The sequence below is a fragment of the Simochromis diagramma genome, unplaced genomic scaffold (assembly GCF_900408965.1).
Source record: "Simochromis diagramma unplaced genomic scaffold, fSimDia1.1 OVJJ01000205.1, whole genome shotgun sequence".
NCBI lineage: Eukaryota > Metazoa > Chordata > Actinopteri > Cichliformes > Cichlidae > Simochromis > Simochromis diagramma.
Window position 1 is genome coordinate 4453149 of NW_024386782.1, and position 66313 is coordinate 4519461.

Consider the following 66313-nt stretch of genomic DNA (forward strand, 5'->3'; position numbering starts at 1 on the left):
TCCGAGGAGGGCAGCGAGGCACAGCCCCCCGTCCCCTGGCGCCCCCTGCGATGCCCCCCTTCTTAGGGAAACCCTCTGCAGAGGAGCCGTGAGAGCCAGGAACTTATGACTTGTGTATGTGCACTCAGGCATCACTCATACCTGCTCTGTAGACAGTTCCTGTCAGAAGGAGGGGGCACAGCAGTGATGCCGGGGGGCAGAAGGCGGTGCCTCAATGCCTCTCTCATTCTGAGAGTGTAAAACAAAAAAAACAATTGTCAGCGAACATTTGATCCCCACTTGGTCACAACAGATGGCAACCCCTTCCTAAGCCTGGTTCTGTCGGAGGTTTCGCCCCATTGAAAAGGAGTTTTTCCTCCCCACTGTCGCCAAGTGCTTACTCATAGGGGATTTGGGGGCTTTTTAAAAACTAACCACTGAAAAGTTCACCGGCATCAAATTTAGGACTCACCAAATATGTAACTGGATGATTCGTGATTAAATGAGAAATCATCCATTTAAAACATATTTGCAAGTCCTATTTAGTTGTATATAAATTTGATTCCAGGGACATTAAGGCCGATCACAGACTAATTTGGACAACTGGTAAAAATAAATAAATAAATAAAAGAAATTGGAAAAAATCAATGTGTCATTTTTTAATATAGATTTCAAATAACATACCATTTGATGTCAACATATTTTTGTTACATTTGTGGTGCTCGTCATGTTATATTCTTATGATTCTGTTCATTTTATGAGTTCATGCTTCTGCCTTGCTTAACATATTTACTGGTACTTAGCTAGCTTTAGTCATGCTAGCGTCAGCACAGGTAGAAACACATACACATCAGAGAATCGCACTATCTACAAATGGAAAACTACAAAAATAAAATTTAGAAAGCTTTCAGATTAGTAAACCTATCAAAAATCAAAGTTCCTATAGTGAAAACACATCATTTCATATTGTGTTCAAGTCAGTTGTTATCCAATTTTAAAACTATAAAATATGATAAAGTGTATTTTTAGTTTACTTTGTTAATAAAGAATTTTTTTAGAAACACTAACGTTATATATAGCAAAATATGAAGCAGTCTTCTACCTCCCGTTGACATGCAGACCTGTGGCCAACTGTACAAACCATTTAGAATTTTTTCCAGCTGAGGTGTTCAAAATAGATAACCAAACTGGTGATAGTTACAGTGTAATGTGGGCAACTGACTGCCTAATATAATGTAACATCATCACAATATTTTACGAAAAAGGAACAAATGTACCTTTGTTTCCTCAGCTAAGACAGCTGGACTGCAGTAGCTTGTGTTTATGTCGAGAGTGCCATTTGATTTAAAAGCAAGGAGCAAAAGACTCTGAGCAGCATATCAGTCAGAAACAATGCATATACTTAAGGAACAAAGGTCAAATTCTTCATGTGTGTACATGAGCATACTGTTGTGCACATAAACTCACAGATGTCTATGACAACTCAAGTTTTGTGACCAAAAATTTGTATTCTAATTTTAAAAAATGGAATACCATCCATCCATCCATCCATCCATCCATGTTCCCTCTAATTTTTCATGTGTCATGTTTTTTTTTTGTGCGCAACGCAGATTTTCTGTGCACAGAGGACTGTGCAAGGAGTGCGCAATTGCGCACGCACGCGGCTTAGCGGAAATGCATCCATCTTCTTCTGGCTTTATCCGGTGCCGGGTCGCGGGGGCAACAGCCTACAGAGAGAAGCCCAGACCTCGCTCTCCCTCCCTATTCATTGTAATACATACAACAAATATGCATTAACCAACTCTTAAGAAAAACAAACAAACACTGAAGTCTTAAATTGAATACCTTTTTCATGCTTTTCACATCGTGAGAAGATGGAGATGATTTTCTTTCTACTTTCAGTTTAAAACAGACAGCTGCATGTTTAGCTGAGAAACATGCAGCTGTCTGCATGTTTCTCAACATGAATAAAATGTTATTCCATGTTGGAAATACATTTTATTCCATGTTATTTCCAACATGGAATAAAATGCTGCAAATATTTTTATAATAGCAAAACTTTGGAGGCAGAGACATAAAGACTCGCACGTCACATGTTTTGAAGGTAACGTTGTTCAAAATGAAGAATAAAAAGAAAAATAATAGAACTGATGAGTGTTGACAAAAAGGGTGCATTGTGTCTATCTTATTTTCTTATGTGGCACAAGCAACTATCCAATGTAGTTATTATGATCTATTCAATTTTTAATGCCGCATAAATTTTAAGACCACTTATTTGTCTTGCTGTTAGATAAACCACTGACTAAACTGACCCCTAAGCCTCGAGCTCATTTTGCCCCACAGCAATATTAAATAAATAAATAAAATATTTAGTCTAGAAACTAATGATAAACTTTTTAATAATGCAGATACATGTTATGAAAATATAGAACTTTATAACCTGAGATTTAAAAAAAGCATTTGACAAACCTGATATAACTCGTAACTCTACAAAAACCTTGGACACAATAACCTGTGAAAAACAAATGCTTCATTCATAAGGTTCTTCCTTTCAAAGAAAGATGAAAAGGAAGGTGCTAATTAAAGTTAGGGTCAGTTAACAAAAGGTGTGTAGGGTTGCATAGGTACAGGGTTAGATCAGCTAACCTTGCCCCACTCTCCCACCCAGAAACTTTCACTTAACTTCTTATGACACCAGTAGCGGATTTAGAAAGTTTCTATAAGACTCATCTAAAACTTCGTCCTCCACTCTCAAGCCATTTTCAAATCTGTCGGTCCAGATTTAATGCCTTGACAGATATGTATGGTCCAATCTAATAACGTTGGTAAGCCTGCTGACTTTTAATCTAGGATCCCCATGAGGTTGATATTCTGTAGTTTTACCTTTGGTAGAGACAGTCACTGAATTAGAGAACTTTAAAGCACATATTTTTGTATCTATATGCTTCATGAATTTATTACACACTTATCTCAGTACATTTCAGGAATCGCTCATGGACAGACTGATCAGTCTCAAGACCTTGTGCACTCTTATTCCAATGTTTAGCTGAGTGGTGCATGTCCAAGTAACAACCATATGATGCCATGACTCAAGGTTTCCCTAAAGAAGGTGTCATTGTGCTATACGAGTTTATGAATCCCTTCACCTGTCAGTGGTTTTAGTTATGTGGCTAATTAGTGTATTTACAACTGAAAAGATTTTTCCAGTAATTAACAGTGTATAACTGGTATAATCTTTTCATTCTTCCAGTTTCTTAAACATGAGAATTGAGAGGTCTTTCCATATAATTATTTAATTGCTTCAATTAATTATCAATGTGTAGTCAGGATTTTGTTAACTGAGAAGGATATTTTCCAATAATTTCTGAAGATTGAAACAAAACAAAAAAAATCAGCATCTGTTGTGAGAACAATATTTAGCTCTAGCCATGTGATTAAAAATATATCCTAATGTCCTGCTAAACTCACTTTGTGCATGGAAATAAAATGATAGTGTTCAGCTCAAAGCATCAGGGAGGCACTCTTATTAACCTTTTCCAAGCTTGTGCCAAAGCCTGAAGCTTTACTTCTCTGTAACCTTTCACGCCAGCCTCAAACAATTTTCAAAACAAATGGGAGTAATAAGATGAAAACAAAGGTGCAGAATGATGCTAAAATTCTCCAGTTGGCTTTAATTACAGCACCCTTGTGCATTAGTACTGATTCCTAATTGGCTTTGAGATTATTCCTCCCCTCTGTCTTTTGAAATTTTTTATTACAGTGACCTTGAAAACTGCAGCCAATGAGAGATAAGGTGCCGAAGCATCAACAGATGGGATTTCTAATTCACTCACTTCATTTGCACCAGATCATCATTTTCACAGGTTAAGGAGGGCCATTGGCTGGGTTGCAGGTATAATTGGTTCTATCGTTGCTGGCGAGCAGCCAGTGAGTACAGTGATCAGTCATGCAGCGTCTCTAATATGGACAATGCTCACTGTGAGATGAACTGAATCAATCACCGGCCTGCAGAGCTGCTGGATAAATTATGACTATAATAGGGGTCAGGATCTTTATAATACATCTGTGATTAGCCATAGTTGAGCGAAGATACTCAACTTAGAGAAAGCATTGTTTCACAGGGCTATAAGTCAAGGACGGTGCTAATGTAGGAAGTTTTATTAATTATAACTTTGGGGATGCAAGCATGAAAGGAGAAATCTGTATTTAAATTATTGCTCCATGAATAATTCCAGAACTGCAAAAACTGTCAACTGTCATCAGCTTTATGTTCTTCTATTTGTTTTACATGGTCAGAGTTGGTGTATTTCACTCTGGCTGTCATTTATCACTTTCACATAATTAAGCGTATGAAATTTCTCACATGTGTATTAATTTTATTCATTTACACCTTTAACTGAGTGTATTACAAATATCACAGTGTACACTGTGATATTATGAACCATTCCTGATTAATTCCCTGACATGCCAAACACCAGTGCTTCAGATTTAGTTTAGTTTAGCTTTGCTTTCCTTCTTTGATAAAACTTCAGAAATATTTAAAGATGTGACTCTAATGCATACTGGGTGATGAAATCAGGAAGTGCAGTAAAGCATTCAAAGGCAAAGGTAGAATAAGTCAGCAAAGGAAAAGTGGGATTGTCAAGTAGGTGAAGAACGAGGAGGTGAAGGCAAATGAAAAGGCATATAGCGAGTTGTATTTGAGACAGGACACTAAGGAATGACAAAAGGACTTGTATTGATTGGGTAGGAAGAGGGATCAAGCTGAAAGGATGTGCAGCAGGTTAAGATGATTAAAAATAGAAATTGAAATGTACTAATGAGTGAAGACAACATGTTACGTTTCTAGAGGTGGGCGGAGCAAAGAAGCTGTCCCGGATGTGCCCGTTAGCGACGTCTAGTAAACAGGAAGTATGATGCGAGAAGCGGTTAGTTCAACTGAACTCCAACGAACAATAAATTTACAACACTTTGTTAGAAAATGAAGTACGAAAGGCTTTTGGGCTCTCCCAGAAGTTGCAGTTGTTCTCTGTTGATGGCCTATAATAAGTTTGGCTCCTTTGAGGCCGCTCGGTAGTCGCTAAACTTTGGCTAGCCTGCTGGGTAACTTAGCAGGATTGTTCAGAGGATGTGTTCGTCGACTTTTTTTTTTTTTAGCGAGTTTTCTACGTGTTTAGCCTGATGTCGGTAGCGGTTCCTTGGTTTATTTTGTTAGTTAGCAGACTTTACGCGTAGCGGTGGGACAGCTACATGTCGTCGTTATGGCAGGCAAGGAGCTGAGTCTTATTGACAAGAACATAACAAGGTAAAGTTACCTATTCACAACTAACGTATCAAAATTTACATTACATCAGCCAATAAGGGACTACTATGTACCACTGACGAACCGATTAAGTCTGGCATGAATATTTACTTACTTCATGACGAGCTTTACGTTACAATTTTAATCTGCTGATAAACGTGATATTTATAAGGAACAATAAGACCCCATACAATGTAAACTATAACTCATTGCTGTATGAGAATGACACGTGTGAATAACATATGAATAACATTTTGTTGACATCAGTACCATTCTTCAATTGTATAGATCTGATTCTAGATAAGATAAAATAAGATGATACATTCCTGCGAGTGCAGCCAAAGAATGCTGTAAATAATGTTGAATTGCGAAATGAAGTAACACAAATATTTTATTTATTTAAAGTAAAGCCTAGACAAGTTAAGCACTGTGGGGAAAAGGCCTATATAGGTTATTAGCGTCATCTACTTCATTATCTAGTGAATACAGATTTTAAAAAGACTGTATGTTAGGTGGACAAAAGCTTTACTACCAAGAATTCAATATCACTGTCTTGCAATATGCAGACAAACAAGTGCAAATAAAAAAGGGCTATGTGGTTGTCAGTTTTAAATTAGTTCTAAATTCCCATCTTCTGTATATAATATGAACTTTCTAGTCACTGTAATAGGCACACCTTTTCATTGCAGGGTAAGATGCATTTTCTCTTAATTCATTGTGGCAATTCATTGTTAATATTTTGGTCCATATTGAAATGTTGCAGATGTACAGATCCACATCATATCTCCAATGTTCTGTTGTTCAGGTCTGGTGACCCTGTATGAACTCTATCCTCAATTTCCTCGAGCCCTACTGGAATGTGATTGGCTGAGTAAATATTTGTGTTTAATAGCAGTAGGACAGGTGTAACTAATACAGTGACTGATGGGTGTATGACAGACTGAAAATCCAAACCCAAAAATATTTTAATAACAGAAACCTATCCTCTTAGCTGAAAAGCTGTAACCAGAGGGCTTGACTTTTCTTAATTTATTCGCCGTCAGCACTTGCCAGTTATTCTGTTTGATTTCATGTTTGATTGCTTTTTCAGTTCTCACAGTTTGTGTAAAGACTATAACTCGTGAATATGGAGTGAATAGTAGAAGTACAAGTAGAATCATCAGTCAACTGAGAGACACTTAGGCAACAGAAACTGTATTTGCATAAATGCCATGTTTTTAGTAGTCCACAAGAGGTTGCTTATCTGGAATATTTTCTTTGTAGTAAAATATGAGAATTGTCTTTAATGTCATTGAAAACTGAATACCCTCTAAGTTTTAAACACTTGGATTGAGTTTTTAGAATTTTCAGAGGAGATTTTACATCATTTAAAGTAAACTGTTAAGCAATTGATTAAATAAATTAACAAATTTATTGTTATTGTTATAATAGTCATTAGTTGGTACACATTTACCTTCAGAACATGTACTTATTTGCACAAAGTTTTACCTTCCGCTGTGAATCTGACCTTGTTGCCCTCTTTCTAGCTTGCTAGATATTCCCCTGATACCCACTGTAGCGTCACTTAATCTGCACTGCAATCACATCCCGAGGATCGAGGGCCTGACCTCAGCTTGGCACCTGCGACACTTAGACCTTTCCTCCAATTGCATTTCTAAGATTGAGGGTCTGAGTTCCCTCACTTCCCTGAGGACTTTAAATTTATCCTGCAACTTAATCACCAAGGTTGAAGGTGAGTCTTTAGTCACCATTTAACAGAGATAATAAATGCCTCTGCTCTCTGTGAGTTCTCCAAGTAATAATTCTTTATTAGTGGATCTTGTGTTTACCCTGACATTGCTGTCACTGCTCTATGAGCTGTAAAATCACTCAGTTGTTAATGTCCTCTCCCTTCACTCCAGCATTGAATGGACTTGTGAATTTAACGAGATTAAACTTGTCCTACAATCAGATAAATGATCTCAGCGGTGAGTTGAATTTTGCCTGAACAGTGTTTTCTTTTTCTGCACCCAAATGAGAATGCTAACAAGTGAATGATGCTTCAATGCTGTCAATTCTTCATGCCTTCATTAGGCTTGTTGTATCTCCATGGCACGGAGTACAAGCTGAAACACCTCAGTCTCCATAGCAACTACCTGGACAGCATTGATCACCTCCTGCAGTGCCTTCTGGGAATACAAGGGTTAAGAGAGGTGACTTTAAGTCAGGATGGCAGAGACAACCCTGTCTGTAGGTCACCAGGTAGGAAACCTTAACACTCATAGACAGGAGCCCTGTTCACATCTATAACAAAAAACTGGTACTTAACGATATTCAGAGGGTGAACAGTGATTGTAGAAATACAGATTTAAAATGAAGAGAGAACGGAAGCAACAAACAAGCCAGAAGCTTTGTGATATGTATTCAATATCTTATCTGAACCACAAGGCCAGCAGACACTTCAGCTGATAGAGCCTGTGACCACTTCTGTATTGGAGTGCAGTTGTATCAAGCAGCTGATTGATGTGATAGCTGTACATGTTGACCTATCAGATGTGTAAATGCACTGGCCTGATGTAGGAGAACCAAACAAGAAGGCTTATGTTTGTTGGGATGGAATTTTCATTAAAACACAACGCATTGAAAACATGGTTTATCCAAAAGGGCATTAACTCAGCATTGAAAGTCATTGTACTTGTATATTTGAGCTGTTTCCCTCTGAATTAATTTGTTTCTGTTCCTTTCATTTTTAGTACGAACCTGTAGCTACACTGAATGTGTAATAACATACGCCCAGCAAGTGCAGCAATACGTTTTCACTGGCTATATTAGAGCAGCGCCCTAATGGTGCGTGTGAGACTTGCTCCTCAAGCGGAAAAATATACCAGTCTTCCATATATTTATTTTTTACGCAATTTGTTCAGTCTTTTTTGCATTTAAAAAAAAGGTTTGCGTGTGTGTATGTGTTTTTTAATGGAACCAGCAATATACAGGAAATGACTTTGGGACTTATTTTGCCAATAGGAGCTCACTGTTGCAAAGTAAATTTGTCCCTTAAGTAGTGATAAAACTGTAGTCTGTAATTCAGACTAAATTAGCTTACTCATATTGCATACATTCAGTGTCAAATTTAAAGTTTTAAATATCTACAAATGCTGTGTTGTCATTGTTGTCCAAGTGTATGTTAGTTAGCTAGATGAAACATATCTTGTGGAAGCTTTTTTAGGTGCTTTTTCAGGTGTTACAACAGTGGGGTGAGCTAGTTGAAGTTGGTCTGATCCCAGCTTGTGTCCCACAAGGAATTGTCCACAAATCAACCCTCATAATTGAAAGCCACATAGTTGCTCTCTCTGTGGTTTTGGCAGCTGATTTAATGGTCCTCCTTTTGTCAGCGGGATCACCTGCCTTTCCTTCGGCACGCATTCACTTGACATGCTTTCAATTTCCTCATCCATATGATGTTCCCAGAGTACTATTATTTCCAGCATAATCACTTCCTTGGTGAATGTGGACACAGTGGTCATGTCTGGCTGCAGTTTTGATATTATAATCTGGACTGAGAACTTCGGCTGCTTAACCAAGGCGGTAGTTTCAGCTTAGGGGCAAGATTTCTCTCCAATTCTTATAAAGGTGATAGTCATTGGCAGATGGTTGCATCTGGTGTTTCTAAAAGCATTCACCTTGAAGACCTGGTCATGGCACCAGCAATAGTGCTTGCCTCTAAAGGCTTTTGGACAGCTATTGAAAAGATGCTCGTTGGAACACCTTCCAGAGCAAAGAGGGCAGGGAGGTGTCTCTCTGTGGCGAGGTTTTCTAGAGTGGATAGGACATCAAATACACCTTGGACAAAGAAGTCCAGTCTCTCCTAACGCCTTAGGTCATTGTTTTGAGTAAGAAAAGCATCTGGCAAGCTGCTTGGTAGCTGTTCATTCTTTGTTTAAGAACATCCCAAATTCACCTTTTGTCAGGCATTTTGCATGTATCACATAATGATGTAGATGAAAGTCTGGACTGTCAACAAGGTGTTTGCTAAGTAGCAAAGAATGGATATAAATTCAGAAGAATAGGGGAAGAAAAACTCCCTTTGACACTTTGCAGACATTTAACATGTACCAACAAAGTCCTATAACACACTGAAGGAATGGAAAAATCCCAGGAAACATAATGAGGGCACTTAAATGGAATGTCAACCATCTAATCTCAGAAGTCAGTGAGAAATCATCACATCAGCTACTATGAAAGATTATTATTGTTATTATTATTATTATTGTAAGATGTTCATTTTGTAATAATACTCTGTTAGTTGTGCTTTATGGTTGTGTCTCTGTTGTGTGCTCCTGGGCAGAGTTAGGCTAACTTCAGCTTTGTGCGTAGTTTTGTAAGAAGGAAGACTAGAGTGCAGATGGGACTCCAGGGGGTATGATATTTTGGCTTTATTGATGGAGATAAGCACTAATGAGGTTTCCTGTTGTGGTGAACCAAAGACTATGATGTGATGTTTACTGCAGACTGGCTGTGGTAACAAGGCCAGGGTCTCTGATGGCAGGGGTGAGAGGAGATGAAAAGATGAAAAGTTGGAATTGTAACTTTGTTCCAGGTCTTCCAGGATCGTTTCTTTGGATTACACTTTATTTTGAGCATTTCTGCATCAAATGCTAGTATGTCAGTTCGCTGAATTTGCAAAAAGCAAAAGTTTGTTGTACGTTATCCAATTACAGAAAAAAATAGATCGATACATAAATTATATATATATATAAAAAAGATAAACAATTTAATTCATATTTTCCAACTGCAGTTGGATCAAACTTTAATAATAGCACCCAGCATATCAGCTATGAACAGCAGTTTTAGAGGATATTTTTTCCAATTTTGCAGAATAACTGATTTAAAACTCCCCCTGTAATGAAAGTCCAGTGAATATCAGTCAAACTGACAGCCGCTATTAGTAATGACTGTGATTTTTTAATCTCTTTGTTTATCTTATATTTGGCTTCTTCATTAATTGGATTGGCTGCAGTTAAATTAATGTAAAAAGCTTTTCAGTGATCCTTTGCACCCATTATCCATATCTTCCAGTTAATGATTAATTCACAGCACTAGTTGTTGAAGGCGTCTCTTTTCATGTTGTTAAATACGAGAAGGCACTCTTGCAACTCTTGCTGTCTGTATGTGTAGATATACTTGCATAAGTTGTGCTCACTACCTATTAAATAGGGTACATCAATAGTGCATATGAAGGTGACACACAAAGGTTATTCATTCAGAATTAATTATTTGATCTTTCATGAAGGTCATATGCACCACTGATGTGACATTACTGAATAAGAGGCTCATGGCAATCAGGCAGCTCTAGCCTCGACAGGTTTCTCTGATACACCTGCGTTCCTATCTTACTGCAGGTTACAGGGAGATTGTTTTGCAGTCACTGCCGCAGGTCTCTGTTCTGGATGGCCTAAACCGACTGGGAAACCGATCACCTCAAAGTCTCAGTAGTCTCTGTGATATCCCCGGTCTAGAAGATTACGTGGACCTTCTACTCTCATCTGACACAAGTCACAATGAACCGGTAATTTTTTATGCTAAGCTACTATCAATTCCAGTGTAGTTCTTTTATTTGTTTAGATATACTCACCATGCTTTAGGGACTTTTGTTATTAAATCCTGTTTTATTTGACCGGAAAGTCTCGCGCAATATGTTTGCTTTTTTGCAACTGACACAAACAAGTCAAATGGAGCATAAAGTTATTTCCCAACAATTAATTTACAGCTTTCATAACGCAACAGAATGTGAGACGCATGAGAACAAGAAAGTTGTAGAACAGTTTCCACTTATTGTATGAGTGATGCTCAACTGCCTGATAGGCAGCGTATCAAAATCCTGGGCTCCTGATACAAAAGAAAGAAGAACCGAGAATTTTATTGTCATATACACCACAAATAACTGTGGGTATGTTGAGCAATGAGGTTCTTACTTTTCGGGTTCACTACACACAAATAAATAAATAAAATATAATAATAGATTAATAAGCACAGAAAAAATTAAATAAATAAAGCACGTACTATTTACAGAAGAGTAGAGGGTGGTTAGTTATGCAAAAACACAAATTCCATCTATCCCATCAGCTGTCGTAGGGCAGGATGCAGTGTACAGGTCTCCAGTCCATCAGAGAACAGACAGACAACCATTCACATCTTTACCTTTGTCCAATTTAAAGTCAACAATTAATGCACCTCTTTGTACCGTCGGAGGAAACCGGTTCACCCGGAGAAACCTCACACAAACACTTTGTATTAACCTAAGACAAAATATCATAATTACACAGCTTTGCTTATAGAAGACCTAATTATGTAGGTCTGCTTCGCTGCAACGAGGAATATCATCGAGCCAAATAGATTTCCCGGTTGTCACTGAATTATTGGAACATAATGAATTTATGTATACTGGGATGATGAAAGTTTGGTTGCTTTACAATATACTACTTTGCATATTCATTGCACCAGATGGCAGTTTCTGTCTGTTTTTCTACAGGAAAACAAACTGCAGTAGAAGCCATTTTGCTTGCTGTTATTAACTCTTTTCCGTCTCTGCAATGAAGTCCTGTAAATACATTATAATTCGAAACCACACTTTTGCATTTGGAAACTCTGAAATAAAAGTGAAAGTTTCCATTGCAGGTCAGAGGCGATGCTCCTCTCACCACACCCCGCATTGACCAGCTGCTGACCCAGTTTCGTCAGAGGAGTGCTACCTCAGAAGTAATCACAGACCCAGTCACACAACCAGAACCTCCGCGCACACAGCCGGTTCGCTCCACTGTGACTGATAAAGGAGTTAATGAAGAGCGCATCAGGAAACTGGAGCACCAGATGTCCCAGCTCATCCAGCAGGTGTACACCTTTTTGAAGATCAATTTTTTGCGCATATGTGCCTTGTTGTTGTTTTTTTCTTTTGTTTTTTGGCTTTTTTTTAAATAATGAAAGTAGGAAAAGGTGGGAAAGAAAAAGTTGTACTAAATGTTAATGTAATTGATGTTCTCTTAATCTACTGCACTTTGAAGTTATTTGTTCAATATAAATTATTCATGCCGATATTTTGAAGTCATCTTTACATAAATTAATTTTTACACATTTGGCTCTTAAATGGTGATTTATCCCCAAACAAAGTAGTGTGCCAAAGTCCTAAATCACCCCTCTGCTCTTTATATTTTGCTTATAATGAGCCAGGCTTTCTTGTCATTTTTACCCCTCCCAGCTGTAAGTAGCCTATCTGTTAAACACAGTGGAGGCTCTATCATGGTTTCGGGCAGGATTTCAGCCACTGATGTTGGGGATCTTGTCCCCAAAAAAGTATATTCATATTTGATCCACCATCTGAAAAGAGTCTGATCACAGCTTCAAACTGTAAAAACTCTGTTTTTGCCTTATGTGCCATTTGTGTTAACTGATGTTGGTGTACCTATTTCCCACTTTTTTATATTTCCTAGAAAAATATAAGGAACCGGGGGGTGACAAAAAAAACCATTTAAGTATTTCTTTGTTATTTACCCAGAACCCTGCAGATAATAAATCCAGAAGATCTGCCCATTCTGTGGTGATGGTACGGAAAGCCAAGCGGGACACAGACCGCACTTCAGAAAGTGAATGTGACAGCGGGAAGGAAAACAGGAGGCAGACGAGAATTCCCAGATACCATGACAGCGTAACATCGTCGACAACCACCAAAGAGACCAAGAGATCAGAGAGGTGATTCTGCACCAAAAGAGATTTCTGGTGTCATGTTAGCTGCTTTGAAATCCCATCATGTTTACATTTGGACTCCCAGATTTTGTTATAGCAGCTGAGATCCAACTTCGCAAAGGCTAAAACTTGATGAACCTAAACTATGTGAAGACATTTTCAGCACTGGTGGGCACTACATCACAATCAGAGAGTGTACCTCTAAGCAATGATAATCACATTCATACATTCACCAAACAATATGCAGCAATGGGTTTTTCCGTGTTGTTCATCATGCATCAACTTAATATTATCAGGTATCTTGATTAGGGAAAATCCTTTTACCTCCCACTCGAGAGAGGGTGATAAATTTTCCTCAGAGAGATGATATGTTATAGACTTTTCTCCTCTGTGTTAGAAATTACCGCCGGCAGCTCACTCGCATGATTAATGGCCACGCTTCTCTGGTCAACCCCCTCATCTTACTTCATCATCCACTAATGATATGTGCTTAAGATTCAGAAATTTAACTTAAGTAATCTCACAATAGCCCTCATCAAAAAAAGGTTACTTTGAAATATTACTTCAAAATTCAAAGTTGTTCAGACTTTGCTTCCCTATAAAACTCAGTAAATCTTCTGCTTTGACCTTTGTTTAGCCAGACATTAGCTGGAGGCTTGTTTAGAATCTATTTTACAGCCAGTTTAATACTTGTGATTTGTTTTATGTGCAGCGATCAGGAGAATCATAAACGGAGGGCTTCAAAGTCTGCCGTTGGATCCAGGACGAAGGCTGGTAGCACAGGGAGTGCAGAGGCAGTGAGGCCAACAAGGAAAGGGCCTTTAAGGGCAGCTAAGGCCTCAGGCGATATGAAAACCAGATCCACTGAAGAGGAGGAAACCTACAGGGTACACGATGGACGGGTCACCTAGCTGCTTCTGTTTTTATTGAGTGACTGTAAAATAGAAACGGTTCTATCCCCATTCAAAAAGAGAGTAAATTGGTGTGTTTGCAGAAACATTTGTGTAAACAAAAAAAAAAATGCAGGAATAGAACAAATGGATAATGCTTCTAGAAGGTGACAGCAGAAATAGGACCACAGTAAACAGAAGGTTTTTCATGTTTTGCTCTTTGTTTCTGAGAGCTTTGTTTCAGTAACATTGACTTTATCTTTGTGATGTCAATAACTTCTTTGTGGTAACTTTGTTAAATTACGCGCAAAATAGAGTTCAAGCCAGTAGTCCATCATCTGTTTGGTTATTTAATTTCAGTACATTTAATGAAACTCTTGGCTTTTTGTTGTGATTAGAAAACATTCGATTCCTTTCCACAAAGAAAGTTTCTATTTTTTCAATCATTTATTCAACAAAAATATCAATAGATCGAACATTCTTCTGTCAAAGTAACAGAACAAACTTCTTGTAGGCGTTTCATTTAGTTCTCTACAAGTCTCTTACATTAGTTTGCTGATATTATTTGACAACCTCCATGTAAAATTCATTCTGTTGCAAGAGATTAATGATTTTTCATACTTATACTGTGTGCTTCAAATGCCCCCAACATCTGAAATGATTTAAATCTGTGCTTCTTGTTCTTTGTCTGCCATTCTTTATCCTGCTGACGGGTCCACTTTTACTTCAACGTTTGGACAAATGCTCGTCTGTTATCTTCAAGCAGAATTCACAGTTCAATCAATTCCTGCAAACTCCCCAATCCTGAGGCAACAAAGCAACACCAGTCATAATATTTCTACAGTCATAATTCACAGACTCTTTCAGGGTCTCTTCCTGAAAAACTGTGATTCATATGCATCGAGCGTATCTGCTGCCACTGTGGCCAAACAACTCTTTTATTTGATCTGCCCGTTCAGAGCATATTATTTAAAAAAAAGCAAAAAAAGAGCAGTGTCATGTCCTCCATGTTTATCGACAGATGGTAGTTGTTCTTTAATGTTTTTTTGGACAGCACAGGCTTTTGTTTCTGGCACGTATCCCATGCGGTAATTTCTAATATTGGATTTATCCTCAAAGCAGATGTAACACGAGAGAAAAATGGTGGAAATATCTTTTATTCCTAATAATATTTTTTGAGGGGTACTCACTTGTTTATACAGGGGGGTAAAAATCCTCAATGTTGCTTTCATTGTTCCTACAAAAACAACGAGATGCTTTAAATAAAACTGTAAAAAGCACTTGAGCTGTAAGAATAAATTGATATTTCAACTTAAAGAAAAAATAATGACTTTTTTTTTTTTTTTAAGCGTTCAGTGTGTGTTTACTCTGGGAATTCATGCTTTGTGTATGTGTTCCGCTCAGACAATTGTGGAGGAGCGTGACCAGGAACGGGAAAGACGCTGGAAGGCAGAACAAGCTGTGAGAAAGCTAACAGAGGAGCTCAAGTGCCTGCAGACCAAGGTCAGCGAGGAAAAGGACCTTCAGAACATGGCCCTGCACACTACAGACAGGTAAGAGGGAGACACATTTACCGTGGATGCCTCTCATCACAAATCTCCACTTGAATCTGTTAGTCAGCTCTAAAGCAGATATCACGCTGGAAAAAAAAGCGATAATTGAACTCTTCTCTGTGGATTTTAGTTGTCAGCTTCATAATGGATCCTCATCTGTTTCTACTCTCTTCATCTTTTGTATTGGCTCTCTTGAGACCAAGGCCTGCTGCGTGTCTCATTGTTGAACAATGAGTATCTATCCCACCATTAAAATGTCTCACTATCACGGTGCCATAGTCTCTTTAGAAATCATACTCACATTTTGGCTCCATTACACCAAAAACCTTTCAAGTATGCCTGCAGTTGTCTGCGATAATAAAGCTATTTAGTATAAAGATCATTAAGCGACGCAGCCATCCTGATTATATACCTAACATTTAAATTTCCAGAGGCTTTGATTAAATATTCCTATCTCTGCTGCCACAAGGCCATTTTACTTCTGCTCTGTACGGTCTTCGCTGGTACCACATCCTGCTTAGATAAATCTGCATTATGGTTGTAATTAGAGGCCCGATGACGCGCATATGTCAGCAGTATTACACAAATCAATCTTAACTGTCACTTTCTAATGACACTGAACACGGCTGTTACTGTTGCCGTCCATGCTCAGCGAGAGACAGATTACAGTGACTCATCAAAGCACATTTTAATAGTGGACTACTGTGCGTGAGCTGCTTCTACTGTTTTATAGTTTCTTAGTTGTCCCCTGTGTGCCTCATTTCCATTTCTACTTCCATTGTCTCTCCCATGAGATAAGATTTTGACTATACTATAGCGTTAGAGTTCTTCAATTTCAAAAGCTATCACATATTTGACACTATGGAAGGACAGCCAAGGGCATCACAGAATTGGGGAGTGCTTTCTGGTACCAATTTCTATATAAAGTGAAAAGAGAAATTCAGGGTATTACCGCGGCTTCCCTTGGACACCCTTATCGTATTTTTCTCCCCGTCCAGACTGAAAGAATTGCTGCTGAAAGAGCGATCGGGGCACTCTGAGCTGCAGGCTCGTGTTGAGGAGCTGGAGGGGAGGTGTCGATCCCTAACCCAGCAGCTGGAGCAGGCCCGCAGCTGTGAGGAGCAGCACAAAACTGCACTGCATAGACTGGAGGAAAGCGTTTCCCACGGAGAGGCGCTTAGGGCTCACCAGCAGGCTGAAGAGGTACAGATGTTCGCTTATTTCCCCTAGAACAAATCATGTTGATAAAGATAAGGTATATTCAGTCAGGCGGTGCTAATCGATGCTCGACATACAGTTTTTCTCCCATCAAAGCAAGTTTATCACACTGCTTCTGCTACATTCGATTACCTGCCGCTGAGCTCCCCTTATCGCTCTAATTTTTGATTGTAACGACGCATTAGTTCACTGATCCAGCCTGGAGTGAATACATTCAGATAGATAAAAGGATTCAGTACAGAGAGGTCATTCAGCTCTGACAGGCTGGTATAAAACATGTGCTGACCTTCCTCAGATAAAAAGGCAACAGGAGCTGCAGAACAAGGCAGCAGCTCTGAAGAGAGAGTTGGACATCCAGAGAGCGTCAGTACGACAGCACAAAGACAAACTGCAGCAGCTGCATGAACTGCTGGCAGCCAGGGAACAAGAGCACAGGTACATCTAAGAAGAAGAACCCCTGCTAAATATGAAGTTCATCTTTAGATGCCATGGAAACCATTTCTGTAAAAGAGTTGCTTCTCATGAGCAGTGTGATCCTAGATAAATGCAACATTTTCTCATAAATTTTGAAATATTATAAAATGCTTAGAAATCTGGAAAAGTTTTATTATTGCTTATTTGTCACGAATCCCCCAAGGTACCCGATTTAATGCCAAGTTTCAAGGGGTTCTAATATCTAATGTTGTTTAATTTAGAAATTTGCATCTAAATTAAATATTGGATGCAAATGCAAAAAAAGATGCAAATGCAAAAACAGATTACAATAAGCAGTTACATGCCTTTAGAGTTTCTGTTGAGGACACAGTCTCCATTTAAAGAGGCGTTTATCCTCGTTTGCTTCATTCTTCCTACAGAAAACAACTAGAGTTGCGGTTACAACCCGGTGGGGCAGATTTTCATGATGCTGTGGCGAAGGAAGTGGCATCAGTGGAAGAAAGGCACAGCCACAGGGAGGCGGAGCTGCAGGAGAAGCTGGCAGAGGGCAGGAAACAGTACACTGCTCTGGAGGACGAGTTCCGCATGGCGCTAACCATTGAGGCTGCTCGCTTCTCTGAGGTCTGCTAAAAGATGGACCCCTGCCATCCAGATGGCCTATAATCACTGTAATGTTGCCCTGAATTTTACACTACAATCTCTGAGCAGTCCAGCTGATAAATGATTACTTTGAACACTAAAAAGTGAAATGATTGAACTTGATTTCACCCAGTTGGGAGAGACTTGGCTGATGGGGTTTTTTCAGCACGATGGGGAAAACTGGTTTTGAATTAGGATCTTTTGCCTCTGGACAAGTAGTCTTTGATTGCCACATGGACAGAAGCTTACAAAAGGATTGGGCTCGAATCAATTCAGAATGTTCAAAAATGTAATCTCATTTTTGATTGCTACTGCTTGCACAAATTTCTGCTCTTAGTCACCCAAACTTTTGACCTTTGAGAAAAGTGTGAAAAAGCTATTGCGGGGCATGTGTTTCTGTAAAGCCATGGCTCTGAAACTGTTCTGACCGATTAAAGTGTCAGGTAATGCTCGGACCTACGCTTTGGTTAACTCCCAAGATTTCTTATTAACATTCAGTTCCACACTCTCACTTTTTTCTGTAGGTAAAGGAGGCGTGTGATCAGATGACTGCAGAGCTGATGGAGCTCAAGGCAACCCTGGCCCAGTTCCAAGAGAGGGAGAGGAAATCAGGCTCTCTAGTGCAGGAGCTCACTGCTATGGTCAAAGAACAGAAGAGCCGCATCTCTGAGCTCATCAAAGCCAAGAGAGACGCTGTCACTGATCTAAAGGTGTGCAGCATTGCAGTAAGAGAGGGAGATGTGGGTGATTTTTATTCCAGCATTTCAACTGGATTTGAGCCCAGATTGCAGGATTTAAAATATTGAAATATGACTTCATGTGAGATAGCATGGGCACAGATTCATCAGTCACTGCCTTTTCAAAAACATGTTAACCCTGGTCCTGTAGGAGACTGACTACTTTGAGACATCATGAATACTGAATGGTCCAGCTGCCTTCCCATCTGCCATCCATGACAGATGGCCATTGATCATTAATACTGTCTGTCTCTCTCTGCCAGAGCCGTCTGCATTCCTTGGAAGCAGAGGTAGGACAGGACCGGCGTCTTGGCCTGCAGCTAGAGTTGCTTAAGAAAGATAAGGCTAGAGTGTTGTCTCAGCTCATGGCTCAGGAGTCGGTGATAGACGGCCTCAAGGTAGAGAGGAAGATTTGGGGCCAGGAGCTCGCTCAGCAAGGTGGGAAAAATTCAGGAGAGTACTTGTTTTGCACCTTGAGTCTGCCCTGCAGTGCACAGAAAAAGCTGATAATGCAGTTTTAGCTGTTTATTGGCAATCAGTGGTGCGGGTCCTCCCTGGAGCCAATCTAGTGCACTGACTTGTGCTTAACTCGTAAAATTTTGGAGATTTCCACCTTAGAGGTAATTTAAAAAGAGGCTCAATACAGTACGTGCTGATTTACATTTTTATCAGGTAAAAGTCTGCCATCTAGTGGTTATAGCCCAGATGCACAATTAGAAAACACCGGGCCAGCTTTCTTTTTTATATCCCTCTTAACGTTTGTCTTCCACATGTGTTTACATAGAGAGTTAAAGCGACATTTTGATGGGTTATTCTTTTCCAGGAGCGTCTTTGGCTCAGGACCGTGGTCGTTTAGAGGCCAGGATAGAGGTGCTGAGTGCTGAGTTGGAGGCTCAAAGGAAACAGAATGAGAAGGACAATGATACTCTTAGAATCAAAGCCAAAATCATGGACGACCAGACAGAAACCATTCGCAGACTCAAAGAGGTAGGTTGAGAACTTGTATTACTCAAGCCAGAGGGCTCAAACTCCAAGCTAAACAACAACAAAACAAAACTTTTGAGTTTTAACCGTCATTGTTGTGCTTTGTAATCATTTATGCATTTATTCATATTATCATGCAGTTTCTCATTATCAGTCACTGCTTTGTAGTCCCTGCAGGAGCGTGATGATCAGATCCGAAGGCTGAAGGAGGAGGCAGCAAAGGCTCAGAAGAGGCTTCAAGAGCAGCTGGAGGAGGAAACAACCCAGCAGGCTGAACTGAAAGAGCGAGTAGAACATCTGAGCCTGCGCAAGGAGGAACTGAAGCAGCAGCTGGAAGACAAGGAGGCAGAGCTCGAGCAGGTCAAAAGAGTTTACAGGCAAGTACCCCAGCATAACCACAAAAAGGAAAAGGGCCTGCTTTAGGCAGAGTACTTTCTGACATTTTAGGGTAACAATTGTGTTTAAATCAAACAAGTTCCAATGTTAGTGCTGCTACTGACCCGAAGATGATCAGACATTAAAGTTTTAAGCTGTTTCTAAACCAGTATGTTTTATGCTTTGTGTCTCTCATCTTTTTAGTGAATCCACTAAGAAGTGGCAGGAGAAGGCAGACTTGCTCACTCGGCTGGAGAGCCAGGTGAAGCGTATGAAGGAGAACTTTGATTCCAGGGAGCGCTTGCTGCTGGAAGAAAGAGAAAAGGCAACAGAAGCACACAGGTATGTTAAATATCAAGTTATTCTCTCCCGGTTGTTCAGAGACTGCCCTTATCAGGGATTTTCAGTGATACTTTTGCACTGCTGCTGGTTCACTCTCTTGGGTCAGGCATGTTGAAATGCATTTTATGTGCCTTTCTTTGTGTCTAGAGTGCTGTTGTTTGGTTTCTATCATTGATTGTTGTGTGTTTGATGTTTGCCTGCCTGCTGGGAAGAACTCAGAAGAAAGATGATATATAGCTTTGTAGATTTTGCACCAGTAAGAAGTAGTTTTTAACAAAGGCCTTATGAAACTGTAATGTTATGGTACTTAAAAAGTCTCAGATGTCATATCAGGATTAGGAAAGTGTTTGAGTCTTTTCCCCATAAAGCAAGGCAAAGTGAATGCTTTTGTTGTAAATAAATGATCACATAAGGCTGCACTTCCTGTGTTAGTACTTTATACCTGTGGCCCTTCACCATCAAAAACGCAGACATGTATTTTTCCCAAGGCAGCATTTGGAGAGCATCCAAAGTACCACTCCTTACGCAACCTGTCACGTTTGTGTTGGTCTGTTCCGCAGAGCTGCACTAGAGAAATTACACTGCGTGGACGATGCTTTCCGTCGACAGCTGGAGTCCGTCCAGGCTGCCCATCAAGCTGAGCTTCTGGGACTTACTAATGAAAAACACCAAAAGATAGAAGAGGCCAATCAGAAGGTAAAATGTGGGCAGCTTTCCCACAAATGTTTTTTTCTCCAAAGTGGAAGAAAGAAACTGGTATGTCTTGGTATGAGAAAGGGGAACGCAAGCGTTGGTTTGCCTCCTCTGTGACAGTTCAAAAATAAGGTGTAAGAGAGGCTGCAACGGAAGCATTTCATAACAGACTTTAGTCGCTTGCTTCACTGTTGGATTCATAATTCATTATAAATTATGGGGAAGATTCAGTCACTGAAAAACTGAAATTCTTCTCATACTGTAACGGTTTGTTGTTATGCAACAGTTGATGACATTCATCACTTTTTCTGGTCAAAATAAAAGTGACTGTGACAACGTTAGATTAAAAAATAATGACGAGGAAAATGTTTCAAAGTAAAGCATGTTTTCTTTTGTCATACCTCCAGTCAAGGGGTGGGTTTTCTTCAGAGGGCTATGTTGTCTAACATAAAGTAAGTAAAGTGCTGCACTTTGATGTAAACGTGGTACACACAGCATTGAATGATAGTCCACGGATTTTTGTACACATTACAAATAAGAATGGGACCTCAGTCCAAAAACCAAGAAACGAGCTTGTGCAACATAGTTTTGTTCTGCATTACATCTTTGAAGTAGTGCTGAATGACAATAAAGTAAATCTTGACACCCCCCCAGAAAAATATGAGTAAAAAGTGCTGTAGTGCACAGAAAAGCTTTGTTTGTGTGGCACACATTCATTTGGAGTCTTACTGAATGGTATTATTGGGGGCGATTGTGGCTCAACAGTTGGCAGTTCGTCTTGTAATCGGAAGGTTGCCGGTTCGAGCCCCGGACAGTCTCGGTCGTTGTGTCCTTGGGATGTGGCTGCAATGTAGCTTGCCATCACCAGTGTGTGAATGTGTGTGTGAATGGGTCGATCACTGAATATAGTGTAAAGCGCTTTGGGGTCCATAGGGACTAAGTAAAGCGCTATACAAATACAGGCCATTTACCATTTACAGATGTGTTAGACTTATTCATCTCAACATAAAATATACACTATAGATAAAATTGATACATAAAATATGCCATTTCCTTTTTTTGTTGGATTGTTTATTTGTCCTTTTAAGGCACCCAGGGCCGGGTTGAGATGGTTCAGCGACCGGTTCTGGCCCTCTGGTCATATGTTGCCAATGTGTGCTCTGGTCATAGCCTGGTTTTAATTGCATTTTACCCATCGAGACATGGTTAATAAAATGCTAGTTAACATACAAATGTTTTGAAAAGCAGTTTGTGTTTCTGCTGCTGATGTTGTCTGTCTGTGCTTCTTCCTCAGGTATTTGAAGTGGAGGAGGAGATGCGGCAGCTCCTGGAGGAGACAGAAACTAACAAGAGAATCATGGAAGAGAAAATGAAACGTCTCAGCAGTGTACTAAAAGACTTTTAACAAATAACGGGGTTGTTTTTGTATTTTTGTTTTAGAATAAGTTCTATTTTAGTACTGTATTATTTATTCAATAAATTCTTCTTTGATCTTATTTTTGTTTTCTGTTTCTAACCAGAGACCACAAAAGGCTAATGAGACATAATGATTTAACAGTTTGTGGTTAGTTCAGATAGAAAGAAGCTAAATTGTGTTCTTAAATACAAAGTTACATTAAGAACAATCATAACTACTCCAGTTCCGAGTAAACACGGGAAAGCACAAAACTGACTGCTTTAATGTTATGTCACTACGTTATGCAAACCTGCAGTTTTATTTAAGGCTGAAATGGTTATTAAATTACAGCTTTGTGGTCTAACTTCTCCAAGATAGGCAGGTAGACAGAAATTAATTCAGAAGGTTTTCCTTTCATTTAAAATTAAGAAATACAACCTTAATTCCAAAAAGTTTGGGTGCTGTGATGAATGTAAACAAAAACAGAATGCAATTATTTGCACATCTCATAAAGCCATATTGTAGTCATAATAGAAAAAATAAAATACATTAATTGTTTTAAGTGAATAGATATAATATTTTAAGAAATAAAAAAATAGGATAATTTTCAATTTGATGATTGTCACACATCTCAAAAAAGATGGGCTAGGGCCATGTTTACCACTGTGTGGCATCCGTTCTACTTTAAGCAACAGTCTGTAAATATCTGGGAACTGAGGAGATCAGTTCTTGGACTTTTGGGAGAATGGTGTTCCATTCTTGTCTGATTCTAACTGCAATGAAAGGTCTGGACTGTTGGAGGCCGGTTTGGCACATGGACACCTCTACTGTGAAGTCGTGCTGTTGTAATAGCTACAGTATTTGCTTTAGCATTGTCTTGCTGAAACATGCAAGGCCTTCCCAGAAAAAGATGTTGATGGGAGCATATACCGTAGTTTTCGGGTCATAAGCCGCTACTTTTTTCCCACACTGTGAACACTGCGGCTTATACTGACGTGCGGCTAATGCATTTCTTTTTTCATGTGGCCAAAAACATTTTGCCTGGTAACAGTAGACCAATCAAAATGACAAGTAGTGTATATATACATGGTATATATTTTTATCAGTTGTTAAGAGACGTTGTAATGTTGTTTGTGCACTGTTCCGTAAAAAAACCATAAGCAACGTAATTTGTGTGTTACGATACGTACGTATACTTAAAGGTAGCCGTGTTACAGGCGCTGTTCGAGGAAAAAAAGCATTTGCAGTATGTATTTTTGTATGTTACCATAACGTTTATGTTACCACGTTTATGTTACCTTATATTAAACGTTAAAAATCCTCACGTGTAATATTTCTGTGTAAATATCTCATATTACAGGTGAAACGCATACGGCTTAAAATCCGGTGCGGCCTGTACAAGTACAAAATTGATTTTCTTTCTACAATTAGAGCATGCGGCTTTTAATCAGGTGCGCTCTGTAGTTCTGGAATTACGGTATATTGCCCTACAACCTGTAGACCCTGCAACATAAATAGTGCATTTCCAGAGGTGCAGGCTGCCAATTTGCCACTGATGCTAATGGACCCCTATATCATCAGAGATGACAGGCATATAATATTTAATTTTGGCCTTGTCTCAGAATCTTTTGATGCTATCACATACTGTAGATGATGAGATATTCAAAGTATTCACAATTTCACGCTGATGAACAGTTTTCTGAAATTGTCATTTATAATGCAATTTGTAGTGCAGGTCTTTTTTTTTTTCATATTTGTGAACCTGTTCTTCCTCTGCTTATCTTTAATCTGCCTCTATGATACACCTCTCTTTTTATAACCAGTCACATTACTGACCTGTTGCTAGTTAATTAGTAAAATAGTCCTTTGGCTTCTCTCTCTCTCTCTCTCTCTCTCTCTCTTTTAAATCTTTTTTTTTTTCAGGCTTTTATTGTCCCAGTGCTGTCCTTTTTGGGATATGTTGCTGCCGTCCATCAAACTCAAAATAAGCTAGAACTTGTCATTATAAAACAAAATGTCTCAGTTGTGAATAAGAAAAAAACCCCATGGGATCATGAGATTTAAAAGTCACTTCACTGTGATTTTACAGATGTCCAAACATTTTTGTAATTTGTGTTAAATAGGTGCTAAATAGGAGAGGAACTACCAGACCCCTGTCATCAACGAGTGCCCAGTGGAGAGAGTGGACAGCTTCAAATACCTCGGAGTTCACATCACGCAGGACCTGTCATGGTCGTGTCACATCAACACCGTGGTGAAAAAGGCCCGTCAGCGTCTCTACCACCTCAGACGCTTGAGAGACTTCCAACTGCCCTCCAAGGTGCTCAGGAACTTTTACTCCTGCACCATAGAGAGCATCCTGACGGGAAACATCTTAACCTGGTTCGGGAACAGCACCATGCAGGACAGACGAGCTCTACAGAGGGTTGTGCGGTCAGCTGAGCGCACCATCCGCTCCGAGCTCCCTGACCTGCACTCAATCTACAGCAGGCGGTGCTGGACCAAGGCCAGGAAGATCGTGAAGGACCTCAGCCATCCCAACAACAGACTGTTCTCTCTGTTGAGGTCAGGAAAGCGATTCCGCTCCCTGAAGACCAACACAGAGAGACTGAGGAGGAGCTTCTTCCCGCAGGCGATACGGTCTCTCAATCACACCACCACACAGTACTGACCCACACATATAGTTCTTACACACACACTGGACATTCTGGACATTGTTTTCACTTCATTACTTAAATCACGCTGCTGTTATTGTGTATATATTTATTTATATTTCTTCATACATTCTTATATAGTTCTATATTGTGTATTTTGTTGTACAGTTATTTTATTTTCAACTTTAATTTATATATTTTATCTTATTCTCCCAGTTAAATTTACCCTTCATTCTAATTTGTGTTGTACAGTTATTTCATTTTTAACCTTAATTTATATTTTATTCCTTCCTAGTTAAATTTACCCTTTTTAATTTTTCATATTTATTTCCTATCTTATTCATAGCCTTTTCCTTTTTTGTTTTCTTTAGGTCACGAGCAGTTGTCCAAGCATTTCACTACATATCGTACTGTGTATGACTGTGTACGTGACAAATAAAATTTGAATTTGAATTTTGAATTTTGCTATATATAATCCTGTATATAGGATTAGTTGTTAGGATTAGTTGATTTTTCCCCATTTTTAAAAAATAAAAATGACAAGAATGTTAATTTACTATGACTTATCAAGTAAAGATGAAAAAAAAAAGTTAATTTGAATATAGTGTTTTGGGAATTTTACCAAAATATGATAAGATATACTTAGATGGTATGAAATCCTTGTCAGGAAAGCTAAAATTAAACACGACCTATAACAAAATAATTTAAATAAGTAGAATAGCTCAATAAAATGTTATATGTTTTTTTTTAATTAGTTAAAAAAAATGCTAACCTATATTTTTGGCTGCTATGGGCTTCCATACTAATACTAATCGTACCGATTGGTCAGTGATGTTTGATGTGCGGGGAGGCGGGACTTAGTTGGCACGAGCTCGGCGGTGGGGGTCGACCGTGGCACGAGCCGCAAATGGGTTGCCATAGCAACAGGACCCTAACGTAACGTCCGTTCATTTAAAAACCCTTCAGGTGCTACTATCGTCCCGTTAAGGGATCCGGCGTTATTTGCTAACTTAAAGAAATTATCGTTATTCGCATTAAAACGTAGGTGGCTGAGTAAAAACAAGTAAGGGTTTCTTTTATAAAAAGAAGATGGAGTTTGAGACGACTGAGACGGCACCCTCGACATCGAGTCGCCATGAGAAAAGTTTGGGGCTCCTAACTATTAAGTTTGTCAGCCTGCTCCAAGAAGCCAAGGACGGCGTCCTTGATTTGAAAGTGGTCAGTAAAACGGAGACGACGGGTTTTGTGGGTTGTTTTGGGGGGAGCATTAAGTGGTGTTTTCCACTGACAACATTAATACAACAGATGCGAACAAAGGGCTGTCGGTCATTACGGGTCCAGTCAGGTATACTGATTTTTTTTTAACAGGTGGACTAGCAAGCCGCCATTACCCGGACTCCTCCTTTATAGTTCCACTGATACTCAAAAGGTTTTTTTTTCTTCATTAAAGAAATTTTTTTTAGAGTATTTGTTGACAGAAAATTAGCTAATCATTGTATTTCATATGCTTTATCAATTTATCGTGTGTTTAATGCTAAATCAGGCCTAATTGAATTGCACTAAAATACACTTAGCGGTCTCCCTTGAAACCTACTTTTAATGAGCGACCGGGGAGATGCCAAAGTGGCACCCTGATCCCCAGTCTTTTTGCATTATGATTAAACATGGCATTATCCTGTGACCCAGTGTCACCAGGTTCATATGTCCATGGGCTATAAGATGAAATAGGAATCATCTCCTTTTAAAAGAGAAGGCTAAGACTTAACTCCTGAAATTAAGGTTTCTGCCTACCTGTCTTTATGCTCCTGAGACCTAGCAGATATCAATTGACTCCCTGTGGGATCCTGCAGTAACATATAACAATGCGGTACCCAAATCAAAATTTTTCCAGTCAGTTTTATATATGTAATTGATTTCATCTATTCAATTTCCCCACTAGCAATGTCCTTAAGTATTGGGCATCTAGTAAAATTTGTAAATGACTTTCACACTCCAGTGCTCTCCTTAGAGACTTCTGTTTCATGTTAACTGCCTGTGTCAATCTCTGATCTACTTGAAGCTTTAATTACTGCAACTGTTTATTTATTTATTTATTTTTTATCATTGGTAGCATTTTCCCTCTCTTCTTGCCCGCCAAACTTGGGCAATGTTTACACAGCAGGTTACTCAGCCCTTTCCCTCCTCCCTTCGCCTCTGGTATTGTATAACTGGCTTCTTCTGCCAAGGAGTTTGATTTGTTATTTTGTGCAGCTTAATTTGCCAAATTCCCTATTTCTTGGATTCACCGATGAAGCATTTCCTGCAGAAACTTCCTGGTATCTATGATGGACCTGCAAGTGTATATCTCAAGATGCTATAAACGAACAGCTGATATGGAAATATGGATGTGATGTTGATATGTCTGTCTGAATTAACAGGCTGCAGACAGCTTGGCAGTGAAGCAGAAGAGGAGGATATATGATATCACCAATGTACTGGAAGGGGTGGGGCTAATTGAGAAGAAAAACAAGAATGTAATCCAGTGGAGGTGTGAGACAAAATGTTTACTATTTCAAAAAGTTGTTATTATTTTAATGTTCCTGTAGATTTAAAAATGCATGCAGAGTTGGTGCTTACATTAATTTAAAGATAAACACACTTTAATTGAAGATGAAGCAGATGGAGCAAATGCTGAGAAAACATCCTTATCCTGTACGTTATGTTAAGGGGTGAGAACATAGCCAGTCAAACTGAGGAGGCTTTGGAGCAGGTAAATGTCTTAAAGGCCCAAATTGCTGAGCTGGAAGCCCAAGAGAAAGAGCTGGACAACCAGAAGGCCTGGCTGGAGGAGAACATCAAACACTTGAACCATGATCCCATTGTCAACACATATCCTTTTTATGACTACATTTTTGAAATAAATGTTTTTCTTTAGTTCACTTGGAGACACTGCTTTTGTGCATCTCATGTCATCGCTCTGCCTTTTCTATCATATGTTGGCAGAAGAGAACTTCTGATTTTCTTTTTCATCTTAAGACTTTGTAAAATAACCAAATCTTAACTCATTTTTTTCATATTAAATGAGTAAAATATCTGTTAGAAGGGCTTGCTTTGTTTTGCAGTGAAATATCACCGGGTGTTTTTTGTACTGTTGTCTGCATAGTTTGTAATTCTAGTTCCCTCGAGGCCCCATTTACTCAGTTCAGAGACAACAAATCCTTCTCTGATCCTTTTAACATTGTTTGCCTATTGATCAGAGAAAACACTATAAAGCAGGGATTATAAATATAATTGCCATTGTCAAGCAGTGAAATGACATCCAGGCTAATCCCGATTTGCACAATGCTCACAGTTCTTGTTTTTCAGGTCTATTGTCTCCATTTCCTTCAAACAGTAATCCGGCTTCTTTAACACTTCTACACATATAAATTTGTGACGCATGAAGACATCTGCAGCGCTTTTAGTGAAGAAACACTTCTAGCTGTTGTGGCTCCTGCTGGGACTCAGCTGGAGGTGCCACTGCCAGAAATGGTAGTATTGCTTTGGTTGTATAGAAATGTACTGTTTTATTTGACTCTGCTTTAATGAGAACAGACGCCAGACACAGCACAGGCTTTATCTAGCAGATTTTATTACAGGTGGATAAAAGCTTGTGAGTGAGCTGCAAGATTCTCGTTACATTTGGCTTTTTATTTTGTACATAATGGCCTATGTGTGCTCTAACATCAATCAGCTAGCCTGTAACTTTATGAGCGTCTAGATATTGCTGTGATGGTAAACAGTAAAACTGTAAAGTTGCACAGAAACTAAACACTGCAAACCTAAAAACACTGCACATTTATCTGATAGTTTTCTGTGTTTATCACTGCAAGCATCTTATTTCATGTCCTTGTGATCATGTGATCAGTTTTAAATATTCTTTAAAAAAAAAAGATCAACTATATAACTGCTTTATTAAATGACATACTTAATGACATGCTGCTGTTTTTAAGGGTCAGAGTGGTCAAAAGAAGTACCAGGTGAACCTGCGCAGCCACTCTGCTCCCATTCAGGTCATGCTTATCAACAGAGATTCAGATTCCAGAGTGCCTGTGGTCTTCTCTGTACCCCCCACTGATGACATCTGTCAGATGCCAACTCCACCCAGCACCCCCGCGAGCCTGCAGAGATTCCCTCTTTCAGTTTCCACTTCCAACACCAACACCACCTCTTGCTGCAGCCAGGAGTCTTTCTGCTCAGACCACCAGATGGTGCTGCCAGAACATGATGGTGTGCTGACTCCGTCGGCCACCCCTCCTGACGTGCAGATGGGTAAGGATGGGCTTTCGGGTATGTGAATTTTAATGCTGTTGAAGTTCTTCAACAAAACCACCACAGAGTTTTACTGCCTGCTAAAGAGGCTGCGGTGAACACATGTGTAATAAAAATTTTGCATTTGTAGTCAAGAAAAACTTCTACAACTTGAGTCATTTGTGAAATTTAAAGTGGCCTCAGAAGAAACTTCTGACATAGTGACCAATTCAGAAAACTAGGTTTACTTTCTGATGTTCAGTTTTTGTTGGAACAGTTTTTATTGCAGTTTATTGTTTGATAACAGCATTTTGGTTATTTTGTAAATGATTTAATTGCTAGCCATATGTTTAGTGAGAGCTGTTAATTATAGATTTCATTTTCTGCTAAAAAAGAGCATTTAAGACGTATTTTCATTAAAAGACTTCATTTCCTTTGTTGTAGACTTGGAAGTTACTCATGTTTAGCTAGGAAAAGAAAGTTTTCAGGAAGCCATTATGTTCTGATGTCAGTCAGTTTGTGTTGTACACCCCTTTTTTTAAAGTCCTATATAAAGACTATCGTTTCTATAAAAAAAAAAAAAAAAAAAAAAAAAAATGTATCGAACATCATATATTCTTAAAAGAATGAATGTGTCCTAACACACGTTAGTGTGTTTTCTTTTAAGAAAGACACACTGTCGATGTTAAACAAACAGGTCTACTATGAGTGATGGGTGCTTTTGCTGTTACATTTGATTTGTAAGCACTGCCCTTCATTTAACTGCTTTTAACAATGGAGTTTGCGTTCCTCTTCTTTCTGTAGTGCCAGATTGTTATGGATGATAACTATAAATCTATAGTTATAAATCCCATGCATGTTGGCTTAAAGAAAGAAACTGATAAAATATTTTAGATATAATGTGAAGGTGGTATAAACTGGCCTCAAGTAACAGTTGCGCATGTTGTTTCTGAACTTCAGTGCCTATTTTAACAGAATAAACTGCATGTGTGGTCCTGATTTTTAACACTTTAATGTATTTAAGCCTCAGGGGGCCCCAGGCCTGTGTACTGGGAGTGCCAGTCACAAGTCTGGATAAATGGGAGGAGGGTTGCGTTAGTAAGGGCATCCGGCGTGAAATCTGTGTCAGAATAAAACGTGCAGATGTGTCCGCTGTGGTGACCCCTCAGGAGCAGTCAAAAGTGCTTCCTTCTTCATTTAAGGATTTCACTTCTGGTATTTTTGATGTTCACATAGTCATGTCTGGTCATGGCCGGATTCATTGCAACACTTCTTGGCATATTACTGCAACCGGTACTGTGCAGCCTTTGCTGGCATTTATTCAAAAATAGTTCCTTAACAATACCAGACATTACCAAATCCACACCATAACTTTCAAGGTGAAGAAAAACTTGCATTATCATTATTTTTAATGGTACATGGAGGTAAATGTAATTCTTGTAATTCACCGTGTAAAATTCTCAATTTGCTATTTACTTTTTAGTATCTGGTTATAAAGGTGTTTGTCAGCAACACTGGAATGCAAAATGATTGGCCTGTCAGTCTTATAAAAATATCAGAGGATCTCCTGGTTGTTTAACTGTATTGCAGGATGGCTTCAGGGAAATGTTTTGCCTACAGACACAGTCCAGACAGACTCAGCTTCCAGTAAACCACGCACACAACATCAACATGGAAGTCATAGATGTTTTATTGTGAGGTAACGTGGAAACAAGCCTCACTTGACAGGAAGCTGCTTGTCAGTCAGTTGTCTAGTGAGTTCTGAGCCACTGAATGTGGAGCTTGTGTATTAAAATAGCTGCAATTCCAAAACGGTTGATGGAGTACTTTTCTTAAAACCGTTTAAAGAAACCGGAAAGTCTGCACTTTAATCAGACACTGTCCACGGACAACACTGAAATTGATTATGTAAATGTGATTGATTTATTGTTTTAAAAGTATTGCTGTTTATCAGCTGACTTGGAAGTATTAGCTGTTGTAGAGTCTTGACATGCAAGAACAGCAGAAGTTATTAGTTGCTACTTTCTTCTGTAATACTATACAGTGCTAATATCTTGAAACAAAAAATAAAACTGCTGTCTGTCACTATGTTCCCTCTCTTAGCAAGCTGACTTTCAGAGTTACATGAACCAGATCTAGGCCATAAGAAAAGAATCTAAAGTCTTAGGAAAACTGTAGCGTCAGTATGCACAGTTTGACCCATTTCTTTGCAGATTTACTTCAATGTCTTGTAGCTTGTGAAAAAATGAGAAACAAGGAGAGTATGAACAAAATTTTGCACAGAAAACTTGATCTTCAATAACCTCAAAGTGCTGTTACTATGGGACAGTTTCATTTTTATTTATCAGATTCTCTGGAATAACATTCTCCACCTAAATGAGTCACAAGATATCAAATTTCTCCCAATCGCAGCTAGTTGACAACTTGTTTACACTGCTTAAAGGTTGCCTCACCACCTGCCTAATACTGTGGAAAAATACACTTGTGCAAAACAGCTGTGGCCCCTCTGAGTATGGTCACAGGACCGCTGAAGTTATCCTGTGGTGTTCGTCACCAGGATGCCTGCAGTGGGTCCTGTAGGCGCTCCCTTAATTTGACTTGTTTTTGTACATTTCTGTAATGCTGTTAGACTGGATTCCATGCAACCTGTGGGCAGCCTGTTAAGGGTTATAACAGTATTTAGGTGGGTGGTGCTTGTAACATCCACGTTGATGCCAGTTTCCCTCCATCAGAATATTGCATTGCGGTGCCATATACTTCACTGGTTTTAATGTGGCTAATCATTGCATATGTTCATGTGGCTTTATTAAAAAAAGACTTCCAGTATATCTGACAGATCGACAGCTGACAGCTCTAAGTTTTATAGATGAGTCAGAGTTGCACTAAAAGTAGAAGAGTGTCAAAGCGAAACCCAGTCTGACCATCCTTCCAGAAAATAAAAAAATGAGGAATTGCCCCAACAAAATCACAAGACCTTTCACTGAATGATTTTTACTTACTCAACATTTGGAAACACTTGGATTCTGTAAAATGAAAGCTTATGGTATGTTTTGCACAGTGGTGTGTAGATGAGAAGCCAGTGCATAGGGTTGGGTGTGTTTATTTTTTTTTGTACATTAAGAATGAGTTAGGTAAAAATAATTCAGATTTAAAGTGGGCCATGTATAGGATTCTTTTCAGGCATGACCTTGTGGACATTAATAAATTAACAGCCTTTTGGCATTAACTTCTTATTTACTGGACAAATGAGAGTGGTGGTAATCATGTTTTTCAAACTCTTACATTAACCCTGGAGAACCCATGGGGTCAGAGCCGACCCCATTGGTTTTCGAGGGAAACCATGGGGTCAAATTTGACCACATGGGTTCTCCAGGGTTATAGTAAACAAGTGCACATTCCAACATTTGTTGTTTTCTGCCTCCAGATAACTTAATCCTTCATTATGAGGTTAAGTGACCTTGTTTCGACTCCTCATTCTGTCTGCAGTCTATCACGGTCGACCAGTGATGGGGTTGGAGCAGCAGGAGATGGACTTGGTGGACCAGGAGTTCCAGTCTGTTCTGGATGTGAGCAGCCTACTGAAGCTCAGTGCCACTGGAGACCACATGAAGGATAACCGAGAGGGTGAGGCCCAGGGATATGAATACAATCAGAAGAGTCTTTTTCCTTTTTTTAATGTTTACTTCACATTTGTTTCAGTTCTGATTCAGTTGACGTTCTTAGGTCTAAGCATGCTTTTATTTAATGTTTTTTCTTTCAGTGGGAGGAAAGGAATGAATTGTTTACAGATATGCTACAAATGGTCCAGAACAGTGAACGTTTAACACCACAGTGGAATAGAAACATGTTTTTAATTTTCTTTGTAGGAGCTGTTGACCTGATTGAGGAACTCATGTCCACTGATGGTAAGCATCACAGCACCTGTTTTAACTACATTCAGTATCTACGCTTAAATATATATTGCTGCTCACCCCTCCACAGCAGTGCATTGCTTGGCTTCCATTCATTGCCCCAATTTTCTGTAATGCTGTCTAATTGGGGGCACACTTACCCCTAACTACTGGAGGTAGTCTACCTACATATAGACCTCCATAAAGTCCTATTTCAGATAAACTGAGACCCCTAACTCTGTTATAAAGCTCTCTGGTTTTACCTTTCAGACCTTAGGCATCACTAATGTGTCCATTTTAACGACTGGAGGTCAAAGAGAAGACATTCAAATGATGATTAACAGATGATCCTGAGTTAACGCTAACATCCTGGTGCTTAGCAGGTTTATTATTTGACATATTTAACATCTTAATTTGGCATATTAACATTTCCCAAAAAGTTGCTTCTGTTCTCCTGGGCGTAGTGTTTTCAGTGGGAGAAACATTTCATCAGTCATCCAAGTCATCCACTTCTACAGTCTAAAGAAGAAATGCTGCTCTGACAGCGCGACTCTTTGGGCTTAAACTCAAAAATAAAAGTGTAAAATTACCGAAAAAGTTCTGGTAGCTCATTGTTCAAAACATTTTTGTTAATTAAGAAAAGGGAAATTTCTATAGTAGACTACGAAAAAAACAGGAATGTTAAACATGAATATAAAATGTTATTTAATTGTTTATCTATTAAAGGAGCTGTAAAACTTATGAAAATACAGATGAAAGTGTAAATGTTTGCCCTCCTTCACATTTTCCAAAGCAGTGCAGCGGGCTGGATTAATGTCTTTGTCGGGCCAATTCTGAACTCTGGGCCTTGCCTTTCACATTCTGATCTAGGTCCTAAATCATCAACAGCTGGAATGTGTGTTCAGTGTGGGTGCCATCTTTTCATTTTTGCACTGATTCCTTTCTCCAAATTCAGGTATAGACTACAGCTTCAACCTGGATGACAACGAGGGAGTGTGTGACCTGTTTGATGTGCAGATCCTGAATTACTGATGACTGACAGTGACTCTGATGCACACTCTTACAATCTTGAGAAGCACTTTCTGCCTCTTAAAAACTGTAAAGATTTGTCCTATTTGTTAAAATTTCACAGATGATACTTTGATATACCACTGTCATCTTACAAAAACAAAAAACAAAGACTTCACTGATGTGCACCTCACAGCTAAACATATCCAGACTCTATCCAGCAAAAACAAGTGCCTGATTTAATGAACCATAAGGTATTTATAAAGCCATGAGCCACGAGGTCTCAAGTAAACAGAGAAATCCTTCACATTCCTCACATTCCTGCTGCACTTTTGTGTCTCTGTATTTTTCCACATCCAGCGGAAAGCTTGAGTTGTTGATAACTGTTTTCCTTTGCACAGCTTATCCACTTTTGGGACTGTAACAGTGTTGTAGATAAGTTGAACTTTGCAATAACATTTCAGTATTTGCTTCTTTGATGATCCAGTTCAGGAGATGTAAGCTTTGTCTTCATGCAGTACATCTTCATCTATTCAATTTCCCAGTTAAATTTCAACCACCGTTTTGTATTTATTGAATTAATGTTTTGGCTACATTTTGTTTACCTTGTTTTTGTGAAAATGTCAGAAAGTTTTCTTTTCTAAATTATTGTGATACTGCCATTTTAGGCCTCAGTTTATCCTATCATTAGTTAAATAATTGAATGTTTTTACTTATTTAATTAAAAAAAAAAAAGTAGTTCAGGTTTGAAACTGAACTTAGTTGACTGCCTTAATCATAATTTAATTTAATTTGTTGCACTTTTGTTCTAAATATAGTACAATTGCAGAGTTGTTTTTTTTTTGTATACTTCATTTTTTTATTGTAAGATATATTGTTTATGTTCTCAATAAATCAGTTTAATGAGCACAGTTGTATTTGCAAAGGAAATGCATGTAAGGAAAATGAACAAAAATCACTCGAATGCAAATTTTGAGTCTGAAACAAATAATTGCTTTCAAAATTGTCTTGAATCACACAGAAGGTATGCAACAATTCAAATTGGATCAACCCCCCCCCCCCCCCCCCCCCTTTCTTTTTCCTTTTTTGGCTCAATGAAGTGTTTTGCTCTTTTAACAGATGGATAACATCTCTCAGATGTTTTCCACAGTGTGTAAGTGTGTGACCTGCAGTATACACCAATACTTGAGTTCCACCAGCTGGGATGCAGGGAAAAAAAAATACTATAGAATAATAAATAAATCTCACATCTAATGAATAGAAAATGAATGACACAAGTAAACATTCGATTGTATACATTTTGTCAAATTGGAATATGCATTTAAAAAAAAAAAAAACAAGTTGCAACAGACATCAAAAACATTTGAACTATGCAGTATCCTGTTTATATCTGTCAGGGTTAATGATGTCGATGCTGGACGGTAAGGGTAACAATATCTGAACGTGTCCAGCCCTCCCTCTGTCTGCAGCTACACATTTTCTAAGGAATTTCAGCTCAGTGGTAAACCCATATGTAGTGATAAAGTACGATTAGAAACTTGTCGTCATTGCCTCATAAAAAAGTGTTTTTTACCCCGCTGTGCAGCCTCGGCTCTCAGTGCGGAGGAGCGAATCTGTGTGTGGAAAAATGTGTGTTTCAGATGTTCCTAGGAATTCAGGAAACAACAAATGCGGCGTTCCCACATCAAACCAAAGTCCCAGTGGATGTAGATATATCACATGATTCTGAAACACCAGCAGCGCACTACAGCAATTCTGTTGATGGTTAATGTTTGGTTTGTTTGTTTTTTTTTGTTTGTTTTTGTTTTTTTAAGATTTTTCAGGATACATCCTGAGCTGAGAAAAACAGATATTTGGCAAACGTACAGAGGTTCAAAGTCTTTGGTCACCCTTTCATAGGTGCACGATATAATATCTGGTTTACAGGCTATGCAGATTATTACATGAAATGGGTCTGGAGTTTTTATTCATGGTTGATTGTAATTAAACAAAGCACTTTTTCAACAAAGCTGAAGTTCCAGCAGGTCTGGTTTTTCTTTCCTTTGTGGGTGTTTTTAGTGTGTAATGCAGAGAGAGTTTAGTAATAAATCTTAACTGTGTGGGCAGAGTGCAAGTTTCTGGTGAAATTTCAGAGAAGCACAAGTTAACTTGAAGATCTGGATTAAAAGGATAGTTCGGTCCATAAGTATTTGGAGAATATTTTTATGTGATTTTACCTCTGTTCACCACCTCAGCAGATTTTTAAATCAAACGATAAAACATGATTAATGTGCTGACTTTATAGCTACACAGACTCCCATTTTCAGAGGTTTAGATGTAACTGGACAGTTGAGAAGCAGAATAATGGAAAACTAAACAAATATCTGCATTTGGTTCAAAGTGTTGAGCTTGTATTTGGTAACTGTCTACTGAACTCCTTATATTACGTCCCGCAAGATATTAAAAAAGGGTGAGGTAGGACATTAGGTTGAAAAAAAACAAACAAACAAACCTGTCAAAGAGAGCATAAATCTCTAACTCTGCAATCTAGTATGTTCTTTAAAAGAAGGCCAGCTCAAAAACAAGACCTGAAAGACCACAGAAAACAACTAAAGTGGAATATTGCAGAATTCTTTCCTTGGTTTAAAAAAAACAACCAAGAACACTGGGGAGGAGGTAGACATATTATTGGCAGTGTCTACTCTCCAGATACACCCTCATGATAAATGATCAGCACAGTGTGTTTCACAAGGTGCAAACCGCTGGTTACATTCAGCAACATGAAAGACAGATTACACTTTCCCTTTTTTTTTGACAAATGAAACCAAGATGAACTTTTATCAGACTGATGCGACAAGAAACATATGGAGGAAGAGAGAAATGACTCGTGATATGAATCAAACCACATCATCTGTCAAACATAGTGGAGGCAGTGTTATGGCATTGGCATGGCTGCCAGTGCAACCGGGTCACTAGTGTTTATTAATGATGTGCCTGCTTATAGAAGTAGCTGGATGAATTATGAAGTGTACAGGCCTGTAGTCTCTGCTCAGATAGCATTTTACAGTGCACACGGAAAAAACCCAAAGCATCCTGGAAAATCAACCCAAGAGTTTCTCGGGGCAGAGAGCTGGGATATTCTTAACTTGCCACTTGGTCACCTGACTTCAACTTAGAAAAGCATGCTTTTTGAATCCAAAAAAAACAAGCAGCAACTGCAGTAGCTGTAGTAAGAGCCAAGTGGAGCATCTCAAGAAATGAAATGCAGCAGTTGGTGATGTCCATGGACTTGGATTTTCATCCAGCTATTAAAAATAATCCTTATATCTAAAATTTATTTTAAATATAAAATCAAAAAATTTCCAGATTTTGAAAACGGAGCACTGTGTATAAGAATGTCCGTAATTCTTGAAAAGTTAATGCAATACTTGAATTAGTTCTCAGTGAACCCACTGTGGTGGATGTCATTGTCACTAATGGATACTACTGTAAATAAATACATCTACTCCTGCAAAGAGTAACTACAAACTGTCTCAGCAGGTCTTTTCATAAAATATATGTGGCTGAAATGATTTTTTTTTCTCTTCAACAGAGGGCAAAAGTAATATATATTGGAGCTCTTTGAAACCAGCACATAAACTGTTCGCTTTGGCAGAGAAAGACTGTTTTTAGGAGCAGACTGTTAAAACTAGTGGAATTTTTGAACAGTTTAATGATTTGCAAGCATTTTTCTACTGCTGCTACACCCTACATCAACAAAAGCTTTATATGCTCTCCTGCTGGACCTTGTGTGCATATATAGACACATAGACCTCACTGACATTTTAGTCATGTCTCATATTGAGAATGTGTTTGTCTCTTGGGATGCAGTGTGGGAGTTGAATGACATTTCCATCCCCTCCTCCACATTAGTTTCTGTTGTTTTGCTTCCCCTCTTCCTTCGCTTCGCTTCAAACTTCTTGGCCACTTTCATCATGTGCATCTTGAAGGAAGACCCCACAAAGGCATAGAGGATCGGGTTCAGACAGCAGTGAGTGAGAGCCAGGCTTTCTGTCACCTGAGCCGCCTGATCAAGCACCTTACTCGCCCCGCAGTGGGTCACTAAACTGTAGACTGTATCCATTGCCCGATACACCTTAACCACGTTGTAAGGCAGCTGAGTCATCACAAACACCCCTACGACAATGAGAAGGACACGCAGAGCTTTCCACTTCTTCCCTCTGCTCTCATCAGGGAGGCCCCGGAGTGCACAGCCCACCCGCCAGTAGCAGGTCACCATGACCAGCAGAGGAAGTAGGAATCCCAACAACACCTCGACCACCTCTAGGACAGCTTTACCTCCTCGAGCCATAGATGAAGGATAGATGATTAGACAGATATATCTATCAGATGCCTGCCTCACTTCTGAGAGTATTAAATCAGGAAGGCCAAGGAGGAAAGCTGTCACCCAAACAGCTAAACACACCTTCCAACAGCATTTCCTGGTGAACGCCCTCTGTAGCCATCGTCTTTGGTCTCTATCCTGTGCTCTGACCAGCGATAAATAACGATCCAAGCTGATGCACGCCAGCAGCAACATGCAGCAGGTGAAATTCACTGTGTAGCAGGCGGACACGATTTTGCAAAAAACCTCCCCTAGCTCCCAGCCCCTTGCAGCATCAGCAGCCCAGAAAGGAAGCGTGAGGAGCAGGAGCAAGTCGGCCACAGCCAGGTGGGTCAAGAAGGCATCTGTCATGGTCTTCAGGCGTTTGTGGTAGGCGTAGACAGCCACGACTAAAACGTTTCCAGCCAGTCCCACCACCAGACACACGGTGTACATGATGGGCAGGAAGAGGGCTGCGAAAGATCGGATGTCCCCTTTCTCGCATACGGCAGGATAGTCATCATAGGTGAAGTTGTAGGTGGTGTTTTCATAGTCGTAGTCTTCCTCTGAGAATTCCATGTTGATGATATAAAACTGTCAAGGGAAATACAGACGTAAACATTCACGAAAATATACATCCCCAGAGTGATACAAACAAGAAACACTTGCAGGATTTATATACGAGGCAGATTTAAATCCAGTTCTTGAGATATGACTTAACTGCAGTAATTCAGGGCAGTCATTTAGAATTTCCTTGATTATCCTCTTAGAAAAAACCCAGAAACCCTGAAACCTTAGAGATGAACCAAATGAAACTTTATTTATGTTGTAAGAGCACTGTACTTTTCATTCTCTTTCAAGCTTTTCTTTTTTCCTGTCCTCCAGTCTCTCTTGATCATTCGTAGTAGAAGCTATGACTGCATGCGTAATGGTGCATTCTCAACAAAACCAAAGAGGGCATAGTACATTTGTGCAAGTTTAAATATTGCAACATTGCTGAAAAACAGCCTAAGCATGAACCAGCTGGCCTTCTCCTGACACCACTGACAAATCAGAAATGGAGGATGCAGAGATGACGATTGGAGTGGTCTGGTTAAACTTTGCTTTTAGATAAAACACAGAGAAAATGAACTCAGTTTGGAGAAAGGTAGGCTACATTGTAACGGCTGAAAGTATGTTGCTGTAACGTGATTGGTTGCCGTGCTCCTCCTCTTTTTAGATGTTGGGGACCAATATCTGAGGGGAAAAGTTGGTTTGCTTTTTGTATGAACACACCATATTATTATTGTAATAATATGGTTAAGTATAGGCTGACCCACTCTCATCGAAACAATAGATATGAGTACAGTGAAATTAATCTGCAAAATGAATAATGATTGATTATGATCAAAAAAGAAGAAAATGTCACAGGAACCCCAAATTCCAAAACCCAAGTTACAGCATGGTTAATATGTCATATGATGTGTTTCATATTTTTAAGGTAAGGATGTCAGTAACGCTAGCACAAATTCCCAAAAGCCATACAGCTTTGGGGTTCATGATCACCTCGAATATGCATACAAGAAAACAATGAAAAAGTTTTCCTCATGAAAATTTAATCAACAACTTTAAAGGCAAGTGGCCGTTAGTGTTATAGAGAAGGGTGCAACCAGAGGACGCATTCTGCCATGGCTGTAGTTTTAAAACCGAGTGCTGTAGTTCTCATTTCTATTTTCTCTGTTTTCTTCTCAGCTTCAGTTTTTTTGTATTTTCAAGAGTTTCACTATTGCGAGAAATGCTGAATGAGAGATTGTTCTGAGGGAGTGAAGTCAGTGCAACAGAGGTCAGGATGTATACCACAGGTGATTCATATAACCACTCCTCAAACATAAGAATACTGAACAAATTATATACCTTATTGGTTAAAAGAAGAGAGGGATTTTGTTGTAAAAATACTGAAAAAAGCAAAAAGCATTTCACCGTGTCTTTAAACATTCTGCTTGAGCAACAGTGTGCACATTACTTGGCAGGGGACTATCTTAAATCTAGAAGGAACACAAATTAGAAACTGACAAAAATAAATCAAAATTTAGCGCCACGATTCCTGTAAAGCTGCAGGCAACTATAGATCTGATGTCTGGATTTTATGTTTTATTTTATGTTTATATTTTATGTTCCCATTACAATAAAACAGTAAAATACAACACTGCTAAGCTGTAAGCAGAACTGGAGCCACATTAGGAAACATTTAGAAACTTCACGTTCCCTGGGTTTAAGAAAATACATGTAAAGAAGAAATACTGCAATCTGGAAACAGTTGTGTGATTGTGTGTTAATTATTCTGTCGTGATGCTATCAGTGGTAACATCTGGACACCATACCCTGACTTGAACTCTTCCTCCCTTTTTGTACCTTCACTTTGATAAATAAAACAAGTTCATTTAGCCTCTGTGCAGACTGATAAGTCCAAAGTGCACTAGTTTCTACCAGTGCATGTTATCAAATTTCCCTGGAGATCCTCTTGCAAAGATTACAGCACATTAATCTCCTCTCCATTGACTTTCACAGGGGAATATTATTGTTGCCACTACATTCATTTGACAACTACATTTATAATTATCTTCAAAGTGTTCCCCTTTTTTAGACATTGATTTCGAGGTTTTTAGAGTCAAGTTCAGAGCACGAGATGCCCACATTTTTTCACTTCTACACACAAATAAATGATCAACAAATAAAGTGCAATGGCACGGGAAATATTTAGAGAACCATGTCAAACATTTGCACAGACTGACCCAATCAAGGTTGTTTGTAATATTTTTTTTCCCCTTGTAAAATAAACTGTAGACACAACACTACTGGCAGTATCTTCATTACTTTTGCCTGGTTATATGGGTTTATCATGTGGAATGTTTTTCAGTTAACTGTTGGGCATTATTAAAAGGCTATTGGTTGTTTTCTGCAGAGCAGCCATATTCAGAAAAGCATCCTTTCTGTATGTAGTGTCATAGTCATGGACACGTACATTAAACATGGCCAAAGTTCTTCATCCTAGACTATCGTCCCAACACCCAACACAGCATTCAGACCATGACTCCCACGGGTGAGGATGATCATTAGAAAGGTGGTGGATCAGCCCAAAACTACACAGGAAGAGTTGTTAATGATCTGAAGGCATTTGTGACCACAGTCACTAAAATGCCATCCGTAACAAACTATACATTAATAGATAGAAATCTTGCAGTTCCTGCAACGTCCCCCTGCTCAAGAACAGACATGTACAGGCCAGTGAACATTTAAATGATTCAGAGAAGGCTTGGGAGAAAGTGCTGTGATCAGATGAAACCAAAATCAAGCATGGAGCATGGAGGTGGAAAAATGTCCTGGGACTGTTACAGGACAAAATCTTGGACAAGTACCTTCTTCCCTCAGCAAAAACACTGAAGATGGGTCGTGGATGGTTCTTCCAGCATGACAATGACCCAAAACATACCGCCAAGGAAACAAAGGAGCACAATATGGTCATGAACCAATCTCCTGCATGTCCACCTTCACTACATCCATGAATCTTCTCTGTGGTCTTTCGCTTCGTCTTCTGCTCCAAAAGTATTTGCTCGTCTGCCTTCACACCCACATGAACTTGGGTGAGATCCCATTTTTAATCTATAGGGTTTAATGTGATATCAGCCCACCCAATCTATAACAGCTTTAACTCTCCAGGGAAGGCTTTAGACAAGGTTTAGGAGTGCGTGTATGGGAATTTTCAACCATACTTCCAGAAATACATTTCTCTAATTCATCCCAAAGGTGTTCTGTCAGGTTGAGGTCAGGACTCTGTGCAGGCCATTTAAGTTCTTCCACACCAAATCTGCCCAACCATGTCTTTATAGACCTTGCTTTATGCACTGGTGAGATTCCAGTCATGCTGGAACAGGAAGGGACCATCCCCCAACTTTTCCCACAAAGTCAGAAGAATGAAACTGTCCTTTCACTGGAATCACAGGCCTCGGATAAAGTCCTGAAAAAACAACCCCCACCCCCTCCACTAAACTTTACACTTGCACAGTGAAGTCAGGCAAGTAACGTTCAAACCATTTCAGTGTTGCCTCTATAACTTCATCTCAAAACTATTCGACATAAGCTGTCCCTCTGATGTTTTCATTTGTAAAAAATAAATAAACAAAATAAAATAAAGCATTATCGAGAAAGACAGATACGATTTAGAGAACTACTCTGGCCAAGAGACACATCAGACATGACATCAGAGCAGTGGAAATTTTTACTCAGGCCCGATTAGTCTTAGTTTAGATCTAACTGTTTCAAGACACAGAGTTGGTTGGATGTTTGTGGATCCTGCTGTGTAGCACTGAGAAGGAACTGTGATGGTTTGAGAGGATCTTTGTGTGACAAGGTTGATTTATTGTAATTTATTCAGAATTCAAAGGAACACCTAAGTCAACAGCTTGGAACGACAAACAATCATCATCTGTTTGGAGTTTATAGTGAACATTATCTCTCCACCGCAGCTGGTTATTGCTGTGGTCCACCCTCCTTGAATGTGGTTCTGCCCCAGGTTTCCTCCTCTAGAAATTGTTTTTTTTCAATGCCACCGTTGCTAACTTGAAATGAAGTTGAATCACTTGTCCTTTAACAGGACAGTAAGCAAACCACCATAACAGATGACCTGGCCTCCTTACTCCCCCAGCATAGACCCAACAGAGATGGCTTGGGATGAGCTGGATTGTAAAGTGAAGGAAAAGCAACACGTGTTCAGCATATGTGAGAATGGCTTCAGGATAAACATCTTAAGGCAAAATTACCAAAACTAATTAAAGTAAAACTCTTATCAAAGCGTAATGTTAAGGAATGATTTATTATTTGGTGATTATATATTATATTCTGCTTTTCCCTATATCTTAAAATATTCTACTGTTAAATAGTCTGGTCTGTTTTTGTTGATGTTACTGTACTGGAGCAACTGTAACCCACATAATTTCCCCAGGAATTAATAAAGTATGCTGATTCTGATTCTGATTAAAGACATATGTTGGTTTACAATGAATCCATATGTGTTATTTACACAACCCCAGTCGGTCCAAGCTCACGACCATCCATAATGAGAGCCTGATTCTTGATTGAAGGTTTCTTCAAGATGTCTTGCTATGGAAAGGGACTTTTTTACACCCAGCCAACAAAGTGCTGCTCAAGGAGGAAATTGATGATCTTCTTTTTGTGCAATAATGTTCCTGTTTAATGTTTACTGAGTTCTGGGACAGAACAGAATTCGTAGTTGCTCATTAGTTTTACTCTGCACTGTAGAAAACAGTATTAAAGGAATAATAATAACTGAGTTGATAAGTTCAAAAATTTCAGTCGTACTATGTTAAAATATAGTCATTTACATGTGAAAGTCCTACACTTAAATAAATGAGAAAAAGGCCATACTCTCACTAATACATGTTTATCTTCGTACAAGCTTGTAAAATACCTTATCATTTCTTTTTAGTGGATCTGGTGTATTTAAAGTATAAATGATAAAGTGAAAGTACCTCATATTTCATGCTGTGCTTGAATAAATATCTGCATGTCACTCCACATTGATTCATCAAAACAATCTAAGAACCAGTTACGATAAATCACATTTCTAATATTACTTTAAAATGTACTTGCTGCTGATTATTTTACATTCATTTGCATGTAAGGCTATTTAAATCTTTATTTTACTGAAAACTTTACTGGAATGCATGACTCAAGTAAATATCTAACTTCTTATTCAATAACTGCTAATGTTTCTGACTTCTGTTCTTAATACCTACATTACGAAAAACTGACAAACAAACAGACTTAAATCACTCAGTAATATAAAATATTACAAAAATAAATGAATGGTGGCTGCATAGCACAGGTGGAAAAAACGAACTCACAACAAACCTGTCTCTCGTGTTCACCGTAAATCTAAGCAGCCAATCAGCTTTTAAAACGAAGCTTGCATGAATACAATAGAAACATGAATATGTCTCATAGATACATAAAGGTGTTTGATATTTACTCACTGTGTCTTATTAACGATCGGTCCCGTGTGCACAGCGAGCTCGCTCCAAGCTGCTGACCGGCTTCAGACTGCTCTGAGGAGGTACGTTTGATTTGACACCAGCGCAGCGCGTGTGGGCGGGAAGTAAAAAAAACAACAAAAAAACAAATCAGTATGTGAGTTTGATCGATTCAGATTTTTTATTTTAAAGTTTTTGTTTATCTGAAAGGGTAAGCATGTAACACCACTGCATTTATTTTATTTACCTAAACTATTTTTTTGCAATGCATGTGCAGGAGTGGGTTATTGTAAGGGACAGAAACTGCCATTGTGAAGTTTCCATTTGTTTCTCCACTGCAAATTGAATAAAACTCTGTATTCATAAATACTAAAATAAAGACTCAAGCTTTGGATTTAACAGAAAGCACATGTGGAGATTTTCAGGGTGCTCAGCGGGCATACCTCGCTCCAGTATTTAAAACAGATGTATGTAGGCCCTACAGTAAAAACAAGAAAGAAGCAAAGGATTTACTCAGGGAATCTGGTTGTGCCATCTGGTGCTTTGTTTTCGGATTTCTCTTCACGTAAATGAAAAACTCCAGCAGAAGCTGGTGGAGAAAATGCACAAAATTCTGCACAAATCAAGGAACTGAACCCTTCTCATGCTCAAATGCTCCCACTGATGTCCCACCAGTGCTTGGAAGAAACCTATGCACATGCCTGGAGATGACACATGCGGACACACTTGTTACTCTGCATTTGAATACTGTATCCCCACTAAGCCACATCCATAACTCCAAACCTTACACTAAACTTACCCGAACACAGTTTTAACACCTTAAAAACCAACTTGCTTTGCAGCAGTTCTCATAAAGCACAAATTGTTCTAAGCATTTGGTTTAAAGCTGAAACTCATTTTCCAGCCGGATGAGTTTAATAGTAGTTTCCCCCATATTTTGTCAGATTTAATTCAAATTTAATGTTTGTTAGCTTGCATCAAATGTACTCTGCCAGCCGGAGTCTTTGATTATATTTGGACTGTCTCTGTGTGAAGGGAGCACCCGCTGATTTCAAATGCATTCACATTTGCAGAAAAAATAAAGGGGACAGGATTTCAAAACAAGTTTTATGTTGCTGCAAAGTTTAACAATGTGATGAAAAACCCTTTTATGTAATGCATGTGATATAAAACAAAGAAAAAGTATTTCTGTTTCCATTTCTATCGTTTTCTGACGTTCCAACAACAATATATCACTGACGGAGTTGTTAAAGGATTTGTCTGTCATCGAGTCAGGAACTGTTCTTACCACTGGGAGGAAATCTGTCCAGTTTCAAGTCCAGCTGAATCTTGTATCCGTGCAATTCAATTGCACTTCTGAGAAGGATGACTCAGACAGAGAGAGAAGTCAAGTGACAGGAGACAGAAACCAAGTCACACTAAACCATTTGTTTGTGGTGTTTATTGAGGAATTGTTTCTGTGTCTGAACATGACAGAACATGTTTAGACTGAGTCAGAGTAGACACTCTAAGAACATTTGGACAGGGAGAGTTCAAAGAAGGAGGAAGTAGACCAGTGCCACTGAGAGATGTACTGTATTTCACTGTACGCCCACGCCCACGGCGATAACAGCCTGCAGAGTGAAGAGTGAAGATTCGTTTTTCATCTATCCACATTTGGCAGAAGAACAGAGTTTTTTTTCTTCTGTTTGGCGTTCCCACTGAGGCCAGTTGGAGCTGTTCGATCAACAGGAAACCAACAGACGATCAGTCGCTCTGATTTTATGAATGAAATTGTTTTGCATTTGTTATTTCTCTGAGTGAGCTGCTCTATCACTGATTATGGCAGAAGAATGACATCGTCTTTTTAATTATTACAAAGCGGCCTGCATGGGGCAAAAATTACATCATTACATCCCGCCACACCACAAAGTTGCCCTGCTAAGTTGCAAAACAGAAGATTCAGCATGAAGATACACCCTCAAAGCACAAGGAATAAAGCAGCTTTCTCAGTTTTGTTTATAGTTTATTATAGTTTTGTATTTTCTGTTTATTTTTTATTTTTATTTCATTTTGACATTTTTCTTTCAATCCAGTTTGGTTTCAGCTAGTTTCCAGAATTTACTCATTTCACTTTTGTTTGAATATGTTTAATTTTTATTAGTTTCAGTGTATTATTGTATTTAGGTCATATGCCAGAGGCAGGATTTAGGAAAGTCAGTACAGGAATTTTGATAAAAACACAGAGCTTCTTCAAAGCAGTTGAGTCACCGTCTGGTAGACGTCCAAATTCTCAATAAACATGTCCATTAAGGCCACATTAGGCAAGTTGGCGTAACAAATACTAAAACTAAGGAGATTTCCTCATGTGTTTTTATTTTGTTTTAGGTTGTTTTAAGCTAGTTTTTATTTGTTCAATATTTTATTAAATTTTTCTTTTTTTGCATTTTTAGTTAAATGAACTTTTTTCACATATAGTTTTAGTATTTCATTATTTAACCTTGGTTATTCAATAATCTTGGTGCTGGAGTTTCTAATAACAGTGAATTGGCAGCATATCCTCCAGGCCCTGCGACCTGGCTCTATCACATGCTCTAGAAACTCTGTGGTGATGTAGGATCTCTCTCTCTCTCTCTCTCTGTGTGTGTGTGTGTGTGTGTGTAGTACATTCGACAAATAATTAGTTTTTTGTGCTGTAACTCTGGATGACTTTATTTGAAACTGAAATTCATGAAACAATAACAGTTACAGATAGAAGTCTGAAAACTTACTCTTTATTTCATCAAAACCAGTAAAATGAACAAGGCCACATTCAAAACTTGTGAACATAAACATCAAATTATAATTGTATCAGATACATTCATTTATGTAGTGCCTTAATAACCTTTTTATATTACACACATATTTCTTATATACCACTGGTCTGAGAAATATTGTGATTTTTATAGTTATAGTGTCGGTCTTCATTTCTGTTTTTCTTTTTATTTCATCATCTTCAGAAGAAACAAAGCAGGAGACTCACTGAGAAGAAGTGGAGGAATAAATACATCAGTTTGAACAATGTTAATCCATCAACCAGATAAAATAGCAACTGGAGTCATTTAATGTGTTAGTAATCGTTCCCATTGTCTTCACTTTTCATGTACTTACGCGCTAGACGTGATCACTCCTTCACTTCATTCCTTTACTGTAGCAGAATTGGAGCCAGACTCCCTCTACGAGTTTTGGGTCTGTTAGGAATAAAACAAAAAAAATAAAATAAAAAATGAACCAGTCCTGCTGTGTTGATCTTCATACCAAAAATGCCACACATTTCTTCACTGTTGCTGCTGCTCAGCAGAAACTTGGACCTGATTTTTTTTATTGCACTGTGTGGTTACCTGTAGGGTTGTGGCTTTATGTCTGATCCCTGCTGTGGTTTCTGTAATAAAAAGAGAAAAAGGTTTTAGGGGGAGCTGCTAGTTTCACACACCATACAGAAGTAAAATGAATGAGATGTAGTCAAACTGCTGAGTTTTCTTTTAAACAACAGAAAGAGTAAACTGCTGATATGCTGCAAATTGTTTTGAGATGTAAATACTGAAATTATTATTATTATTATTCCTTAATTTATTTTACTTGTTAAACAGAAATTTGTCTTACTGTGTGGTGTCGTCGACATCCTGCTTGTGTCACGCGGCATTTTTTCAGATGTTTAACATTTGGGCTTTTCACCTTCGTGTTGTGTACAGAAGTTATCTCCTCTGTCTGGGAAAAAAGAAGCAAATATTCAATATTTAAACACCACATCTTCTTATTTCATTTCATTTTGATAGTTTCTGTAATAATTAATGAAAATCTAGACACTGGTTTTGTAAAGTTGTCCTCCTTACCGGTGTCGGCTGTTCAGCTGTCATCTCAGATGAGGCCGTGATGAGCAGGATCGCCTGCAGACACAAAAGGACCAGCAATGTGTTTTTGTTCATGGCGAGTGGCTGAAGAGTTTGATAAAGATGTGAAACACACACACACACACACAGGCCTTTATATACTCTTCGCCAACAAATAACTTACATCTGAAGAGGGAAAAAAATAGGGTGTGTGAGTAGATAAAATGTAGCTTGTCCAAAAACGTGCAGCATATATGAAAGCTGTTTGAAGGGGGTTGTTTAACTTATCTTGATTTAATTTGATCACGTCATTTACTCTGTGTTTATTTACCTGATCTCTTGGTTTCCTTCCTGCAGTCCCTCCTTGGGTATTTCACAACAGTTAAAAAAATGTGTCACTGAACTCAGCAAAGACCAGAAATGAAACACTTAATCTTCATTATAAAAAAATAATGAATAAACACAGGACTGTCAGAGTTTCACTTTCTATTGAAGACCTTTTTCCACAAGCAACGTTCGAGAAGGAAGATTTTAAATTTCAGTCTCGTGAGGTGTTTTCTTAAGGATAACCTGGATATTTGCTTCTATATGTTCTAAACTATATGTTTTAAACAGTAGAGTTAATAATTTGGTAGCTGTTAACCACTGTGGCCTTAGTTGCATAACAAAGTGTTGCTAACATGCATAAAACCACAACATGCCCTTCACTGTAAGGGAAGTGGTGTGAGTTTAAAGCGGATTTTATCTCTGTTTTACGGTAACAAGCGATATGTTGAGATGGGGAATCTTCAGGGAAATAGTATAACGTAAACCCCACTAGAAAATGAACATTCTTAGATGTTTCGTTTATGAGTGGGTGGATGTGGGTTCATTATTGTGAAATGTGCACTTACTAAATGTTTTCGTTCCAACAGCCGACACACACTGCTGTGTCTGTTTGCCACATTACAGCTACAAGAGAAGTGTGTGTTTGTCCTGTAATTCCCCGTAAAGAAAAGGAAAACCTGCTGTTATTTAATACATGTGGACTTTTCTTTTACAACAGGGGTGTCAAACTTATTGCGGGGAGGCCAGAATCGGCCAAGCAAAGACTCCGATTACAAATACAGTTACTCCAATTTCCATTGCAACTGAGCATTACCTCAATGTGCTTGCGGTAGTCATGGTAATGCGTCCAAAAGTCTGTGACATCATTTGTATGCCACACACACTCAACACAAAAAAACAGAGGACGTCGAGGTGATGGTATACCTGCTGCTCGGCCTGTTGCCCTCGTCACTGAGTGGCCGATTGGTGGCGTGCAGTCTGTTGATGTCACATTTTAAGATTGACTCAACTCTTAGAACCCAGGCCAGAAAAAAAAATCTTGTACCGTGTATTTCCATCTAATGGAAAACCCTAAAAAGTCGAGTCCAGTCGCCTTCTTTCCAAGCTCGTTAGACTTGGAATAAAATCATTATTTCAAGTGATATATTTACTGAATAGAATAATGAATGCTCTTCACGCTTTCCAGCTGTCAGTGTGATTATAACTCAGACCTGTAGCGGTTGATGTGAGTTTGACCTTTTTATGTTAAAACATATGTGTTAAACTTCATAACTAGCAGGTACTTGCAAATTATTGATCCTTGATGAAGATAGTGGGCGCTACAGTATACAAATCAATATAAATTATTTACTTTGATATAAAGTTGCAGTGATTAATATTTCTTGCGATAGTCTTTAGTTCTCTGGTCTTGTTTCATCTGGTTTTCTTCTGAAAACACACACACACACACACACACACACACACACACACACACACACACACACACACACACACACACACACACACACACACGCGCGCGCGCACGCAAACAGAAAAGAGGAAAACTCATTGCAGAAGAACTAACATTCGACTGATGTTAATAAAACAGCAGCACTTTTCTTGCATGCACAGATGTTTTCTTTTTCCTCACCTGCACAACAGATGTGATCAAAATTTGATCAAAATGTGTTTCACTGTTTTTTCAGAGCTTCCTGTCGAGGGTTATGTTGTTGCCATAAACTGTAAAAAGAGATCTTTCCACAGCCTGCACTGTTTCCTGTGTGCAGGTGTTCAACATGAAGGCAGCATCATCCAGCTCGGATCTTCTTTTAGCAGACATCAGAACTTCTTTATGCAGTACACACGACCTGATATTGCACACCTGATTTGACTTGTTTCTGTTTCTTACTTACTGCATAAAGTGGTTATAAATTTAAGTCAAGTTCTTTATGACTCTGAGGGTGTAATAACTGCACACGTGACACATGACAATTCATTTCAGTGCAAGATAACATTTTGATTTCTGAGTTTACATTCATACATAATTACCTTCACAAAAAGAGGGTCCTGCACAGTATCTTAGCTCTTCTGGACAGAGATCTCAGATGTTGTTCCTGAGATCTGCTGGAGTCACTCGCCTAGCTTCAGAGTCACTGAACCAAGTGCTCCGATTCCTACTGGAACCACTGTTACCTTCACCCTCCACATCTTCTTCAGCTCTTCTCTGAGTCCTTGGCACTTCTCCAGCTTCTCATGTTCCTTTTTCCAGATGCAGCTATCATTCTGTATCGCTATGTCAGTCGCTACGGTCGTCTTCCTCTGGTTGTCCACCACTACTATGTCCAGTTGGTTAGCTATCACCAGTGTGTCCGTCTGTATCTAGAAAACCCAGAGGGTCTTAGCTGGGTCATTTTCAACCATCCTTAGGGGCGCCTCCGATTTTGACCTCGGCCCTTCCTGGAAACATCTGTCCTCGGGACAGATGTTTCTGTATACTGTGCCGCCACTTGGTTATGGCATTCTATGTATGCCCTGCCTGCTTGCATCTTGCATCCTGCTGTTATGTGCTGGATTGTCTCAGGGGCATCTTTACACAGCCTGCACCTGGGGTCTTGCCTGGTGTGGTAGGCTCCAGCCTCTATGGATCTTGTACTTAGGGCTTGTTGCTGTGCTGCCATGATTAGTGCCTCTGTGTTGTCTTTGAGTCCACCTTTTTCCAGCTACTGGTAGGATTTCTGGATGCCAGCAACTTTTTTTTATTTAGCTACCGGTGGTACGTAGCATGCAGGGGTCTGCACGGGGCCTCAACAGGAGCAGCAGCACAGTTCTGTCCATGATGAACTGAGGAGTGTGATACAGCTGTGAAACTCTTGAATATTTGTATTCTCCCTGCTAGCTATAATTTCAATGTGGACAGGGAGGAGGAAGTTGAGAGGCAGCATCAAAATGAAATAATAACACTGTAGTTAAACATTATACAGGCCTCAAGTGCCTCCACTGCTTTGCTTTTAAAACTACGCAGAACTGTACAGGATTTACTGACCCAGCTGAGCGCTTACACGATGACAGCTTTTTTAAAGTTTAATGCTTCATGGCTTTCTATTACCGTTAAAGATGATGCACAAAGATGACAATTTCTACTTCAGTCAGCTTTATTTTGCAGCACAGAATACACAAAGTGAACTGTTATGAAATCAACAGCACTTGGAGAAAGCTTATTATTTCAATGAAGAACATGAGTAAGGCCATAAAACCTTTCTGCAAGTTTGAATGCTTCATGTTTTCCTTCAGTCAGGTGTGATAAGTGCAAATGTATACTGGGGATTATTGATTCTTTTAATGCAGATACATATCAGTGAAGAATATAGGGATTTCTTACATCATGCAAAGCATCACTGGTTGTTGCCTTCATAATAGTACATGGAAACAACGAAAAACATTTCTTGTAACGAAGGAAGATGTAGTCGGTAAAGGTCTCAGTTTTCAGCTCTCCGGTGGGTCATCTGGTTTTCTTCTGATCACTGAGACACACACAGAAAAAAAAGTATTTAACATTTGACTGGTTGTAATAGATCAGTTACTATAGCAGTTTTCCTGAGTGCATAGATGAGTCCTTTTTTGCTCACTTTTTTTTGTTTTGTGTATCGAAAAAAACATTTCAGGTTTTCTTCAGAACGGCCTGGGGAGGCATTGGTGTTGTTTTACCATTCTGTAAAACCAGAGAGAGAAATAGAGTGTGATTACAACACAGCCTGCTTCCACAGGCTGCACATGTTAGACATGAAAGCAGCGCTGCCTGAGTGAGATGTTCTTTTGGCAACATCTAAACTTCTAAATCAGTTTTTAAAAAAAAAAAAAAAAATCTGTAGCATGCACACAAACATACAATGCACAGTGCCTCCCATTAGACACCTCATTTCACTTGTTTATGCTACTTGCAGAAATCTGTGGTAAGTTTACCTTATTACCAGGAATATTAGGGTTGGCCTGTGGCAAAACAACAACAAATAATTAATTTGTGTCATTTATATGCAAGACAATCTCTTTAATGATGAGTTTATTATTAGATCCATTAATTTTACTGTGAATGAAAAAATAAAGAAATCTGGTCTTACTTGGCCAAGGAGGGAACATCCACCAGGCCTCGAGGAACAGGACTGTCGTTTGATTCTTTCTCTTCCCTTTCGTCTGTCATCCCTGGTTATTCCCTTCACCAACAAGAGAATGCTTTATTCACTATTGGTCTTAGAAAATTTAGGAAAAAATAATAAATAAATAAAGCATCTAATCCAACAACATGAAACATGCATTAATATGTATCCAGCAGTTCCCAAAGTTTATGACTTCTTACCACATCCAGAGATTGTTTCTGATCGTCTGGCAGTGTGGCTGCATCTGTGGAAGTGAAGGCTGTGATGAGCAGGAAAACCTGCAGACTCAAGAGGAGCAGCAGCACTTTTCTGTCCATGGTGAACTGAGGAGTGTAATGCAGTTGTGAAACACTCCAGTATTTATATAATCCCTGCTAAATAATCATTTCTACGTGGACAGAGAGGAGGGAGTTTACAATAAAGATTCTGAAATCCGATATCTGATAGAGGCAGAATCGAGGCATTTAATTTGTCCATACACATGCACATATTTTCATAATGCTGACTCTCTTCTGACTTTTCAGCACATGCAGTTATCCACAGAAGAATGTTTTCCTAGAACTCAACTGTCTAACTTGTAAAATCCCCTTTAGAAACAATAATTTGAAGTAGATGTTTGTGGAAGAATTTGCCGCACTTATCTGTGTCACAAAGTACCTCTGGACAAGATACTGAACCCTGAGTTGTTCACAATGCATCCATCTGATGCATTAGGTGAGTGTCTGTGGTGCAAACACTAGTCTACTATTACTTAGAAGTTAGAGTTAAAAAGTGCGTAGGCATAGAAATGCAAGTGTCAGTGCTTGGATGAGGCTTCCAGTAGAAAGCTGGTTGAGGGCTTAACTGAGCAGAACAGTGCTATTTGTGAACATTTGCACAGCTCTCTAAAGTCCTGACAAATTATTTCAATTCGGTTGCGGTCTGGACTTTGTCTGGGCCTTTTGCAATTTTGGCCAACTTTAGCTGTCCCGCAGTTAGTCTCACATTTGACTCTACACTTTCTCATATATTTGAGTTCTAATCAACTCAGTAACTGATAGGTGCCCAGCTCCTGCGGCTACAAAACAAGCCCAAACCATCACCCCACCATCAACATGCTTAAACGTTGGTATGAGATCCTTGTGTTGATATTCTGTGTGTGATTTTGCCAAACACAGGGCTGTGCATGATGTCCAAATGTCTCCGCTTTGGTCTTGTCTAACTAGAGGACATTGTCCCTGTGCTGCCATGTTCCTTTTAGAAAGACGCGGCTCTCTCCTGGCAGCTGTCACGATCCTGTGTTTTGCATTTAGTCTTACTCCCCTTTGTTGTTCTCTAGATCCTGTTCGCCTGTGCCCTGTTTCCCACAGTTGTGTTTACTTCCTCTGATTACCTTGTGTGTATCTATAGTGGCGTCATTCATTATATCTTCGTCAGATAAGCTGGGTTTGTTCCTCTGTGGGTCTCATGAGGATGTTCACAGTCCCTTTTTCACTCTGGATTTTGTTTTATTTGTTTTATTTTGTTTCTATACCTGACCTAATTAAAGCTTAGTTTTGTTTCCTTGTTGTCCGTGGCTTCTGCATCTGGGCCCTTTTTGACGTAACTGTGACAGAAACCACTCCAAACAAACCAAACTGTACTTATTAGCATACATTTAAAATGTTAACTTTTGTCTCTAGAGTCTGAGGCTCTTTTTTCTTTATCTGAAGTTTGTCTGCATGATTGGCCTTGCAGTGAACTTATTTAGACAGCCACGTCTGGAAAAATGATGGACTTATTATTTAGAAATGGTGTTTAATCCTTCCCAAATTGATAGGAAGCAACCGCAGCTTCTCTAGGATTATTGCTGCTGTTTTTCCTCCTTGGCATTGTGTAAGACACACCTGGAAGCAGTAAGAGTGTATTTAGGTTTTCACAAGAAAAATTGTAAATGGTAAACATGTAATTTTCCAGTAGCTTTTGCATAAGAAATATTGGATAATATGTTTCATATCACATCCTGAATATGACTATAAACAAGATGGAAAGTTACAGTAAGTTTAGTAAGACTAAAGTTAGAGTATTTACCACATTTTTCCTTTGATTATATTCATTAGCTGATAATAAATAAATAAACAAGGCTTCTTCTTTGTTTTGATGTTTATTAAAGACAGTTTTTAGGTAAATTGTTATCTGTGTCAACGTCTCCAAATAAATACTTAATTTTGCATGCAACAAACTATACTGAATGAAAATAAAGGTGGACTGACTCCATCTTTTGGTCATAGTACATAGATACACTAAGACAGACTACTACAGCATCTACTTAGGCCAGGGGTAGGCAACTCCAGGCCTTGAATGCCGCTGTCCTGCAGGTTTTATATGTCCTTGATCCAGCACTGCTCATTCAAATTTCTAAATGACCTCCTCAACATGTCATGAAGTTCACCAGAGGCCTGGTAATGAACTAAGCATTTGATTCAGGTGTGTTGACCCAGGGTGAGATTTAAAACCTGAATGGCAGCAGCACTAGAGGCCTGGAGTTGCCTACCCCTGACTTAGGCTAATGCAAGACACGTAAATATCAACAAATTTAACAACTCAGAGGAATGTATATGTGTATATGTGAAAGGATGTTACCTCAAAATGCTTCACTTTGTATACAATAGTTAAAAATAAAGACAGACCAACTAAAAATCAGTCAGACTGACTCTGCTTTTGTGCTCACTTGCAGACTGCTTTCTGAATCTTGATGAAAATTACACGACGCCCACGTCACGATGTCCATTTTTAAAAAAATCATGTTAATCGAAAAATGTTTGTTTTCCAATTCTTCTGCCATATTTTCTTCCTTAATTTTGAAATCAAAAGTGCAGTTTTGGAGCTGGTTGTCTATTAATTTATGCATTATTACAGTATGAAACTCAAATTTTATGTACATTGCATTACATTTTGAGTGCAGTTTTTAATCTTTACATATGACATGTAGGGGTGGCACATATGACATGAGCACAGCCTCATCAATTATGTAAGCCAGTTTGGTCTGTGCTGAATATTTCTGTCATACCCTTGTTGGTCATTTATGACTGTTTCCTTGCAACACCGATTTCACCCACCAGAGGTCCTCAGTTGTTCACTCCACACTCCACCATCATTCACATGCTGATTAGTTCCCCTGCAGTTCCCCTCACTTTATCAGTCTTGTAGTGTACATGTACCAGTTTTGTCCATCCTGTTCTTATTGATGACTTTGATCTTTGCTTGACAAAGACCCCCCCAGTCTTACTGAACACTAGTAACATATTGTGGATATGCTCTGACTGTTGGTGTTACAAAGCAAACAGATTTTCTTGTAGATAGGTTTAACATGTTACATATCAACGCTTGCAAGAATAGATTCAGGTCTTTACTGAAATATGATAAAACCAAACATGTTTACCAGCCACATGCTCTCAATCTAGACTATAGAACTGTCTCTTCTTTTCTAATCAGTCTTACACTAGCTTTTCTAAACTTCCCTCTTCGTCACAAATATATAATTGCACATAGCAGATATAATTTTTTTTAATGTTATTAGCGCATTATCAGCTATATATTTTAAATACGACTGACTGTCATTTCATGTTTGAATGCTGTTGTGAAACTACCCACTGTGACCAGAGCAGCTGCAGAAGCAGAAGAAGTAAAGGCAATGATGAGCAGGCAAGATTGTAGTGTATTATGTATACGTGTGTATGGATCCTATCTCCCCCTTAACCAGTGAGCCAGTCTCAATGAAATACAACACATAAGGTGACTAATGACGTCTGTACGTTTAAAAAAAAAGATTTTTTATTAATCCCAACTGTTTTGATTTTCATATTTATCAACCACTGGTGATCTTATGCTCTGCTTTTGCATTTGTTTCACGTTGGACATTCATCGTGACATAGTATGCGTGTCATGAGATACATCACACATGAACTCCCCCGTCAAACTTGGCTGGACTTCCCCCAATTTATACTTTATACTTGGCTAATAACAGCTCAGGATAAAGAAATCGTTAAAAAACATTTTCAAGAATGTTAAAAATTTTATTAAAATGAAATTAATAGCACTGTTAAGGCATTTCAATTGAATTTAAATAATGGAAGTTTAATTATATCTTCATCTCTTTCATGTTTAAAAAATAGTGCAACTTACTTTACCTCAATGGACCAGCCATTACTACAGCACAGCTAGCCTTGACTAGAAATATAACCCATCCACCAGAGCCATTAAGAGTTTCTAATTACGCCAATGTGTGTGTGACTTTACCAACGATTTCATTATATAACCTTTTGCATTTAAGCTTGAGATTTCGTCCTGTTTCCAGTCATAATGCTATGTTATGGTAAGTGCTGGTACTGATGTTTGTTAATGACTTATATCAGGCAGAATCTAATTATAATTTTAAAAAAGTTAACATATTTATTTTGTATGTATCATTTCCTTTCTTCTTAATCGCTTAAAAGTGTCAGTTGTTTTAACAGGAAACATGTTGTGGATAAATGAAAGTTTATGCACAATTGGCCACTTCTAGAAAAGTCATCATTACAATACTAGTGGTAACTAAGTACAAACTACAGTTGAGTTCATAAGCTTACAAACAGTCATCATTTTTTAAGGATTTTTTGAACAGTTCTTTTTCAGGGTGAATGATTCGACATCTTTAATGTCTTTAAAAAATATTAAGTTATTTTGGGTTTTTCTGATCCACACAGGGTCAACAGTACAAGCTCAAACATTTACATGCTCTCACTCAAATCTCCTAATAAGTGGTGCTGAAGGACGCACAAAGTCTTTTAGCTTGATAAGACACAAAGCATTTATTTGATTGCACAGAAGTTTTTTTTTTAACTACTAGACATGACCACAACATGCAAGCTGTTATCAGCATGCAAGTGATAATAATAGTTATTTGGGCAACTGAGGTGACAGCATCTTCCGCATACTTTCAGGTATAGACATTATTCAAACTTACCTACAAAGTCATTGAACTATTAAACTTGTTTTGATTTTTTTGATGTCATTTACAATTTTTGTTCAGTTACAGTTTAAGTTTTGTTCGTGTTTGAGTCTTTGGAGGCAAAGTGGAGGCATCAGGTGATCCCTTTAAAATGCTGCTGAGCTGTAAATTTTCCCTCTGCACAGGCTAATTTTATAGTAGGATAAAGTTGTACTTAAATTTGTCTTATTTCAAACAATGTGCACCTCAAAGCAAACAGGCTTACACTCTTTGAGCTGGAGTCAACCTACTAATAAGTCAGAACGCTTAGTGCCTCTGATCACTCCTCACTCATGTATTGGTCTCCTGAATACATTTGTGCTGGTAGTTCTAATATTTTTGTGTTACTGATGGTATTAAAGTGTAGAGGTTTAAGTTTTTTGTATAAAGGATGATTTAAGCAAAGGAATTTCACATTCAGTGGTTTTTACCTCCAGTAAATGAACTACATTGAAGTACACTGGCAGTGTGACAATTGCTGTTTTTGATACTGAAACTACTAAACTAAGACTCAAGTGCTTTTAAGTGTTCCTGTTCTGGGCAACAGAAGTCTTATTTTGTAGTGTTTGCTTGTGGCCACCAGTTACTGTGTAATGTGACTGTGACTCTGCTCAAAAAAGTTTGACAGTTTCAGTGAGTGTTACAAAGAAAATAAGGATTTTTTTTGCATATAGAAAAGCTTCTTCTGTGTTTTGATGTTGCATCCTCAGTGCAAGAAGAGATTGTCTGATCAAACTATTTTTTTTTAGTAAAATTTGAAAAATCTTCTTTCACTGTCTTAAAACCAAACACAGGTAAGTCAGTAAGTTACTGAATAAAATGTGCAGAAAACATGTGCAAGTTCTACAGTTGTTCAAAGTCAGGCAGTCAGGGGTTTGAAGGAGAAGCAAATATACATCTGATACATCTGATTTTCTGGCGCTGTGTTTAACACCATGTTATCATGTCTTTATTTGTCATCATTGGATAATCTTACAATTAACTACACAACTTCTTTTCAGAATATCAGTCTAATTCACGCAAATGTGCAGCGCTTTAAATATTTTATTAGTCCAGTTTATACTCAGCACATGCAGTACTTAACAAAATTATTATTACTATCCAGTGCAAGGTTCCACACAAGGTACCCACAGCTGCCCTAAATACACAATACTGGTAATTACCAAAAACACTTTTTATGTTCCTGTGGTTAATCCTCACAACATGCAATGTTTATATGTTTATGTAATATCAAAACAATTATTGTTGTTATCTACGATTCTTCAAATTCATAGTTTTGCAAAAAAAATCTTAAAACAGTTAAGTGCTTTAGGATTTTTTTTTTTAAATTAAGATGCCGAGGTTATTTATACGGCGTAGTATTAGGGCCGCATTAAGAAAAACAATATTATTCATCATTTTGAGAATAATATTGTAATTCTGTTTTGTTTCAAGACAATCAGCCATGGTTGCTGTACCCTCTGAGTGAAATCGTACTTCAGAATCGACTTAAGTAACAAGGAAGGAAATCATTTCTTTTTTAGCACACAAACATATTATGGTAAATGTAAAAGGATGTTGAAAAGATGGTGCAGAAAGCTGCATTCACGTAATGTGAAATGGCTAACTCATCTACACAAAGGTATAAGAAACGTGGCAGTTTGTCTTGAAACAACAAAAGTAATCTCCACATTTCGATGCTTTTCTCAAAATAGATTTTTGATTTTAATCTTGAAATTTTGACTTTATTCTCAAATTGATCAAAATATTTTATTTTCTTAATGTGGCCCTAATCCTCCGCCTTATATTTACTTCCAAAATTAGTTTTAGTGGTTGAATGTTATTTGTGTTTAATTTCTGACTTCTCAGAGGAGTCCAGTGAGCTGGTTCAAATTTAGCATCTGTTTTGGTGATGTATGCGAGGTGACTTCTGCACCAACTGCAATGTTGCAACATGTTTGCAGAGAATCTGTTGTTGTGATAGTTTATATGCGTAGATTATTGAAGCACCCAGGTCAATGGAAAAATGCAGGAAGGAGTTTCTGGCCGCAGCAATGTGTGATGGGTAAATTACTGGCCCTACAGAGAGAGAAATGAATAAATAACTGATAAAACAGTCTTTGCTCTGCTTTAGCTTCAAATATCTATGTGCTTGAAATTTAAAAAAAAAAATTCAATAGTGATCATAGTAACAGGACCAGCTTTTTCTTTATAAAGAAAAACATGGGCTTTGCAATCCATTATTGTTTTCTGTGATAAGAAAGCTTTGGAAACAGAAGGATAATTCACAAGATGATTCAGTGTTTATCAAGTTGCTGTTCTGTAACAGCAGGAAATAAAGAAAATGTAAATAACAAAACAATTTACCAATGGGGTGCATCCTCCATGTCTACTGGAACACCTTCTCTTCTGTAGTCTTTGCTTTGGTGGGTTGACCGTCCTGTTTGCCACCTATAATGAAATGACATGAACATTGCGTTTTTATGTAATGATGATAAATTAAAATCAACATAAAATATAGACACGTTGTTACTGTATAAAGAAATCATGGTCATGACATTTATAGATTAATATACAGAGTCCACAATGACTTTGAAAAATTGTGATCCTGTGTAAACAGTAAATAAATACAGAAGGCAATAAATTGCAAATCTCACAATCCCACATTTGATCTAATAAAACAACAGATCAAATGTTTAAACTGAGAAAATGTACTATTTTGGTACAAGTAACGAGTTCTTAGTTACTTGTTCATTTAGTCTGTTTCCTTTTGTGTCCTGGTCTCATCTGTGTTCTTCCCACCCCATCATGTCTCCATCGCTGTCTCACTGTCCGGCTCTGTGTTGTGTTTCCTGTTTTATTTTGGTAGTCCTGGTCTCTTGTGCATTTTGCTCAGTTTTTCTTCCCCCGTCTTTTTGTCTCTGATTTGTTCCTCCTGTGTTCCCACCTGTTGCCCATCCCCTTGTTATCCTGTGTGTATTTAAATCTTCAGTCGCCCTCTGCTCATTGTCACATTGTCTCTGCTAGCTGTGTAGTCTCTCATGTGTTCCTAGTTTGATCAGTTAGTTTCTATTGGTATTCCCTAATTGTTTATTTCTTGTTTTGTTTCTAGTTTCAGAGTTTTCAGTTGTTAGTTCTTTCATTTTTGAATATTTTTACGCAGCAATAAACCTTTCTCTTTTAGCTTACAACTCTGTTTTTGAGTCCTGCTTTTGGGTCCAACCTCTGCCTGCCACACAGCTGTACGTGACAGTTGTATTTCTTGTTTCACAGTGCACTTAGTTTTCAGTTGGTGAAAGGTCTGGACTGCAGACAGGCCAGTTAGGTACCCAGACTTTTCTTTTACGTAACCGTGCTATTGCAAAGATGCAGTATGTGGCTTAGCAATGTCTTGCTGAAATATCCAAAGGACCCCCTGACAAAATATGTCATATGACTGGGAGCATCTGTTGCTCTTATGCATGTATTTATGTATATAAATTTATGCAGTAATGGCAGCTTTAGACATGTGCATGTGTTGACATGTGTCAATTCCATTGGTGCTGAGCACTGATAACAAGCCCGATGGTCCCTCCTCTTTTGTTTGGAGGATACGCCATGCATGTTTTCCAAAAAATTTCAAGTTTTGATGAATCTTTCCAAACACAAGGAATGAACTTAAGGGAGTATAAAACTGCACAAACACCTATTATGATGCTACGTTCCAATTTTGTAATGGAAAAGTAGAAATACACTCAAAATCAAACACATTTGCCAGCCACGTGATCCAGGTCTGTTGATACAACCAAAAACAGCAAGCTTTCTCTTCTGCGGCATTAAGTTCCTCTCTCCACAAAATATAATATGGAATTTGTAGTAAATTCAGACAGATAATTAAAGGTATGTATCCCTACCTTTTTGATTGCTGTTGCGGATCTTTTTACCTGATCTGGACCTCTCACTACGACTTGACCAGCTGCGTCCGAAGGAAAGGCAGCGATGAGCAGAACAACCTGCAGGCACAACAGGAGCAGCACAGTTTTGTCCATGGCTGACAAACGAAACGAACAGAAAGCTGATGCTCACTAGAACTGCTGTGGACAGAGATGTGGCAATAACAGACTGCCAGGAAACTGCAAGTCATGTCCACAACATGCAAGTCATTATCAACACAAAACTTACTTACATTACAGTTTTTGCCCGTTGCTTGAACACTATAAACCCATGCTCAGACTAAAGTAACACAACGTGAAGCTTTTGTTACCATACCTCAAACACATGTACCCATACCTTAAACAAAAGCGCTGCTTTGCACCCCAGTACCAATTATGCAACACTCCTACTCCTTTATGCAACACAGCTACCCCTTTATGCAACACACATGGTCCTGCATGCTACACTCCATTTCATACATAAGACACTTCGCTCACAAAATGAAATGTCAGGGTGCCATTCGGAAAACACATGTATCCAAAATACAAAACACATGGGGTAATTGCAACCACGCAAATACACACCTGAAGGCACCTACTTGCAAAACCGAACACCAATTAGCCAACTACAAAAAGCCCTCAGCGTAGCCATTTCAAGAACTTCGCAAGCATGGATGGAGGGAGAGCAAGAGGAAGAGGAAGAGGAAGAGGTAGAGGAAGAGGTAGAGGAGGAGGAGGAAGAGGAGGAGGAGGCCGAAGAGGCCATGCACGGACCCATATTTCTGATGAAATAAGAGCAATTTTGGTGGACCATGTCATCAACCATGGCCTGACTATGAGGGAAGCTGGGCAGAGAGTCCACCCACATCTAAGCCGCTTCACAGTGGCATCTATAATATGAACATTCCGACTAGAAAACAGGTATGTCGTCACCTCCATACCTTCTGCTCTACTCAGATGGTTCCATAGCACTGTTCTACAGTATATCACATTACCATATCAAGTGTACGGGGTGCTAATGCTCCTTTTGCAGCCAAAGTGGCTGATTCCTTATATTGAAGTACAGTGTTGTACAGTGGATGACACAGTACATACAGTAAAGTACTGTATGAAAAATAAGCAAACCGATGACAATATGTGGTTGTATTCCTCCAGAATGACCCGGAGACCCTCTGGGGGTGGACGGCAACACCTGTTCACACAACAGCAGGAACTTGCCGTTGTGGACCTAGTGAGGGCAGACAATGCCATCCGTCTCCACCAGCTACGACGGAAAATACTTGCAGACAGGCGAGTGTTCAGCAACATAGACCATGTGAGCATCACCACCATCAGACGCATCTTGGGTAAACACAGCATCACCATGAAGCAGCTCTACAGAGTCCCATTCGAGAGGAACAGTGACAGGGTCAAAGGACTTCGAGCTGAATATGTACGGGTACGTGTAACTGTCCCTTACATTTACAATAGAGTATTGGTGAAGTCCAGTAGCAGCTGAATATGTACCATATCAGTACCACATGGATCTATTCTGAGAGCTACACAGGTACCTGTGTGATGGGGTGAGGGTGCTGTATGTGTAGCACTGTAGTACAGTGACATGTTCCCCTTTTTTTCAGAGGATCATGGCCATGGATGGAGCTGCACAGCCTCATGAATACATTTTCATTGATGAAGCTGGATTCGACCTGAGCAAAACAAGACGACGGGGTCGTAATGTACTTGGCCAAAGGGCAATTGTGCACGTCCCAGGGCAGCGCGGGGGAAACATCACATTATGTGCCGCCATATGCCTTCGAGGACTTCTGCACCATCATGCAATGCTAGGTCCATACAATAGCCAACACATACTCACATTTCTAGATGCTCTCCATAACATAGTTGTACAGAACAGACCAGATCAGCCCAGGTTTGTGGTGATATGGGATAATGTCAGTTTCCATCGGGCTGCTCTGGTCCAGGCCTGGTTCACCGACCACAATCAATTTGAAGTGGTATACTTGCCCCCTTACTCACCATTTTTAAACCCTATTGAGGAATTTTTTTCGGCTTGGAGATGGCGAGTATATGACCGCCAACCACATGCCCGCATGCCTCTTCTGCAGGCAATGGAACAGGCCTGCGGCGACATTGAGGTGACAGCGATCCATGGATGGTTTTGGCATGCAAGAGGGTATTTTCCCCGGTGCCTAGCGGGAGAGGACATTGCTTGCGATGTTGATGAGGTCCTGTGGCCAGACCCCAACAGACGGCGGGATCCATGAGCCCACTTATGCACACTTGTCATGGTTTTTTGTGTTTACAGTATAGTGTTTTTTCTATTGCAGTATTATTGTGTTGTGTTTTTTTTTTTTTTTTGCTTCATCTGAATTCATGGTACTGCAATGTACACTATTGAGTAGGTCTATTTGCGTTTTTGGTTGTTTGGCAATGTGTCTCCTGTAAATGTGCCTTCTGAATACACAATGGAATTCAAGGACTGCAGTGTTTTATGTAAAGAAGACTAGTGTGTTCCCCCTGATCTGTAAGTGTTTGCATATGATGCAAGTATGTGTCATTTTGTCAACAGAGTTACATTTTGACAGAGGAATGTTAGGTTTTGACAGCAGAGTTTAGGTTTTGGGAGTGGAGTTTCATTTTGGCACAGATGTGTATGGTATATTTCCCAGTGTTGTGTCGTGTTTACTTGTGTTTAGAGTTTTGGCACAATGAGCGACGTTTTGCAAAATGTGTTCAAGCAACGGGCAAAAACTGTAATAAGAGTGCATAAGAGGTGTGACCCAAATACATTGACAGCTGTGGTTTTACTACAGTGAAAACCACTCCTTTAATCTTGGTTTAGAAAAAAATTGAGTTGAGTTTAATTTCATTATGCTTCTTTATATTCTTCCTAGATGATAGATGGAATACTATATTTAAAAAAAAAAACAGCTTACAAACTTAATTATGTAGCATAAAGACTGAAGACAGGATGTAACAGCTATCCATGCTATCTGAACAATCACAAGATCTGTTTACAAGCCTTTAAATTAGTATCATAACATGTAAAAAGCCTATGAATATGCAGCCACAATCCTTTCACATCTACTTTCACAAACTTACAAGTAAACAAACTGAAGAGATCAAAGTATGCAACTGTTTCTGTACTATGAAGATGAAGGTATTGCCTGCCGCCTACTAACCAATCAGTAATCTTAAAAGCAACATCACTATTCCTGGAAGATCCATCAGACCTTTCCTTGATGACTTGCAGTAATAAATGTAGATTTGCAGAGCTTTGATGTGATCTGACTGATGCTGGTGATTTGCCTGCAGTAATGACTTTCAGTACTTACTGACTGTTTAACCTGTTCATGTATTTGCCAAAGTACAGTTTGCTGTTACAACATCAACAGTTCTCTGTGGCTGTGCACAGAATTAAAGATGTACTCTGTGCAATCATTCTAACCGGGAGAAAGAACACTTCAAACAAATCATTAAAATCCCTGAAATTATTCCTGTGATGTGAATGTAAGCTTTCAACCATAGTTGATGAATAAAACTGGTGTCACAATCAGCCACATCTGCAGAACAATAATGAGGAAATAGCAGTTCACGCAACAGCAATAGACAAAGCAAGCAGCCATCTCTTGGCTCATATACGCTCACACAAACCCACAGTCAAAGCCACAGTTTCCATCACTTGTCACGTACTAACTATTGTAAACCTTTGGCCATCTTTACTGCCACTCTTTGGTAATATGCATGAATTTATGTAACTTGTTTATAATACTGCACAATCCACAGACTTTACGTTTCTTTTAGCTGGATTACAGCAGTTTAGAGGAGGAAATCTGATTATTTATCATCATTATTTTGTCAGTGCCGCTTTTAAATTCTGATTTATTCTGTGAATTCTGTTTATTCTGAAATTGTGTCAGATGTGTTGAGTGTTACATGACTTCTTCTGACAACCCAAGCTCTTTGTAACTGTGTCACTTGGTTCAGTAAGTACATCTACACAATCTTAGTGTTTAATGTCTGTGACAGTTCATTGACTGAGACAATGCAGAAGATAAATAGGCATGTAAAACTGGGTCTGTTATACTTATTTCAGACTACTAAATTTGCTGTGCATTCAAAGTAATTCAAAATGATATTTTTTTATTTATGCATTTATGTATTTATTTATTATTCTACTGGGCCTTTGTGCATTCAATATGACCCAAAATGTGAGCACACAAACTCACTAGGAAAATGTTTAGAAATCAGTCAGAAAGCCATTTTACTAGTCACTTATATAGGACTAGAACTACAAATATCACCCCCTGGTAGCCATAGAAATGCAACTTTAAGACACTTCAGCTTTGGCTTAACTTTTCAGAAGTTTATGTTTTATGTTGTCTGTTGTTCTTCCATATTACTCTCTGATTATTTTGTTGAACTGATGAGCTGTACTGATACCTTTCTCCAAGGTTAAGTCTGACTGCCTGCAGCTTCTGGGACACTTCAGTCTCTGCTATACTGATGACAGTGTGATCATGTATTTGTTTGTCTTTGTTGGTACCAAAGTCACAAATCTGAAGGTGGTTTTTGCCAGTGGTTGTAAAACACCAGTTTCTTCTTAGCAACAGGGGGTTGTCAAGAGTCTCCTACTAGTCTGTAGACATGCATCACTGGGGCCTTAGCCATTATTTACCTAGC

General features: G+C 38.8%; 4 protein-coding genes across 6 annotated transcripts; 3 read left to right on the forward strand and 1 right to left on the reverse strand.

The window, feature by feature from the left end:
* Window positions 1-4863: 4863 nt before the first annotated feature.
* lrrcc1 (leucine rich repeat and coiled-coil centrosomal protein 1) lies at window positions 4864-22359 on the forward strand. Its single transcript, XM_040017456.1, has 19 exons — window positions 4864-5284; window positions 6808-7013; window positions 7183-7248; window positions 7355-7522; window positions 10660-10826; window positions 11936-12148; window positions 12810-13003; window positions 13710-13884; window positions 15292-15440; window positions 16439-16643; window positions 16954-17093; window positions 17513-17714; window positions 18257-18442; window positions 18733-18907; window positions 19293-19456; window positions 19622-19830; window positions 20033-20170; window positions 20731-20866; window positions 22158-22359. The coding sequence occupies exons 1-19, from the start codon at window positions 5241-5243 to the stop codon at window positions 22266-22268; spliced, it is 3048 nt and encodes a 1015-aa protein (XP_039873390.1). The 5' UTR covers window positions 4864-5240; the 3' UTR covers window positions 22269-22359.
* A 3434-nt stretch (window positions 22360-25793) lies between these two features.
* e2f5 (E2F transcription factor 5) lies at window positions 25794-35982 on the forward strand. Of its 2 annotated transcripts, none has more exons than XM_040017496.1 (8): window positions 25794-26131; window positions 27331-27440; window positions 27620-27781; window positions 28315-28423; window positions 28891-29203; window positions 32669-32806; window positions 33049-33087; window positions 34028-35982. In XM_040017496.1, exons 1-8 carry the CDS (start codon window positions 26003-26005, stop codon window positions 34102-34104), a joined length of 1077 nt encoding a protein of 358 aa, XP_039873430.1. In that variant the 5' UTR covers window positions 25794-26002; the 3' UTR covers window positions 34105-35982. The 2 variants fall into 2 exon arrangements, with proteins under 2 accessions (XP_039873430.1, XP_039873423.1); XM_040017489.1 differs by having other exon boundaries at window positions 25797-26131; window positions 28885-29203.
* Window positions 35879-45857, reverse strand: ackr4a (atypical chemokine receptor 4a). Of its 2 annotated transcripts, XM_040017468.1 has the most exons (3): window positions 45737-45857; window positions 44452-44523; window positions 35879-39016 (listed from the first exon to the last, which is right to left on the reverse strand). In XM_040017468.1, exon 3 carries the CDS (start codon window positions 38999-39001, stop codon window positions 37895-37897), a length of 1107 nt encoding a protein of 368 aa, XP_039873402.1. In that variant the 5' UTR covers window positions 39002-39016; window positions 44452-44523; window positions 45737-45857; the 3' UTR covers window positions 35879-37894. The 2 variants fall into 2 exon arrangements, with proteins under 2 accessions (XP_039873402.1, XP_039873411.1); XM_040017477.1 differs by lacking the exons at window positions 44452-44523; window positions 45737-45857 and adding an exon at window positions 39266-40546.
* A 16447-nt stretch (window positions 45858-62304) lies between these two features.
* On the forward strand, window positions 62305-64386 carry LOC120722720. Its single transcript, XM_040013827.1, has 3 exons — window positions 62305-62396; window positions 62786-63068; window positions 63250-64386. Exons 1-3 carry the CDS (start codon window positions 62305-62307, stop codon window positions 63892-63894), a joined length of 1020 nt encoding a protein of 339 aa, XP_039869761.1. The 3' UTR covers window positions 63895-64386.
* The last annotated feature ends 1927 nt before the right edge of the window (window positions 64387-66313 follow it).

Coding starts and splice junctions, on each gene's coding strand:
- lrrcc1 (XM_040017456.1), top strand. CDS start 5,241: ATGGCAGGCAAGGAGCTGAGTCTTATTGACAAGAACATAACAAG. Junction 15,441..16,438: donor GCCCTGCACACTACAGACAG/GTAAGAGGGAGA, acceptor CTCCCCGTCCAG/ACTGAAAGAATTGCTGCTGA. Junction 20,867..22,157: donor TAGAAGAGGCCAATCAGAAG/GTAAAATGTGGG, acceptor CTTCTTCCTCAG/GTATTTGAAGTGGAGGAGGA.
- e2f5 (XM_040017489.1), top strand. CDS start 26,003: ATGGAGTTTGAGACGACTGAGACGGCACCCTCGACATCGAGTCGCCAT. Junction 26,132..27,330: donor GCGTCCTTGATTTGAAAGTG/GTCAGTAAAACG, acceptor CTGAATTAACAG/GCTGCAGACAGCTTGGCAGT. Junction 27,441..27,619: donor AAGAATGTAATCCAGTGGAG/GTGTGAGACAAA, acceptor CGTTATGTTAAG/GGGTGAGAACATAGCCAGTC.
- ackr4a (XM_040017468.1), bottom strand. CDS start 39,001: ATGGAATTCTCAGAGGAAGACTACGACTATGAAAACACCACCTACAAC.
- LOC120722720 (XM_040013827.1), top strand. CDS start 62,305: ATGGAGGGAGAGCAAGAGGAAGAGGAAGAGGAAGAGGTAGAGGAAGAG. Junction 62,397..62,785: donor GAGGAGGCCGAAGAGGCCAT/GCACGGACCCAT, acceptor GTATTCCTCCAG/AATGACCCGGAGACCCTCTG. Junction 63,069..63,249: donor TTCGAGCTGAATATGTACGG/GTACGTGTAACT, acceptor CCTTTTTTTCAG/AGGATCATGGCCATGGATGG.